General features: G+C 49.0%; 2 protein-coding genes across 2 annotated transcripts; both read right to left on the bottom strand.

Moving 5' to 3' along the window:
• Nucleotides 1-31797: 31797 nt before the first annotated feature.
• LOC144124001 (protein argonaute-4-like) lies at nucleotides 31798-46583 on the bottom strand. The gene is made up of 6 exons (XM_077656686.1): nucleotides 46538-46583; nucleotides 45100-45380; nucleotides 39044-41080; nucleotides 38338-38565; nucleotides 37117-37444; nucleotides 31798-31945 (listed from the first exon to the last, which is right to left on the bottom strand). Exons 1-5 carry the CDS (start codon nucleotides 46581-46583, stop codon nucleotides 37133-37135), a joined length of 2904 nt encoding a protein of 967 aa, XP_077512812.1. The 3' UTR covers nucleotides 31798-31945; nucleotides 37117-37132.
• A 15512-nt stretch (nucleotides 46584-62095) lies between these two features.
• On the bottom strand, nucleotides 62096-66120 carry LOC144123233 (uncharacterized). Its single transcript, XM_077656100.1, has 3 exons — nucleotides 65997-66120; nucleotides 64315-64595; nucleotides 62096-62412 (listed from the first exon to the last, which is right to left on the bottom strand). The coding sequence occupies exons 1-3, from the start codon at nucleotides 66037-66039 to the stop codon at nucleotides 62101-62103; spliced, it is 636 nt and encodes a 211-aa protein (XP_077512226.1). The 5' UTR covers nucleotides 66040-66120; the 3' UTR covers nucleotides 62096-62100.
• Between the last annotated feature and the right edge of the window lie 5580 nt (nucleotides 66121-71700).

Here is a 71700-nt window from a genome sequence, read left to right as displayed (position 1 = left end):
TGAGGGAGGCCCGGTTTGCGACGTGAAGGCGGACTCCTGGACAGCTGGCCGGGGGGGTGACAGGGCACTCGAGCAGCGATGTCGCAGCGACCGGCCGGCCGATGAAGCAGCTCTTTCGGTCCCGAGCTCGGCGGAACGTGCCTCGCGCCTAACCTCCGGCCCGGATGGGCGCGGCCGCAGGGCCGGGCCAATGGGGGAGCGAGCCAGAGTAGAACCCGTGCTGATGACATCACAGACGAGGGAGGAAGCGGTGCAGGGCCGACCGCGCGTGGTCGTGCCACCAGCTCGCGGTACGCGCTTCGTCGTCTTCGTCTCGGAGGTATAATTTGGTCAAGAAGAAGTGAGGTTGCAACGGTTAGCGCTCGGACCGCGGTTAACAGTCTTGCAAACGTAGTGGCCGGCCGGCGCGGTCCCGTGTGGCTCCGTACTTTCGCTTATGGCGTCACGGCGGGTGGAGAAGGGAAACGACTTCATAATCTGCGATTAGAAGCTTATAACCAAGGGGAACAAGCGAGTTTAACTTGGAAGTTTGTCCGTTTGGTATTCTCTTTCCTCTCCAAGGGGCGCGATAGTACGTATAGTCTCTGCCAAAATAACTAGGCTGCATGGTCTTCTTCTCGCTCCTATATATTAGAGCTCTTACAGCTTCCGTAAAGATCAAGTCTTAAAAGGTGAAGACCAGGGCTGTCCTTACCTTACAGCGATTTAGAGCTTTCGGGATGAGAGAAGTTCTCAAATGTTCAACTAAGAGGCAAACCATGTATTCTGGTTACTAATTACATAAACTGTACATACGTGTAAGCGGCGGGGCTGTAGAACAGTGCCTCAAAGACCGTGTTCTCTGAGAATTCGCGGGACAGCGAGTGCTGTCCCGCGAATTCGCTAAGTTCTTCGAAATGCGCTATAGCTGTTTTGCTAGGCAAACACTGGGGTTCAGAACCAAAATTGGTCACTAAAAGTTCTGTTCGCCCACAGTTCAATTCAATAATTCCGCGAGCTACACAGACTTGCCGACCCAGAAGCAGTGAGATGTTGGTTTCAGCGATGCCACGAATGCTGGGGCTGTTATCACACTCGACGGTAACAAACATGCTGGCTCTGGACGGGATCAATACGTGGTCGTCACAGACGCATAACTTAGCCCTGCGTGGCTCGGTATCGTCGTCGACAGGGCCTTGGGTGGAAAACGACACTATTAGCTCCTGGAGGTTGAGAAGGGCACCGTACTTCTGAAGGAAATCCAAACCGAGCACGAGGTCTTTGGAGCACTCGGGTAACACAGCAAAGCAGCCAGGGAAGTAACACCGCGGATCTGGATTCGCGAAAGGCAGACACCGATCGGAGTTACCACGTGGCCACCAGCTCTCCGGATCTGCGGCCCAGACCAAGGGGTCAGAACCTTCCTCAAGGCCGTGGCTAACCGTCTGCTCATTACAGAAAAATCGGCGCCGGTATCCACGTGTGCGGTAACGTCGTGGTTGTCGGCGGATACCGGCATTTCGGCGGAGACCAGTCGGTCGGAGCGCGTCGTCGAGGTCGTCGGTTCTGGTCGTCGTCGGTCGGAGCGTCGCGGCGAATCATCGGGTGGAGGCTCTTGACTCGGTCCTGTAGCGGCAGCCCTACCCCCGGAGGACGCCGTCTTCAGTTTTCCCCACGTGGGGACGTGCCTCTGAGCTGGCCAGAGGATGACGGGCGGCCGGGTGAAGAGAACCGCCTACCGGATGGCGATTGGGACTGGCGTCGCTTCGAGGTCGAATATTGCACGTTATCAGCCAAGTACTGCTCGATATCTCGTGGTCTTTCACCGTAGCGTGGTCGAGGTGCGTCAGGTGAAAAACCCTTTAAACCCATTCTGCGGTAAGGGCAGTGGCGGAGGATGTGGCCGGGCTCCCCGCAGAGGTAACAGAGCGGCCGATTGTTTGGCGTACGCCAAATGTGCGCTTTGCTCACGGGTGGCCTGAACTCCTGCTGCACGGATGGTACAGTTGCGACTGGCTCCTGCAGGTATGGCACAGGAAAGACGGGGGAAAAGGCTCGCATCGCTGGCCCGGGATTTCGTAGTATCTTGCTCTACGTCATAACGGAGGGCGCCGGGTGTGGAGCTGGGGCTGGCTGCACAACTCGTCGGATTTATTCGCGGACCACGTCCGTTACGGCAGCGACGCTGACCTGTGGAGCTTCAAAGCGAAGTTTCGCCAGTTCCTCGCGCACAAGGCTTCTTACAAGCTCCCGAAGATCCTCGGCGGGCAGCGACGTAGGCGTGTACTGGGAAGCGGCTGCTACAGTATAGCCTTACGTCCGTAGTGGGCGCCTCGTTCCTGCAGAGAGCGCTCGATACCCATTGCCTCCTTGGTGAAGTCGGACACTGTTCGTGGCGGGTCACGGACCATTCCGGCAAATAGCTGCTCTTTTACGCCACGCATTAAGTGGCGTAGCTTCTGGGCTTCGGGCATAGCCGGGTCGGCCCGATTGAACAGTCGCGTCATGTCCTCTATGAACATCGCGACGCTCTCATTCGGCTGCTGTTATCTTGAGCGCAGGGCGATTTCAGCCGTCTCTTTTCTTTCGCTGCTGGTAAATGTCGCTAGCAGCTCTCGACGAAAAGCCTCCCAGGTGGTAAAGGAAGCTTCGTGGTTCTCAAACCATGTTTTGGCCGAGTCCTACAGCGCAAAGTAGACGTTGCGCAGCTTGCGCTCGCCGTCCCACCCATTGAAACCCGCCACTCGGTCAAAGCTGGCCAACCAGTCTTCGACGTCCTCAAACCTCTCACCGTGGAATGATGGGGGCGACCGAGGCGTGTGAAGGACGAATGGCGGGGCATTCCCGGAAGGCTGACTTGTCTGGCTAGCCGTTGCGGACGTCATGGCCCTTGCTGGTCTTGCGAGTTGTCCGAACTCTGGCTGTAGGCCTCGCAGGCAGCGGCAGGCCTTGTGGACTGGTGTTGTAGCCACGCGTTGAGAACTGACGTCAAGAGTGTCCTCCAGGTAAGCGTACATGGTCCGTTACCCAGCGGTTCCACCAAATATGTCACCGACAAACGGGCGAAACACTCAAACCAGGTTTAATTAGACGTGCTGGGAGTGAATGAGTGAGTAAAAACTTTATTGAAAGAAAGTGTAGATTCGTGGTCAGTAAGTGAGGTCCAGGCCATGTAGGTCTCGTACCGCACAGGCCCATTCGACAGCCTTGACTTGAGTGCCTCGGTCGTCGCTGACCTTTACTGAAAGCCACGCGTCAGGTGAGGGAGCAGCCATGAGATCTGGGGGTGGGGGATGTGCTTTAAAGTCCCAGATTATGTGGTCTAAAGTAGCTTTTGCACCGCAGAAGCGGCAGTTAGGGCTGGAGGTTGTAATAAACATGTGCGAGTACACATTTGGGTTGGGGAAAGAGTCGGTTTGTAGTCTTCTCCACGCCACCTGCTGCTCCCTTGACAGTGAGGGGGGCGGCGGCGGGAACTGCCTACGTGCGAGTCTAAAATGGGTGGTGTGATCGTGATAGGAGGTTAGCGCTTCACCGGTTGCCTCCGGGTTCGGACCGTCTACTGCTCGGCCGGCTTTAACTCGAGCTTGTGCGTTGGCGGCCTCGTTTCCGGGGTTTCCGGCGTGCGCGAAAAATACGAATCCCCTAGCCATTCGAGTGCGCAAGGCATGACAAAAATCCCATCTAAAACAGTTCGGCCGCGGTATGGCGCCACTGGATTGCTTGGTACTGTGGCAATATTACAAGAATACTTAACCGTAAACGAATAATGCAGGGAATATACGGCATTTTATACTGATGGATCAAAATCTCCACACTACGTCGCAAGTGCTGCGGTTCAAAATAATTGAGAAAAACAATACGGCTGCCTAAGTACGCATCCATTTTCAAGGCAGAGTGTTACGCAGTCTCTGAGCTGTAGAAAAAATTATAAATGAGCACATTGTGAATAGCATCATTTACACTGATTCTCTGAGCGTACTCACCTCTCTTCACCATAAAAATACAGTTAGACCACTAATCAGTGACATCATTCATAACATAAGAAGAGCTAAAACACAGGTAAAAGACAAAATTTTGCTGGGTGTCAAGCCACATCGGAATCACAGGCAATGAGAAGGCGGATGCATGTGCTGCAAAAGCTCGGAACAAAGAAATAGAGAACGTGAACATTCCATACAAAGATGGCATGAAGCTGGTACAGTGTAAAATCAGGTATGACCGTCCCAATGGAACACTGAAAGAAATAATAAGCTACACTTAGTAAAACCCTTAATAGAATAATGGAAGTCATGCTCACAGCAAAAACGTTTCATCGAAGTTATTTTATGACGTCTCCATAATGGACACACACACCTAACATAACTTTCTAATGACAAAACAAGACAGACCTTTATGTGAGAAATGTGGAGATGAGCTCACAATAAATCACGTGCTATTCTCGTGCACACTACTCGAGCGGCAAAGGAAAAAAAAATATTTACCGTATTTTACAATGAACGCATTCCCTTCCACCCCAATTTACTTTTAGGAGATAACCCATCTGTAAGAATTTCATGTGTTTTGAGTTTTCTGAAAGACGCAGCAATTTTAAACAAAATATAATATCACAGAACTGTTATTTCTAAAAATTCTTACTCTATGCTTTGACGCATTTTACGATACACCTCATTCATTTTATCAGGCCTGAGAAGGCGGCTGAGGTATACATTTGATTAGTTGGGCTCCTCGGAGACCTTGTCCGGACAAGGACTTTCACTGAGGACACCCAATTCTTGAAATAAATTATACCATGTGTTTGGCGCATGATAGCCTGAGTAGTTTATGCGCCATATAGAATCCCAATACACTACAATACCATACAATACACAAATCGTCTCTCGACCACTCGACCTAATCTCCTGGACGTCACTATCGACCGTGTTACTGTGCGCGCCCTGACTGAAACCGGTGCCCATGTATCAGTGATGAGTGCTGCCCTCCGCCGTCGCCTCCGCAAAGTCCTCACGCCTGGCATGTCCCGTGTGCGCATCGCAGATGGCGTCACACCTGCTGTGGACGGTATGTGTACCGTGCAGGTTACTATTGCCGGCCAGAGTGTACCGGTTCAGTTCACCGTGCTGACCACTGGTGCGCATGACCTCATCCTCGGCTTGGATTTTTTTGACTGAACATTCCGGATTTATTGACTGTTCGGAGGGTGTCCTACACCTCGAACTTCCACTGCTGGATTCAGAACCAGTCGATGCATCACTGCGACTGTTCAGTGCCAAATACTCTCGCCTGTCATCCCGAACCGCCTCTTTCGTTCCAATGACACCACCTCGCCCAGTTACTGATGGCGACTATCTCGTTACTCCCAATCTTGACCTCTTGCTGACCCGTAACGTCGCCCTACCTCATACCATCGCCATCTTCTAAGCCAACGCCCTCTCGCTGCATTCCCTCAACTTCGGCGTCTCTTCTTAAGTGCTCCAGTCCGGCATCTGCGTGGCTACGCTATCCCCTATCGCTCTTTGCCAGGTCGCTACGTTGGCCGCCACCCCTGTTCAAGACACCACCTCCACGCGCCGGCAGTCTCCTCTGTCGACAGACGCCTTCACGACCATGATGGCTACCGACCTCCGTCCCGACCAAATTGCCCAGCTTCGTGCCGTTCTCGTGTATTTTTCGGATATTTTTGATTTTCATGTGAACAACACCATGCTGGGTCAAACTCTCGCCGTTAGGCACCGCATTGAAACCGGCGATGCCCCTCCCATCCGCCGCCGCCCCTACCGGGTCTCTACCTGGTCTCTAGGTAATCAATGCGGCAGTTACTGAAATGCTAGGGAAAAACATTATCGAACCCTAACACTGTCCCTGGGCCTCACCCGTCGTACTTGTCACGAAGAAGGACGGCTCCTTGAGTTTTCTCATTGATTATCGCCACTTGAATAAAATCACTATAAAGGACGTGTACCCCCCGCCGCGCATCGATGACGCACTTGATTGCCTCCATGGTGCCAAATTCTTCTCATCCATAGATCTTCGCTCGGGCTACTGGCAAATTGTTGTAGATGACCAGGACCGTGAGAAGACCGCCTTTGTGACCCCTGATGGCATTTATCAATTTAAAGTTATGCCTTTCGGATTATGCAACGGGTCAGCAACATTCGAACGCATGATGGATGCCCTTTTTCAAGGCTTTTAGTGGTCCACCTGCCTGTGCTATCTCGATGAGTCATTGTCTTTTCGCCTACGTTTTCCTCTCACCTCGCTGACCTTTCCCAAATCATTTCCCTCTTTCGTCAAGTTCCGGCCTGCACCTCAACTCGTCTAAGTGCCGTTTCGCGCGCCGTCAGCTCGCCATCTTGGGTTATGTGGTCGACAACACGGGGGTCCACCCTGACCCTGATAAGAACCGAGCCGTCAGAATTTCCCCAGCCACGTTCCTGTAACGACGTCCGAAGCCTCTTAGGGCTGTGCTCCTACTTTCGTCAAATTGTTGAAGGCTTCGCCGACATCGCTAGCCGCCTCACCGACGTCCTGAAAAAGGACGCCACCTTCATCTGGGGTCCCGACCAAGTACAAGTGTTTACCACCCTGATATTGAAGCTTACTACCACGCAAGTTCTGGCACACTTCGGTGTGACCGCTCCCACTGAAGTCCGCACTGACGCTAGGGGCTACGGCATCAGCTCTATCCTCTCTCAGAGGCAATCGAGACAGTACCGTGTCATCGCCTACGCCAGCCGCCTCCTCTCAGCCCTGGAGCGCATTTACTCAATTACGGAACGTGAGTGCTTAGCCCTTGTCTGGGCGGTTGGGAAATTCCGCCCATATTTATGCGGCCGCTACTTTACAGTTGTCACTGACCACCATGCGTTGTGCAGGGTCTCTTCCTTGAAAGACCCTACAGGATGGCTAGGTCGTTGGGCACTGAGCTGAAATCCAGGGTTCGACGGAAACCCGTCTAGTCTGGCATGTTCATGGCGGATCGGAAAAGAAAAGCGCAAGACGACAAGGCTTTACCTAGAATCTTTTTATATTCAGACGACGGCAAACACGCTCAATCGCAACGAAAGCAATCTACCCCCGATATACTCCCGCTGCTTGCGTCATACGATGAAACCTATATTACCTACCTTCACTCCTGTCTTTCTTTCATTATGAACAAGGCCCCCGTAAGCCGGGGCCGAAACGTCATCCTTTTTAACGATTGGTCGGCGCTTGAAGATTTTCCGCCTTGGGCACTGAGCCTGCAGCAGTACGATTACTGTGTATTCTACAAGTCTGGTCGCTTGCACACCGATGCTGACTGCCTTTCCCGTTACCCTGTTCGCCCGTGTGACAATCCTGGCACTGACAGCGAGGACGCCCTGTGCTCTCCCTCTGCCCTCGCCAACATGGCCGAAGAACAGCGCCACGATGCCGTGCTGCGCTCAATTATCGACCACCTCCATACCACCCTTTTAGACCCTCCGAAGCGCCGCTTTGTGCTCTGTGATGGAGGTTTATACCGTAGGAGCCTTAACCAAGCGGGCACTGACCTCCTCCTCGTTGTGCCCAAACACCTCCGCACTGCTGTCCTCCGAGAGCTGCAAGATCTCCCCACTGCTGGCCACTTGGGTGTCTCCCGTACTTACGACCGCGTGCGTAGTCGATTCTTTTGGCCCCGCCTCTACCTCTGTGTACGCCCCTATATTGCTGCCTGCGAGGAGTGCCAGCGCCGGAAACGCCCCACCACTCTGTCGGCCGGTCTGCTTCTGCCGATTGACGTCCCACCCGAACCATTCCAACGCCTCGGCTTAGACCTTTTGGGAACGTTTCCGCAATCCACCTCGGGTAACAGATGAGTAGCTGTTGCCACAGACACACTACTCGTTACGCAATCACGCAGGCACTTCCTACCAGTACTGCTACTGATGTTGCTGATTTTCTTTTGACTGACCGCATCCTACATTATGGTGCTTCCCGTCAACATCTTACCGACCGAGGCGGATGCTTCATGTCCACAGTTGTCGTGGACATTCTTCGGCCGTGCACTACAAACCATAAGCTCACCACTGCCTACCACCCGCAGACAAACGGCCTCACAGAACGCCTCAACCGCACTCACCAAAACGTTGGCTATGTACGTTTCTCCGGACTACCGCGACTTGGATATCGCTCTACCCTATGTGACCTTCGCCTACAATTCGCCCGCCATATGACACTGCCGGCTGCTCCCCTTTTTATCTTTTGTACGGCCGCGAGCCCCTACTGCCTCTGGAGACGCTGCTTCCCACTTCTACTGCTACTCGCTTCCCGGCTACTCGCTACCCAGAGCTCTCAGCAGGAAGTCTACAACCGCCCTCACCGTGTGGTCTCCTTCTCCCCTGGCTACCTCGCCATCTCGCCGCGTGGGGCTCTCTGAAAACTTCTGTCCTGCTATATCAGACCGTACCGTGTGCTGCGCCAAGTCACCGCAGACACTTATGAGATCGCTCCGGCCTTCCTCGGTGCCAGGTCCTCTCAGCATGCGCCTGATATTGCGATATGTCTCGCAATCCCATTCACTGCCCTGATGTACACCGGGACGGTGCCTTTTCGACCGGGAGGCCGCGCAACGGATAATCTTCGTAAAGACGACGTGGAGGAAGTGCCCGGTGTGTGCGCGCTATCCGCTCAGTGTTCTCTGTGCCCTGTGCTCCGGTCGTCCGTCTGCCTGCCTAGACTTCGGGCCACGTAGCAATATTGTGCACGTCGATCACTTACCTGGAGGAAGCGGGAGCAGCACATAACGCGTGGACCCATACAAAAATGTCCTATGGCCGGCTATAGACATTTGGCCCAAATAGCTCTAAACCTTTTCTATTTCTATCTATAGCTGTATATACAGGCTGATATATTTTTCTATAGAGAGCTTAAGACAGTTGTATGGTTCCAAAGCTATAGCTTTAGTGGCATAGATTTTTCAACAGCTAGCAATAAGCACCTCTGTAGGTGCTTATAGTCGTTCATAAAAGGCCATAGACGGACATAGCTTTTTCCATAGACGTCCATAGGACGTTTTTGTATGGGGACTTGTGCTACAACAGACCTTTGTAAACTGCTGAAAAGCAACAGTCTTGACAGAGGTTGTACATAGTTGCAGGCCCAATTCCCAAAGGTGGAGTAAGGTTTTGAAGGTTTAATCGCACATTAGTATCCATCCAAGCGCATCCTTCCGGCTAAAAAGTAATGAAACCATGGAACCCCGCTGTTTATGAAGAAACATCCGGTGTTCAGAGCTAACCTAGACCAGGACAGCAGGGAAGGGTGGGGGGAAGAGAACGGAGTTTGTAGGAACGGTGTAGTAAGGTTGGTTTTGAGGAAAGGAAATGGCGTAGCAGCTGTCTAGGCAATTTGCCTATTAGCATCCACACAAGAGCAGCCATATGGCTACAGAGGATGCTGAATGATTACTCCATTATTTACACACTGTTACTTCCTGTCCCTATCGCTCACCCGAACTGGAGTCATTTTATTTACTGTCGTTAATTTGAGAATAAAACAACGCAGTGATGCAACAAGCAGATGTCACTTTATTTGAAAGTTCAAACAAAAACAACAAAGAGCATCAAGTATTCTTGAATGTCACTGCACACACACACAAAAAAAGAAAGGGTGCGGCCAGTCAGCCCTGCTGCTGAAGACCTGAAAAAAACCATGCAAGCATAGAGTTATGCCACTGATTCAAATTGCCAGCTTGCACGCTGACAACACAGCTTCCCGCGCAGGGAGCATCGCCAACTAAAGCGGTCACAAAACATTAGTGCGAACATACGAATACCATAAGGCATGCACACGAAGGCTGCACACAATTACGTCGAACGACATTCTCGTGATCTGTACATGTTCAAATGAGCCCAGGAAAGATGTTACATGTTTTAATACTCGCGGATTTTATGCATTCACTGCTAAGAAAAATTGGACTGACACAATATCCGCCTTAAAGGTATGACGCGATAGCGTACCCCTTAACGTCACCTAGGTGGCCCACCAGCCTCCAACACGTTGCTCCCTCGAGACCACCTGCCAGAGCCATGCCCGTGAGTTTTTTCTCTCATGGCGCCGACGCCGACAACGCAAATAGCAGGGCCCGCTTGCACAAAACTCATTAGTCGAGTCTAACTCTAAACTTCAGACTCAATCGCGCTCATTGGAGTCTTTATCTTTCCTAGCCGAAAAGTTGCTTGCACGAAAGAAACTAGCCTGCAACAAGGCGGGAAGTGAAGCTTTCAATAGGCAGGAAACCTAGCCTGCTTCGGGCAGGCTCAACGAAAAATATTGCCAGTGTTCTCCAACATGGCTGCCGTGCGGTTGATCCGCCTCGAGTTGCTCGCCGATCGGCTGTTGCACCGCGAACGCGTATTTAGTGACGGGACAGATTGGCTTGACACATTCAGGATGGATGGATGGATGGATGGATGGATGGATGGATGGATGGATACGGCTGAACCCTTTACATCGGGCGGTGGCTCAAGCCACCTAGCCATGTCTTGTGAAATTTTACTCATGTCTTGCTTTTAGCCACCAATCAGATAACCTTCGCTTGGTTACTTCTAACCTCTTAAAATTCACTTTCCCTTCACTATCCCTAAACCCCAATGCTTTGGGTAAGTCAGCCCCGCTGCCTTCTACTGTAGGGTGAAGCCCTTTATAGAAAAGTATGAAGTGTTCAGCTGTTTCCTCCTCCTCTCCGCACGCAATGCACAAAGTGTCTATCTCCTGGTACCTGACTCTATACGTCTTAGTCCGCAAAACTCCAGTCCTGGCCTCAAACAACAAAGAACTTCCCCTACATTTATCATAGATATTTTCTTTGACAATTTCCTGTTTAAAGGTCCGGTATGTTTCCAGTGCAGATTTCGTCAGCATCCCTGTTTTCCACAAAGCTCTCTCTGTTCCTTTAACCTTTTTCTTAACCGATAATTTCTGATTTGCCCCCTTACTGCTGTCCAGATATTTGCTTGTCAATTTTCTAGTTCGCTTTCTCCATTTCGTGTCAACATTCTTTATATACAGGTATCTGAAAACTTTCCTAGCGCACCGCTTTTCCTCCATCCTTCTCAATCGTTCCTCAAATGCTATCTTACTGCTAGCCTCTCTGCTCTCGAAAGACGCCCATCCCATATCACCCGGTACCCCCTGATTTGGTGTATTGCCATGTGCTCCCAAAGCTAACCTCCCTACTCCCCGTTGCCTAATTTCCAGCCTTGCTTGAACATCTGGCCTCATACACAGGACCGTATTCCCGAAGGTCAGGCTAGGGACCATCACCCCTTTCCAGATCCCTCTTACCACCTCATACCTATTGTAATTCTACAGTGCCCTATTTTTCATGACAGCTGCATTCCTACTAGCTTTATTCATTACATATTTTTCATGCTCTGTCAGATACTCAACACTGTTATTTATCCACACCCCAAGATACTTGTACTCATTCACTACTTTTAGCACGAACTCCTGTATTCTATGCTCGCCGCCCTCTTCATTAAATATCATGACTGCAGATTTTTCCTTACTATACTTGAAGCCTAACCTATCTATCCCTCCAGCTGCAGCGCCGCATACGGCTCTGGCGTGAAGGCATTTCTCGCCGAGCCAAGCCAAGCTTCTTCGCTCCAAGATCGAGCCCTCGACGCGTCGGAGCCTTCGGAGCGGCGCTTTGTGCACCCAGCTGCAGCTGATGATAATAATAATAATTGGTTTTTGGTGGAATGGAAATGGCGCAGTATCTGTCTCATATATTGTTGGACACCTGAACCGCGCCGTAAGGGAAGGGATAAAGGAGGGAGTGAAAGAAGATAGGAACGAATAAGTCCGTAGTGGAGGGCTCCGGAATAATTTCGACAACCTGGGGATCTTTAACGTGCACTGACATCGCACAGCACACGGGCGCCTTAGCGTTTTTCCTCCATAAACATCTGATGCCGGCACTGAAGTTTTTTTTTTTAGCTGATGCCGGCACTGAAGTTTTTTGCCTCCGGCTGTTTCCCGGATTACTGCCGGAGGTGTGATCGGCGCCCACGGCTCTACAGCAAGCCGCACAGTACGCCGAGTTGCTGTCGCCCTCGTCCGCCGCAGCAGAGATTGTATCTGGTAAGCCTGTCTCCAGCCTTCTACCTTTCCCTCTATGTTGTTACTGCCGCTTGCTTTCTTTGGCTCTGCGTATTCTCGCATGCATTTTAACCAGTTGCGCGGCTTGAACATCAGCTGCCGCACGTCCGACGTCTCAAATGCGTTCTTTTTCACGCGAAAGGATCGCAAGCAGTGTGTATAGTTATCGCTGGCCGTGAATGTTTTGGTGTTCAAGCGCATATTTCTTGATTCTGTTCTTTCGAGTCGACACCGTGCGAGGCTGTGTGATAGTCAGGCGAGATTAATATCATTATAAATGTGACTCCCTTAATATATGCGCGTGCGATCGAGTGTGTGCAAGCCCGCGCATGACATCGGCGTGAAACGGAAGATGACCACCCCCGTTTTCTTTCCAGCTGGCCGTCGCCTAGCCAACTGCGGGAAGCCCAAGGCGGCTTCTACGCTGTCGCCGGCTTTCCTTGCGTCGTCGGTGCGATCGACGGCACCCATTTGCGGATACTGGCTCTCAAATAGAACATGGTCGCAAATGAGAATCTCCAAAAGGGGGCCACATTAAGTTGCGGAGAGAAGTTGAAAATAGCGAAAATTAAATGTAGCAATGCGTATGGCACTTATTCATGTTCCCTGCACTAGCAACAGCACCCTAAACGTGGCTCTACAGCCTACCAAATTTTCTAACCTGTTGAGCGTTTTGCTCAATTCTCTGTTCCCGTCCTTTTGTGGCAGCTAGTTGCAAGAAAAATATTGGCGGTGCTTTAGCTTTGCTTAAACCTGAAGTGACGCGATAGCTACAGCTCTAGCTATAGCTCAACAGCTGGCCGAGTGAAACTTGGTCACGTGACCAACCACGTGACGAACCACGTGATAAGCCACGGCGCCGCGCCGCCGGCAGCTGTCCGCACCACGTGTCCAACCACGTGAGAGCATGGCGGCGCCGACACCCTGTGGCTGCGCCGCCACGCTGAAGGGACGAAATGCCATCGTAATGTAGCTATCGCTACAAAAACTAGTCCAAAAATTTCAAAAGGGAACTTTACTTGACATAACAGAATACATTTATTATCGCATCACATCATGGCGCAGAAAAAGTCTAAATGATACATTTCGACAGTTTCCTAGAAATACACAATATCACTCATGCACTGAACCAGCTTCTGAAAGTGTCAGTAGTAAATATTAAGTATGACAAAACTTTATACTTTTTACATAGACGTGTACCACTTGCAACTGCTACACATCACTAGGTTGGTTGTGAGGAAAGGAGAGGTGCAATAGCCGCGCTACAATCAGGTCAGCCACATGAACCGCGCTGTTTAGGAGGGAACATGGGCAGCCATATGTGCACTGCGATGGCATTTCAAACGTGCACTGCACTAATTATAAAACACACGTGGCCTAATTTTCATGAAACACAAAGAACACAAATCAGCACAGCGTGACACTATAGAAAAAAGTATAAACATCTCATACATCAATACACATACAGCGGGTATATATTGCACATCGAGACAGATTATCACAAATATGGCGAAACACGAAGAACATTTAGTGCACATATAAGTTACTATATATCATCATCATCATCATCATCATCATCATCATCAGCCCTACTACACCCACTGCAGGGCAAAGGCCTCTCCCATGTCTCTCCAATTAACCCTATCCTTTGCCAGCTGCATCCACCCTTTGCCTGCAAACTTCTTAATCTCATCCGCCCATCTAACCTTCTGCCGCCCCCTGCTACGCTTACTTTCTCTTGGAACCCACTCCGTTACCCTTAAAGACCAGCGGTTATCTTGCCTTCGCATTACATGCCCTGCCCAATCCCATTTCTTTCTCTTGATTTCGACTAGGATGTCATTAACCCGTGTTTGTTCCCTCACCCACTCTGCCCGCTTCCGATCTCTTAACGTTACACCTATTATTTTTCTTTCCATGGCTCGCTGCGTTGTCCTTAATTTAAGCTGAACTCTTTTCGTTAGCCTCCACGTTTCTGCCCCATAGGTGAGTACCGGTAAGCATAAACAAAGAATTTCACATCCGCTTAGTCGTGCAAGCGATATTGCGAGTTTTAGCACTGAGTGAAGAGACGTAGTAAACCGTAACAAGCTGCAAGTGTGCACATACTGCAGTACAAAAATTTTTGGTCAATATTTCCTTAAAAAAGTGAAAACAGGCATACAGACTTGTGGAACCTCGCGAAGAGGCAAGAGAACTTTTTTCCATTAGAAGTCAAGTCGGCTGCTGAACACATCGCTTTTCTCTTTCTTTGCGAAGCATCTCACGCAGTTTGGGAACTGATTTTAGTTTCGTTGAAATGCCAGCGGCTTTCAATTAGGTCCGCAGTTCAGCCGCGTCCATATCCTCGATGCAAGCGGGAGGTGTATCCTCGTGCTCCGTTTCGGGAGCGCTTCGAGCCCTATTTGTGCGACTCTTAAAATCATACCTTCAGCCCAGTATAAACGATCGTGTTTTTTTGTACGCGCGACTTATTGTTACGTGTGCGCTATTCTCAAGGCATTTTGCCAGCTTCAGCGCATCGGCGGCAGCAGCATTCCATTTATTGGATTTTGCATGATGCAATTGTTTCAGAATATCATTCTTTTTCTCAATGCCTTCGCTGGAAAGCCACCCCAAACACTTGAATTCTTTATGCTTCTTTGAGGCATGACAGGAAAGAATATGCATATATGGCGTCATTCTCTCAGCCCCGTAACGCGTATGTCCTAGTTCTCCAAGTTCTAAGTACGTTTTATGAAATTTTGTCGTTTCTTGCTCGATGCTTTCGCCGCTCGTGTTATGCTCAATATGATCAAAAATGCGACTGAGCATTTTCCAAAGTGAGATGACTTTGTTTTCTGTTTCCGGGCTGAGTTTTCCAAGGAGCCTCTCTGGCAGCATTTCGAGCAGGCGCTCGCAGGAGTCTCCTTGAATACAGGCAATTTTTTTTCCTTTTCTTTCGTCCTACCACAGTTCAAATTTTATACCACAGCTGTTAATTGCCTGCACAATCGCTTCTACGTGAGTGCCCTTGGTGTTTAAGTTCGTAACTTTATCCAGGTTGTCTTTGTCCATTGTTTCAACAATCAATCCATCAACCAGGCGATTAATGACTCTAATGCGCATGTGTAAAATATCTGGAACCACAAACGCAGGTTCAATGTTGAATAAGAGAATTATTTCATTCCGTGTTCTTCAGCAAGGCCGTCCTCTCTCGTTTTTTTTAGAGTGCGCAGAAGAGGCGGCTTATTAAGCTCTGTGTTCACCCCAGCTCTGCTTCGTTCCTTTAAAGTTGCACGATAGAAAGGACATGGGTGCCTAGAAGACGCTGACTGCATTCCTTGAACTATGAGAAAGAATTTTAGATCGGAGCCCAGACAGACTATGGCAGGAACTTCCTGTCCCTCCAAGCTGACACTGCCCCTTTTCACAACACTGCTAACTTCGTCATTCAAATCCTTCAGACTTTCTGTAATCTGAAAATAGTTGTCAGAAACTGCGACGACTGCGAGCAGGCGTTGAAAAGTATGGCTGTGTGATTGATTGATGATTGAGCATGATTGACAGCAGCCTGCTGCTGTCAATCAGGAGAAAAGAGTTGTCCAGCTTGTTCGTTTGCTGACAACACAGCCATCTCCTTCTATTTTAATCAAAATTGACTGCGACCTGAGCTCTTCTTCTGTCGTACCTCTTTTGACTGCGTGCTCCCCAACGGATTTCCAGTTCGTGCACAGAAGACACCTGAGCGCCAGTTACCTCTCCTGGGGTTTTAAATTTACACAGCAGTGCTTTCGTCTAGTTTTTGCATGTGCGAGTTGATGACACGGAGCGAGGGTAAATTATGGACAGTTGAAGACATTTTTTCCCAAAAAACATTGCTTACAAAGTGGTTGTATCAGAGCGCGGTGATTGCACGGACGCTTTTCTTCTCGGGCGAAGACAGATCCCGATGGTCAGTTTTACCATTACTGCGGTATTCTTATTGATATTTCGCGCTACAAAGATGCCGTCAATGTCAGAAAAATTAATTTTGTGCAGTAGCCCTTGAAGGTCTTCTACAACCAACAGGCATAAGTTCAACCCATAGCTTTCTAAAATTTCTTCTAGCACTTGAACTATCACACTTCCTGCAGAATAAAGCTTTCTTCTATCGGTGCTTTTCGAACCTTCCCCGACCCTTTTTCTGCGGTTGTTGAGCAAGCGGCAGTTTTTGCCTGGGATGACAGGCTTTTATTTTCTTCTTGCAGCTGAAGGCATTTTTCCTCAAAATCTTGAATGGACTTATACAGCTCAGAAAGAGACCGCTCTGATACACCCCCCATTAGCTTCATTTCTTATTGCAAAGCTTGACTAATGGTGTCCTTGATATTGTTATTTGGATTTTGAACAGAACTTTCCTTGTCAAAAGGAATGTTTAAATGGCTCTTTTTTTTTTAAGGAGCCCCTCTTTTGCTCTGCCTTTAATATTTCGGTGCTGAGTGTCTACCGAGGTGCAGAAGCTTCTAGATCTTGTCTCAACAAACCTTAAAACTCTCTGAGCTGGGCATGCCATGTGGAATCAAAGAGTTTATTGTCTCAAAATACGATTTCTCCAAAAGCGTTTTGTTGCTAGAGATTTTCAGAACTGTTTGATTTGTCAATGTAAATGAAATGCCACATTCAGAAATCTCTAAGCGCAAAGCTCCCGAGCTCATTTTTTAAAGAAATTGTAAACAACACAAATTGAAATGCAAGAATCAATACTTTATAAAAAAACAAAAACAAAGTTGCAAAACGTATGCTTTGGAAACACAGATTTGAAAGGCGGAGGACTCACTAAAACATAAATCAGGACACATTTCTGTGGGTTAGGTTCTGCCTGCAACAACCTTCGACACAAGGAACATTTGCAGACTTTTTACAGGATAGCCATTTGGAAAGTGATTGCAAGCTTTCTGTCGTGTCACAGTAGCCTTCACCCGCACTGGAAACTCAATCGCCACTGCACTGGAAGTTTCGTTTCTCGAGTCTGCCACCCAAAGGGAAAATTCAGCTTCGATAAGTCTGCCTCGATCATGATCACTGCAAAGAATCCAAACCCTTTCTAGCCGTCTTCCTTTCCTACTGAAAACCCATCTAAAGATGTCCAGGTATATGTTCACCTTGACAAGCCCGCTGGACCGACGGCTGTTGGAAAGTTTCTTTTGCACAGCGTAAATGACTTCCTCAGCAGCAGCTTCCAGTCGTTGTGGTGATGACTTGCTTGGGCGCTTAAATTCCCGGAGACAGGCGCCGTTCAGATTTTTTCTTGGTTCAACGGAGCAATGCCACTTGGAATATTCTTTCCGTTTAAGAAGGTATCCCTTGCTCTGTAAAAAAGAAGCCAAAGATGGCATGTTGAAACACTTAGCGCAAGAAAACTCGCACACGCCGAGGAACGAAAAAGCGAAGCACAAGTGAACCAAAGAAAAGACAAAGGAAAGACATGTCGCTACGAAATGAGAGACAATGAAATTGAACGATAATTTATGCAAATGTTAACATATCCATTTGTGACGAAATGTATGCCTTCTTCAGTTACTGGGAGGCCTTGCTCAAAATCTTGACCGCGCGCTATCTACCTAACTCAGACTGCCCGCTCAGCGTGAAAAAATACATTTATGAAAAATGCGTTGTCTTTGGAATCATCGCTAAGTTTGGAAATCGAGTACTCAAAACTGGCGGTATACAAATAGTTACGGAGGCATTTTGTTATATGAAGTGTCCCTGACTGCTGCGTTTTAGACCTCCTACTGTCCAGATTTACCAAACCACTAATTTCTGTGATACATGTTCGTCAATGAAAACCTAAAAAAACCTAAAGAAAACCTGATCAAGACGACTTTAAAATGTGTGTTCCCCGCAGATAATATATATTTTAGCTAGCGACATTATTTCAAACATGAATAAAAAAAGGCAAAACAAAAAGCTTTGCATTTTCCTGGGCTCTCTTATAAACTAACAAAGCGAAAGCTGTCGGCGTTCATTGTGTTCATTAGCGTTGGCGCTGACAACGTTCTAGACTCCGATGATTTTGTGGAAAGGAAGGGCGCATATAACTGGCCACCTGGATCAGTGGACGCCTCAATCGCCCTTTGAGGTACCACCACGTGGTGGTGGCGAGAGATGTGGGCCGCATGCATTAGCGCTCACAACGTTGCGGGAGACATGCGGCACTGCAGCAATAGGCCGCAGCGTTCATTGGGCGACCAACCTCTCGCGATCAACCATTAATTTACCTGCCACCTGCCAGGGTGGGCGCGCTGCCTATCCAGTGTGCGGAACGCAATCAATGCTACGGACGCCAAGCAGCATCTACTTGCACAATACGTCACAGCTCTCGCTCTTTAACAATGTTCAGCAGTAGTTGAACCACAACTAATTTTTTGTTTATCCAGCTGAGGCTCGGCTAGATCACGTGGTCCGGAAGCAGCCGCTCCGCATCTGCGGAGCCCCTGTGCAACGACGGCAAAGACTAGGCTTGGCGGCGCGGCGAAGTCACGTGATGCCTTGCTATTGCAGGAGCGCTGCAAAGACGTTCAAGGTCAAACCTGAGGCGACGGCGAAATCGCTCCGGTAGTTAACAGTTAGTTACTCAGTAGTTAACCGGTAGGTAACCGATAGTAAGCTGGTTTACTAATTCTGAAGTTAACTTTTGACCTCTAAGTTAGGCGCCTAGTTGCAATTTGAGATGTGTAGTTCTTGGTTACTAATATCCGTATCAGTTTTTAGAATTTCGAAAACGCGATTACCCTCATCGCAGTGGCTCGACAAAATTTGGCCACACCGTGCGATGGCCCAGTGTTTAAGGTGCTTGTCTACTGAGCTGGAGTACCCGCGTTGGCACTGAACCGCAGCCACTGCGGTTCTATGGAGGTGAAACGCAAAAGGCACCCATGTGCTGTGCAATATCAGTGCACTTTGAAGATCCCCAGTTGGTCGAAATTATTCCAGAGCCCTCCACAACGCCGCCTCTTTGTTCCTTTCTTCTTTCACTCCCTTCATCTATTCTCTTACGGTGCGGTTCGGGTGTCCACCGAGATAGGCGAGACAGTTACTGCGTCATTTCCTTTCCTCAAAAACCAATCTTCAAGAACCAAATAGCACATTTGTTATTGTGTAAATAGTTTGTATACATTAGTTATCCCCCTATCCTCTCTTCCTGTCCCCTCACCTCTTTCGTTTCATTTCTCCCTTCTGTCTGCTATCCTTTATTTCCGCTGCCCCAGTTCAGGTGCTTCAGTATCGATGGCAGATGCCGGGGCTAGCAAAAATCTTTTAACCAAGGCGCAGTGTTAGTGCATGAATCTGTCAATAAGAAGAGCATGTTTATTACTGTTTAGAAACGTGTACTGTACGCGTTAAGTGGCATATGAACCAAGTCACTCACACATGGATAATCTAGTCCGCAGAAAATGTTGCTTATTTCGCAAGAAGCGCGAGCACAGAATGGAAAAAGCCAATTCAGCAGCGAGAAGAGGTAATCGATGTGTTGCGGGTGTGAAAAATGAGATCTATGCATGGGGAAAGAATGCCGAAAAAAACTCCGGACCATAATCAGGTTGGCATTCTTTCCGGCTTTCCTCAGCAGCGCCTCGCGGAAAGTCAACTTCACGTGACCGCATGTTCACTTTACCAGTGTACCATACTGTACAGAAAACTAACACCCACATCAGTGTGACGCTGCATGTGACCGAAGGTGTGGTTTGACTGCCAATTTATGAGGACTGGAAGGAATACATCACTCGTCTGACATCTGCACTGTGCAGAAAGTTGTGTGAACTCTGGTGTGCAGCTCCTTAACTTATGTTTCGAACAGAAAACTCGCAGTGCTTTGGTGCGAAGTACATTGTAGGAAATGGCTTGTTTGATGAGAAGGGGCCTGGTCTTGCAGCGTCAGTAATCGTAATTTTTAATTTTGGTTAAGTACACAGACATTGAATACAGAGGAAATGATGATGCACTGCTGCTGCTGCTTGCCATTTACTGTTCGCACTCTTGCACAGACTTATGCAGTAAAGAGTGCTGGCACTGTGAATGAATAAGTATCATCATCATGACGGTAGGTTTCTGCAGTAAAATGTCGGCCGGAGTAGATGTGCAGTTTTCTCTTTTCAGACTATGAATTATTTCTGTTCAGACAATTTCTCAGGTTATCAGATATGCTTCTTCCCGTTACAATATGTCAAAGATATGTTGGCATCTGCATACTCTGCAATAAAAGCTGAGGAAGCCACCTTTCTCTGACTTTTACATTTTTGCAATGCTCGTGAAAACAATCATTTAAATGTACCCCAGTCTGCCGTCAAAGAAACCGTACCTAACACAGCGGGATCCAATGTACAATGAATCCTGTGCACTAGAAATTCGGCCGCCACGGCCGGGATTGAACCCGCGTCTTTCGGGCCAGCAGCCGAGCGCCATAACCACTGAGCCACCGTGGCGGGTGTTGGGGTACAGTCTCTAGCGCATTTCAGCTGTTGCAAAGCGTGAAAATCAGGCAGCAAACTAATGTCACTATTTTTTTTCTGCACAGCACTAGCTTCATTACTTTGTAGGATGAGGGCAACCACTTCTGGGAAAAAAGTGTACAAAGAAATATCTAAGGAAGAAATTCCACTGCACAATATTCAGTGTATTAGACCCTGCTGTCATCGGGCAGGTGTTCCGAAGGAGACACTAGGGTACATATTTTTTCCGCTCCTCACGCCAGTTTCACGTGAGGCTGCAGGATGTGAAAATAAATTCTCAAATGACCAACTCTATAAGCATTTCAACATTGTAAAGAAAATAATGGAAGCTTCGTCAACCTTTGTTGCACCAACCTGCGCCTGCAAAGAGAACAAAGCCACTCAAAAAATAATGAAAACAAAGCTGTTCACTTGCATTGTGATGACCACTCGGGAAAAAAAAAGCACACAAGAAAAACAGTTGCAGTAAAATTAAGCGGTATTTGGTCTTGAGATATGACTGCGGTGAAGTGCAGAGGAACTGAGCTTAACAGCAGTTCAAAGCTCTAAATTTACAAATATAAGCAGCAAGAACAATTTAATTTAGTCCAACCAGTGAGGAATGAAACCGAAATTAAACTTTCGGAGTTAGACTGGTCCAACACTTGACCTCAGCTTTGACGCAGACTCTAGCATCGATACTGCCAGATTCGGGAATGGCTCAACTCAGCAGTGCAGAGTCTGTCATTGTGCAGACATCCTGCACGAGAATTGGAATTTAGTTAGGGAACATGCAAATGATGCTAACATGAACACAGAAACATATGCAAACAGATAGGTGAACCAGGGAACCTATAACTTCAGTACAAAAGGTGCAAACGCACACAGAAATCTGGAAGGATTCTGCATAGCCAGCAAAGCCCACATATGCATTGGCTCACCATCATTGATACAGAGCAGCCAAGAAGCCGCATTCCTCTCAGGGAGGTCACAAGCTAATGAATGTGCGCATCAATGACATCCTCCTCGTGAGTCTTCAGGAATGCCTGCAGCTGATGCAGTAGACCAGGATGTGATGGAACAACTGGTGAACAAGCAAGTCGTCTACAGGGCCACTGTGGATACAACAGCAAACACAGAATCGGACACCCAGTGCGAATCTTGCCATCATGTCTCTCATGGCCTGTGAGGCACTTCGCACCGCAGTACAACTTTTGCGACCGGGAAAATGTTCAAGTTTCTAAGATTATAATTTGCAATTCACTGCTTGTTGTTATGCAGAAAAGCATACTGTAATCCCAATGTATATATCTGAATTAATGTGTTCTTTTTTTTTGCTTCCAAATTTGTTATGGACAGTTTTGACGGGGGACGAAAGTACCATATTAACGAGGCATGCCTCTATAACCATGCAGTATTCGAAAAACACCACCTGGTTTCGCATAATATGCATGGCCTTCCTAAAGAACGCCCCTCATCCCTGCTATGACAAAAAAAAATACATAAATGGTAGGGCAGTAAGTTCAGCACACAGAAAAGGTATTATGCAAAACTTTCTGAAGTAAACAGCAGCCAGCCAAACAAGCTTCAGTGTTTATTTTGAGAGTCCTTTCAATGTTCCTGTTAAGAGGAAGCCCATTAACTTTGCATGCATCTTCTAATGTGGCTGTATCAAAGGACGAACAGCATGATAAACACTGCCACTATAGTGGGAGTGATGCATAGGGAGACTCTTTGGATACAAATGATGGCAGGGGGTCACCCTTATCTCGGCCATGGAAGAACAGATGGGCTAACTTGCAGACAGTGGCTACATACAGAGTGCTACAATGTGGAGTTTCTGGAGTGCACCCATGGCAATAAACCGTCTCACAGTAAAGTATTCCTGCAACATGGTCGGCTGCTGAAGTGTCAAGCAAGAGATTTCTGCATATTTCCAACCAGTCTGCTGGCACTTAGTGATTGCCAAATGGCCATTACTTTAAACAACATTTGTGGTCATGTGCCACTCTGTGTCAAAAAGAGGTGGCACCTTGCCCATTTTCAAAGTTCACTCGCACTTGACAAGGAAATGCGAGAACCAGTCAGAAAGGCAATGCAGCAAGCAATACGGCACTCGATGTAAACAATAGGATTTCAAGTAAGCATGATATGTCCGGCATTCTGTCCCACACCTCCATCTCAGAAGGGATGCAACTTTCAACAAAATTTAGTTTATTTCTAGCTGTATATAGATGAAACTTTTTGAGCAATTTAAAAATAATTTTATGACTGCTCTCACCAAATGTCACTGTTTTATGTGCAGAACATTATTTTCCGATATATATTTTTCTTGAAACATACAAAGCTAAGAAAATATGGCAGAAGGCTAGTTCAACATTCATTGTTCTTGCAGGGTGAAGTCATTCTTGTAATTCTTTTGTTTTGCAAAGCTCAAATTTTTGTTTTGAATTTTTGAGATTCAGTGTTTGTTGACATATTAAAGTCAGAAGACAATTTCATACAAGAAATTTAAAATTCATAAATTTGAAAAAAAAGCAGTTGTCTAGACCTGGGCTGCGGTCCTAGGAGTGCAACGAAACAAGTGGTCCAGAAAACATAAAACTGTTGGGGACAAGTATGCTGCGTAAGGCATGTATCTAGGCAGAAAACCTTAACAGAGAAAACTGCCCGTTTCTTGAATGTTTCGTCGCTATTCACAGCCGCCGAGGTTCATGAAACAATTTTTTTTACAGCACTTCCCAGTCGATTTCACGAATTAAATCTGGGGACAGCACAGTCATTCCACGCGAAATGAGATGCACCAAATTCTTGGTATTTTAGATTTTGCTGAGAAAATTCATGGAAGACCAGTCCCAACAGAAGTGTAGAGACCTTCTTTCAAAGAAAAAAAAATTTTTCTCCGTATATCATGCTCCAAAGTGTAAGACATCACCTTCATCTGGGCATTTTGCAAGAATTATTGTTCAGGAACCGGTCCTTGTTGGCAATGTTTATCTCCACATGTAGTCAGGTATTGAGATGCCCTGTCATGCCTTAAAAAATAAACTGTGGATGATGCCATTTTGGTTTAAAATGGAAGTGGTTAACAGGAGAAAAATTTGAAGATTTCCGCATTTTTTAAGCTAAACTTGGAGTCTAAATTTAAGCAAACTTTTTTGGAGTTTTGCCTGAAACCTTGATCTAGCACTGTTTGAATTAAACTTGAACCTTGCGTTGTTCTGTAATTTAAAAAAAGTACATAGATTTCTGCGGAAACGGCCACATTGGGGACCACAAAACGCTATGTGGGCAACGGTGCTAGACAAAAAAATCAGCCAAATGGTCAACCCATTTAGTTTCGCATATTAAAAAAACTAGAAAAATATTTTTTGTTGGCGAGAAATAAATTTTTATAAAGGAGTTCCAGCGATGTGGGGCCAGCACCTGTTATGGTCCGTCCGGTAAAAGGCTGCTTTTATTTCCGGCCTTGCTAAACTCTAGCAATTGCCATTAGCATTGGACATATTGTGAGAAGATGGCGCAACGGAGCCATTTCAATGTTTTCATTTATTCTTAAAGAATATGTTTGGGCGGAATACTCATGGTATACAGGATGTGCCATGTAATTTCCCATAGATATGACCTAAACGCAGGATTTAAAAAGCCAATCTGAAAGTGTTAGATGTATAAGCATTTATTATTTGCATTGCACTTGACTGATGCATCAGCCTCACCGATTATTCAACTTCCAAAGCTGTGGTGTTCAGCAAATGCAATGTTTAATAAACCATTTGTATTGAATTAAGTCGGACACCTTGTATACGCAGAAAATATGAAGGGAGACTGAATACTACAGCAAAAAAGGGATATAACATCATGTGGCCTGAATTGGGAACAGCTGGGGATAAGAGTTAATGGAGAATACCTAAATAATCTGTGATTTGCTGATGACATTGCGTTGCTGAGTCACTCACGAGATGAATTGCAAAGCATGATCAATGATTTAGACAGGCAGAGCAGAACGGTGGGTCTAAAAATTAACATGCAGAAAGCCAAAGTAATGTTCAATAGCCTAGCAAGGGAAAAGCAGTTCACAATTGGAAGCGAGATGCTGGAAGTGGTAAGGGAATATGTCTACTTAGGGCACGCAGAGACTGTTGATCCTATCATGAGAGGGATATAAATAGAAGGATAAGAAGGGTCTAGCGCATATGGCAGGTTCTCTCAGATCATGAATAGCAGTTTACCAATATCCCTCAACAGAAAAGTGTAGAGCAGCTGCGTCTTGCCGGTACTCGCCTATGGGGCAGAAACGTAGAGGCTAATGAAAAGGGTTCAGCTTAAGTTAAGGACGACACAGCGAGCCATGGAAAGAAAAATGTTAGGTTTAACGTTATGAGACCGGAAGTGGGCAGAGTGGGTGAGGTAACAAACACGGGTTAATGGCATCCTAGTCGAAATTAAGAGGAAGAAATGGGCTTGGGCAGGGCATGTAATGCGAAGGCAAAACAACCATTGGTCCTTAGGGGTAACGGAGTGGATTGCAAGAGAAGGCAACAGTAGCAGGGGACGGCAGAAAGTTAAGTGGGCGGATGAGATTAGGAAGTTTACGGGGATACGGTGGCTGCAGCTGGCAAAGGACAGGGTTAATGGTAGGGACATGGGAGAGGCTTTTGCCCTGCAGTGGGCGCAGTCATGCTGATGATGATAATGATGAAGATAGATGGCGTGCGCATATACTTTTGTCTGCATTCTTAGCGATATGAAAGCCTCAGTTACCTTCCTACCAGCTTTACCTCTTGCCTTTGCAAAGAACACTGTGTTTTCAAGGGCAGGGCAGCAGCCATGTTTCTTGCATTTACTACAGTGCATTGCCAAATGGGCATACTCCCACACGGTAGGCGAATCTCGGCCTGTGTTGCAATTTGTGTCCATGTTGAAAACATCCCTTTCAGTGACACCTAATTGGCCAAAATGCCAGAAGCAGATGTGCATCTACTTCCGCCATTTAGGGCAGTCAGGTGCCACCGAATGGAATTTTGAAAAAAGACTGCGCAAAAGAAACAACACAGGAGAAAGACAGACGAAACGAGTGCAACTCTGCAACTGTGTATGCACTTGGAAAGCGAGTGAATAGATCAGCAAAAGGCTAGACCAGGCTTCAACAAGCTGGTATCTGCCACTGTGTATTCACTTGGAAAGCGAGTGAATAGATCAGCAAAAAGGCTAGACCAGGCTTCAACAAGCTGGCTGTCCTACTCTGCTCAGTTTCCAAAGTGTTACTTAAAAAGGTTAAAAGAAGAAAAGTATAATAACAGAGCAAAAAACGATGTTGCCAAACAGAAAACTAAACCTGTGATAATTCCTTATATTCATAAGATGACACACAATCTGAAACATGTTAAGGCAAAGTTTAAAGTTCGTGTAGTTTTTCCACCCCCAAGAAGCTGTTCTCCTTGTGTGGCAAAATGGATTCAAACAAACCGAAAAAAGCAGAATGCCAGAAAAAGCATGTGACGCTGTTTGTGAAATGTGCAGTGGGCGTAGTTTATCAGATCCCGCTGACGTGTGGGAAATCTTACATTGACCAAACGGGCTGATGTATTAATGATAGCCTTGCTGATTATAATCACGCATTAAAGAAAGGCACGGGTTCTTTCTTACCACATCACTGTAAAGCCTGCAGAGAAAAAGAAGAAAAAATGCCAGGCGAAGCTAAATGAAACAAAAATCCTAAGCAGGGGCAAAGATACTACAGCCCGTGATCTTATAGAGGGGTTCCACATCAAAAAAGGCAGAAGAGATTATGTAAGCACACCCTCGCTTACAATTGACAGAAAAGAAAGTGTCTTTTTAGATATGTGCTGAGACATTTTTTTGTATAGCCATTTGTTACCTTATTGTTTCTGCTTGTGCGCATGTGTAGGTCCCTCTCTGCTCTTGCCTTTTTGTCTATATATTCACTTGCTTCAATAGGTGAATAAACAGTTGCACTTGTTTCGTCTGTCTTCCCCCAGCATTGTCTGCGTTGCGTGTCTGTTTTCAAAACCATGCACCAACTTAGCCCCCGAGAGATTATTACCGAATGGGATGTTTTTGAATGAGCCGCAAGTTGGAATAAAGGACCGTGTTGATGGCCTTGAGGCGCATTGTGTTTGGTTATGTCTTTTTTAGTTAACTCTTTCAGCTCTTAATCTTTTGCTCAACCTTGGGTACACCTTGGAAAGCTTACGAGAGGAGGTCTAAAATTTGTGGCTGTTAATTGATGGAACGAAAGACAAAGGTTGTACCAAAAGAGTCTATTCATTCAAACATCTCTCAACATATTTGCCATTGATATCAGTGTGTTTCTTGTTGTGACAGATTTATTTTTCCTAATATGCTTTGAAATTATTCCTTTGTAGCTTTTGCAATTCACTGTTCCGAGTGGCAGTGGTCTCATTGCTGGAAATAAACAGTGGCCTTAGATGAATCTTCATTCACAAAATGCTGTTGGAATTCAACAAATCAAAAGGTGGGCCTGAGCTGATAGCGAAAATGGTGCAGTATCTTTGTTCATTTTTGTTATTTCAAGAATGTCGCCGTTCTCCTTGCACCATCTCCACATTTTTCTCATATTTATAGTCAGTATGTGTATTTAGAAAAGCACCATGAAGCAGTTATGCCTCTAAAACGACATAGGAACGCCACTCTAAGCTTGACAAGACAGAACATTCATGCAGAAAAATGTATTGCCAAAGTCCACAAATATTTGGAGCTCCTCGCATAAATGGCACCAAAAACATAGGCTTACTCGTTACCTGCCAGCAGCTTTCTTGATGTGAGAAACATAATGCAGGTAAGGCAAGGAACACACTTGCTTCCTCTCTTCATTGCTCTTCAATTTCTGTGTGTGTGTGTGTAGTTCTCATTTCTTCTCCTTCCTTTCTTGCTTTTTCAGTTTTTTTTACAGGACTATACCCGCCAAATCTTTGCTTGCGTGTTTTCTTTTTTAAAATGATTCGTTAGACATTAGTATATATGGATCACCCCATACACATCAGTTGCTAAATAATTTACAATCGAATTTCCTCTTGATGCTGTTTTGATTCCAGCAGCTAGGAGATAGTTGTGATATCAAAGGTCGGTGTGCGCCACATGCGGCATAAAATAAACTGCAATATAACTGCTCCTTCTTTGTTTTCATTGACTGCAATGCTAAAACCAGCCTGTCTCAAGAGTGAGAATGACTACAAATGAAGAAGCAGTGACCTATACTGGCCTTTGATGTCATAGCCATTGTCCGGCTGTCTAAACCGAAACAGCAAGAGAAAATAAATTGAATTTTAAATCACATACCAAGCCTAGCTAAACACCCTGTGGTGATCCATGTATTCTAATATCTTATATGCTTCACTACAGAGAAGACAAGATGTAACTAAAATTAGGCGTCGTTTTCAAAAGTGAGTGACAGTATGACATTTACTGTGGCCTCCCTTTATTCTTGTTTAACCATGTTCACAATACATCAACCTTTTCATGCAGTTCAGATTATAGTAATTGCATGCAGCTTATCTATGTAATAAAGCACACTACTTGTGCAATGTATGAAAGAACTCTGACTGGCACCTACAAAACGTGCCAACTTTCTTCTTCTGTCATGAGCATGTTTGCAATTTGTAACGGTTGGAGAAAGCTTAGCCTCGCAGCACGAGCGGCCATCTCAGCAAGAATTAAAAAATTAATGACCTCACTGACACCATGCCTGGCCTCATCTTTTTTTTTTAAATGCATATAATGTCATACATGTTGAATTGCAAGGGAAATTAGCACTGCTCAAAAACAGGACTAAGCCTTAGCAAGTTTTTTCAGCGTTACATTATGTGTATGACCCTTTCAAATGTTGAGAACAGGAAGTGATTTCCTCACTAAATGACACTATGATTATGACCCTTTCAAATGTTGAGAACTGGAAGTGATTTCCTCACTAAATTTCCTTGAGATATAGTTTCATGCACCTACATTTCGAGCAATCTATCTTGAGTCAACATACACTGAAGCTGGGTGCAACACTAATGAGGTGTATATTTCAGTGTTTGCCGTTGAGAAACTTTGTACGCCACAGCTCTCTGGAATATAAAATTGCGCATATGAAAGATCTGTTTGTAGATGGACCAGCTTATTATTAGTCATTATACAACCTACAACCTCACTTACACAGTTTTAGACTCGATATCTAAAAGCAATCTTTGTACAACATAGAGTTATGAGCAGGTTTTATTGCTCTCTCAGTGCATAGCAATCGTGAACCTCATGTTAACTAAATAATTTAAGGATGAAGTGCACTTTTGAGAGTAATTTTAGAGTGCTCTGAAAAATTTCAGCCCCCAAATGAATGCTGCATAACTACACACAATATAAGCTTCAGTTATGACTGGGCACAAATCAAACAAAACTTAAAAGAACATTGAGGATAAATTAAAGTTGACCTGCTACTCGACAGACTATGATATTCTAATGTCAAAGGAACTGCTGTCACCGAAAACTGAGCTTTAATAAGACAGAAAACACCAAAAGGTGAACTACAGGTGTTGTCATCACCAGCTGATTTTGCAAGTAAACTGCGTGCGTGCGTAGGCACCAAATTTTGGGCATATCCAAAAAAAGCCAGAAAATACCAGGAGGTTCTAAAACATTTGCATGATTGAACAAGATGAAAATAGCCCAAGTTGTGGCAAATTTCTAACAAAAAAAAACCATTACCTAGAACATTTACCTGTACCATTCACGGCTTTTAAAGCCAGAAAATACCAGGAGGTTCTAAAACTGTCGCATGATTGAACAAGATGAAAATAGCCCAAGTTGTGGAAAATTTCTAATAAAGAAAGCATTACCTAGAATATTTACCTGTACCATTCACGGTACCTTGTTCTTCACAACTTCTTTCTGTTCCGCTCTAAGAAGAAGGTCCACAGGGTAAACTGTTCTGTGGTCGTGGAACGCAGCCATTTGCACATACATTGAATTAAGCTTGCCCAAACGGCACTCTTTTACGCCATGTATTCATGCAGTCTCTTACGCCCTAAAAAAAAAAGAAACTGGGACAGCCCAATGTCCCAGATAAATTGGCCGTACGGCACTCTTTTACGCCATGTATTCATGTAGTCTCTTACGCACCCCCCCCCCCACAAAAAAAAAAAACTGGGACAGCACAGTTGTCCCAGATAAATTACTGACCTTCATTAAACTTATCCCATACCACCCCTACGGCAGACATCGTTGCTTCACCGCCTCACCGACGTCGATGCAAAGAATGAAAGCGAACAAAATACCCACCTTGAATTAAGCTTGTCGAAACGGCACACTCATAGTCTGATAGTCGCCGCAAGCGGCAGTCATCGTTGCTGTCATCGAAAAGCACGAACACCCAGAGGCGGCACGGCGCTGCCATTTGCAATTACCGGCGTCGCGTCTATTTTCCACATTTTGCCATGGGAACACCTGCTCCGCGTGCGCGTTGGCGTAGGCAACCATGGCATGTACAAAGTGTCATGGCAACAGCTGCTCCGCGCGCGCGTTGGCATGGGCAACATTGGGCTTGTCTGCAGCGGCTAGCAAACGCAAATACGCTTCCCGGCTACCTGCTTCTCAGAGCTCTCAGCAGGCGACCTCACCGTGTTGTCTCCTCCCCTGACTCCCTCGCCATCTCGCCGCGTGGGGCTCTCTGAAAACTTCTGTCCTGCTATATCAGACCGTACCGTGTGCTGCGCCAAGTCACCGCAGACACTTATGAGATCGCTCCGGCCTTCCTCGGTGCCAGGTCCTCTCAGCATGAGCCTGATATTGCGATATGTCTCGCAATCCCATTCACTGCCCTGATGTACACCGGGACGGTGCCTTTTCGACCGGGAGGCCGCGCAACGGATAATCTTCGTAAAGACGACGTGGCGGAAGTGCCCGTTGTGTGCGCGCTATCCGCTCAGTGTTCTCTGTGCCCTGTGCTCCGGCCGTCCGTCTGCCTGCCTAGACTTCGGGCCACGTAGCAATATTGTGCACGTAGATCACTCACCTGGAGGAAGCGGGAGCAGGACATAACGTGTGGACCCATACAAAAATGTCCTATGGCCGGCTATAGACATTGGGCCCAAATAGCTCTAAACCTTTTCTATTTCTATCTATAGCTGTATATACAGGCTGATATATTTTTCTATAGAGAGCTTAAGACAGTTGTATGGTTCCAAAGCAATAGCTTTAGTGGCATAGATTTTTCAACAGCCAGCAATAAGCACCTCTGTAGGTGCTTATAGTCGTTCATAAAAGGCCATAGACGGACACAGCTTTTTCCATAGACGCCCATAGGACGTTTTTGTATGGGGACTTGTGCTACAACAGACCTTTGTAAACTGCTGAAAAGCAACAGTCTTGACAGAGGTTGTACATAGTTGCAGGCCCAATTCCCAAAGGTGGAGTAAGGTTTTGAAGGTTTAATCGCACATTAGTATCCACCCAAGCGCATCCTTCCGGCTAAAAAGTAATGAAACCATGGAACCCCGCTGTTTATGAAGAAACATCCGGTGTTCAGAGCTAACCTAGACCAGGACAGCAGGGAAGGGTGGGGGGAAGAGAACGGAGTTTGTAGGAACGGTGTAGTAAGGTTGGTTTTGAGGAAAGGAAATGGCGTAGCAGCTGTCTAGGCAATTTGCCTATTAGCATCCACACAAGAGCAGCCATATGGCTACAGATGATGCTGAATGATTACTCCATTATTTACATACTGTTACTCCCTGTCCCTATCGCTCACCCGAACTGAAGTCATTTCATTTACTGTCATTAATTTGAGAATAAAACAACGCAGTGATGCAACAAGCAGATGTCACTTTATTTGAAAGTTCAAACAAAAACAACAACGATAGATAGATAGATAGAACTTTTATTCATGTCAATTGCCAGACAACATAAATCAGGCCTACCAAAGCCTCAAAGGGCTTGAGTGGCAGCGCCTGGCAGACAGCGAACGTTGGCAAAACAAAGGAAAATAGAGACGTTGCAATGAACTTTGCAAAAAAGAAAAAGGTCACCAAACATAGTGAAACAAATATATAACTATTACAACATCAAGAGAGATTACAGTAATTTAAATTAATACAGTAAATAGATGAAATAACTACGGGGCAGGAAGCAGCGCGGAGACATACCGCAAAGTTTTTTTCAGGGTGTATTTAGTTTTCATGCGGAGTACAGTAGGTGCCAAGCTATCGAAACAGGTAGGTACATGGTAATGGCGTGTGCGCTTTCCGTACCGGGTTGAGGAGCGAGGAATGCAGTAGCGGTATTTTGGTCTTAAAAGAGCATCAAGTATTCTTGAATGTCACTGCACACACACAAAAAAAAAAGAAAGGGTGCGGCCAGTCAGCCCTGCTGCTGAAGACCTGAAAAAAAAAAACATGCAAGCATAGAGTTATGCTACTGATTCAAATTGCCAGCTTGCACGCTGACAACACAGCTTCCCGCGCAGGGAGCATCGCCAACTAAAGCGGTCACAAAACATTAGTGCGAACATACGAATAACATAAGACATGCACACGAATGCTGCACACAACTACGTCGAAAGACATTCTCGTGATCTGTACATGATCAAATGAGCCCAGGAAAGATGTTACATGTTTCAATACTCGCGGATTTTATTCATTCACCGCTAAGAAAAATTGAAGGGACACAATATCCGCCTTAAAGGTATGACGCGATAGCGTACCCCTTACCGTCACCTAGGTGGCCCACCAGCCTCCAACCCATTGCTCTCTCGAGACCACCTGCCAGAGCCATGCCCGTGAGTTTTTTCTCTCATGGCGCCGACGCCGACAACGCAAATACCAGATTTTCTGGAGAAAGGGGCCTGATTTTAACTATATCGCGTTAATATTCACGAGCTTTCACCAAGCGCAAGAGGCAGGCCCTCATCTATTCCACGAGAGTGTTTCATATGCTTGTATTATGCGCCCACACAAGCATTGTAGCAGGGCATACTCTAGTGAGCGTAATGTTGGACCTTACAGCAAAATGGATGAAGCTCATACACGTTGCAAGACTCGCTGAAATTTACCGTGAATTGAAGGGGTGGAAAGACTTTCCTACATAACCCAGGCCAGGTATTTCGGTAATAAAATCAGAGTAACGCTCAACTGCAAGGGCGTTCAATGTGTTTCCTACGAAGGCAGGAACCGAAGTTAGGAACAATGCGCTTTTTTGAAGACAATTTCAAGTCGACATTTTGGCCTAATTTTTAAGAAATATAAAAACTCGCGGAAATTTGTTTACAGTATTCTACGCGACTATAAAACCCAATAAAATTTCGTTCCGTGACCATTACTTGATGTTGTTTACGGAATTGTTTAAGTGAATGTCTCAACCATGATTTAACTGAGGGCAATAAATGCAGGAATTTTTATACCTTAAGATGTCGTTATACTAGATGTTAACCAGAGAGAACTCAGCCGCGAGAATCAGTCTCAACATCAATTGTCTAGCTAATAAAAATTTCTTAGTAAAGTCTGGTGGTTGCTGCCAACGGCGAGTTCCTAGCCAAGGGCAAGAGGGGATGCCCTGCAGAGTGACGAATACTTCCAGCTAAACCGCAAGAGCACATGATGTGCCTGGGAAGTACAGTGCAAATGCAACGTCAGCTGGCGAGGCGCTACAATCTCTACGGCGTTCAATTCGAACCATCTGCGCTATTGCGCAGCGAGAAAACTAAGTGGAAACCAGCTACGTGGCCGTCGTTTTGGAGAAGTACGAAGCTAAAGTAATTGCTACCGCGGTAAAATAGCGTAGACTATTCGAAAAGGGCCGCCGCAGGGATTGCAACGCCTCTCCAAAGACGCGTCACCTTACTTCCAGGAATTTTCGAAATTCCGTCGAAACATCGCATAATTATCATATGGCCAGGATTCTGGTTCATGCGCCGCTAGTTCACAAAGCCACCACCACGGTGCCGCATAAGTTGAGCTCCTCCTCCTCCTTTTCTTACATTCTTCCTCCCTGGTTTGAAAGAGAGACGGTGGTGGTTGTTGCTATGAAGGGGAGGGGGTGGAGGGGGATACTGGCAACACCCTCTAAAGAACTCAAGAGAGTGTTGCCTGAACCCCCTTTCCCACTCCCCTACGCCTTTCGCATCACAGCTTTCGTTCCTTTGACCCCCTCCTCCACTCCATACTTAAAGACGCTAGCTACTGCCCTCAGTCATCCCTGATGAAGGAGCAGAGTCGGCTTCGAAACGCTGGGTTAAATGTAAAGTTTTTCGTTGGAGGCTAGCAGTTTATATAAGTATTTAAACCCAACCAAACAGGAAATCTGCCGAAATGTTTAGTTTTCATTCAACAAGCAACCACAGTCTGCGCTCCGCGATTCGCGGAAAAGTAAAAGGAGGAAAAAAAAGAAAGTCAGGCAAAGGCACAGCAGGAGACCCCTCTCCACTGTCCTTTTCTTCCTCCCCCTTACCACCCTGCAACCGGCTGCCAGTGTAGCTCCTGAAAAAAAATTTTTTTTCCTACCTATGCATCTGCTCACATCTTTGGCCCTTCATGTTACCGTCCCCCCCCCCCCCCCCCCCTTCTCTTCATCCGTTTTAATGCTGCGAGCAGTGGGTCTTGTTCTCGTAGCCTTTGTGGGAGAAACACTGCCAAAAAATTGTGTCTGAAGGGTAGGGTGAAATTCAAGCAAGTTTTGGTTGGGACGATTCCCAATTCTTGCTTATTTGTTTTGAAATCCGCGACAACAGCAATGACTTATCGCTTTAAACATGCTGCTCGAGGAGGGTGTGTGATTCGTTCCCCAGTGCCGCCGTGTACCCACTGGTTTCCAATGGGCACAAGATTGCTCAAAGCCTGGCGCCTGGTTTTTTTTAGTTGAAGTGCTGGGAAAATGGTCTTTCACCTAACCTAGTGTTGAAGAAAACACTGCACTATTAACAAAAGAAAACATTTCTAAGATATGGACACCCAAGATTCTTTACTCGATATATCATCCAAAACCGAAAAGGAAGCAACGCAAACAACTCTATATGCTTACGCTAAGGACACGCCAGTGGCAAAAACGCGCATGTAGTTCGTACGCAAAAGGTGTCAGTGAAACCTTGGCCAGTATGCTGAGATAGGAAGGGATGCAAACTACACACAAGACGGCCACCATTATCGGACGCCTCCTCTGCCCCTTCAAAGATAGTCATCCTACAAAAAAGACCTAAGGCGTGGTATGGAAAATACCCTGTTCGAGTGCTTGCTGTCGTAGGCTGTAGAAACTAATCAAGGCAAATTTAAAAGTCGCGAGAGGATGTTAATCGTCCCCTGAAAACGGCACCCTCTTCTTACACCCGCGGTCTGTGCAACTCCCCTGGAGCCACACGTCGAAGAATTAGTAGTTTGCCAATCGCTTAAGAGGCAACAACCGACGAAAATACAAAAAGAAAGCTAAAAATGTTGCTGGCCCGGCGATTGCTATCTAATCTCTCAAGTACCGGAACTGCAACCCGCAGAATTAAAGGCAAAGAGAGAGGATACCGAGGAGTACACAGGAGAGCGACAGCAAAAAAAAAAAAGACGGGGGTTGGTTTGCACCTCATACGCAAAAAAATATATGTTCGCGCCACTCGTCCGAGAGTGCCTATAGGTGCTGTTATACACATTCGCAACACGGTAAATTCACTGCATATTCAGGGCCGCACACACGTAACGCCCTGTCAGCTAATTAATGATGTGACCGCCACATTGCACAAGCAGTCTGGATGGAGCGCCCAGCCGCCCCGCTGGAGAAACGCAGTATAAGCATTGAAACCTCGTGTTATCCGACAATAACTTCCGTTCATTCTTCACCAAATTTAAATTATAATCAAGAACATATAGTTCACGTTTTACTCTTGATGGCTCCTCTGGGTAACGGAGTATTTACTTGCATCCCGAACAGATGGCACACTCTTCAGAATAGTTCCCAGCATGCCATTCTATGAAGTGTTCGTTAGCGGTTTACATATTTGCCGAAACTAGCATCGATTACAGCAGTGGCAAAGCCCTTATCGACGGCGAACGATCGAATCACGAGATGCACTTTACCAACCTAGAAAAAAATGTTGCGAACTACCACAATACTAATTGTTACATTGGACAAATCACCTACTGCCATAAAACGCAGCATCAGGCTTGCCGCCTCTCACTTACGACATTCACTTCAACGCATCCGTGCTGCTCTTTCACCACATCGACAAAACTTTCGAAGAGCTATCTGCTATTAAGCCTAATAATATAATTGTTAACATGTAGTCATTAATTCACTATTTTAATATTTTCAACGCACAATGCAAGACCCATATACAAGTAGCGGTGAGTGAGCTCTAAGTATTAGCGTCTGGGAATTACGCTTTTCACTGCTTGAACAAAGTACCTTGAAGTTTCATTGCTTTGCACTGTTAATGCGCACGCAATTCCACTATCACCTATGCCCGTGTGGTCACTGTACGCGCTTAATAAAAAATGTACCTGTCAAGCAAAAGATTCTCCTTATAATTTTCTCTGTATACCTCATAGAAGGCACGCGCTTTCTTGTAGCATTTTATGTAGCAGCCCATGGTCATAGCCTCACTCCGATGGGGGCACTTTTGAAAGTGCGCATGCGTACAGCACGGCTCAACCTCCCAAAGCAAACTACCAAAGCAGGGACACTGCAGCGGTGACGTGCGCCTTGCCAACACACCAAGAGAGGGCGCCACACGTTTCTTGCCAATGCTAAGGTTGCATGACAAATAGAGAAACAGCGTAGGAAATCTTTTGCTTCATTCAAATGTAAAATACTTTTTACTTATTTCAAGGTAGGACATTACGCTTCCTGAAGCTCTAAAGAGCTTGTCGATATATTGTAAATTAGAACTGTGGTGAACGATAAAGTGAAGTGGGGTACTTTTCAGGACTTCGTCATAGACTCCATGCTATCGTAGCTTATTGCGCATGGTAAACGCAGCATGTGCGCTATAATGATGAAACTCTTCTAAAAGAAACTTTAAGAAGCATTTAACATCTTGGCGAGACAGCTATTCTCCAACTTTTATGCGCGACGAGGTATTAATTTTTATTTTTTCATCGCCATTGAGTTACGCGCCGCCGGCAGTCGCGAGATGGCGCGACCGCTTTTTGAGGCGCATGGGCCAGAATGCTAGGGATATGGAGGAGCTTTGATGGCATTAACTTTGGGCAACCAGCCTGTCCATGCCTTAGGTTCCGCGTTTTTTTTTGCCAGAGACAAGTTCCTTAGCGGCACTGTATAGCGCAGTTTTTTGTCAATGAGCCCTCATGGCGAGACGTTTGCTCTTATGCACATAGCCTACATAGCTCCTATAACTGACCCACCGTGGTGGCACAGTGGCTATGGGAAGACCGCCGTGTGCCATGCGATCGCAGTGCACGCTATGGAACCAGCAGGTGTTCAAGCCCAATGCGGAGCCCTTCACAACAATACCCCATATCCCATGAGCCGCTTTGGTACGCTACACACCCACCATGCCATACTTTAGTATGGTACAATGACTTCATGACAGCTCTGTGTACTGAACATCGCTCACCCAGCAGTGTTGGTCCTCACACGAAGTACATGGCGGTCTTGAGGGACTCGAGCACCTTGACAGCCTCCACATACTGACTGGTTGAGACGGAGTCGGCGCTGCCCCCAGACGAGTCGCTGCTCGAGCTTGACACGTCCACCTTGCTCACCACGTGGTTCTTGGCCCGGTACGCGGCCAGATGAGCATAGTAAACGGGCGCCGGGATGCTAACGCTGCGCGCGCAGCGGGCGTATGTGTGGCAGAGGTAGTAGCTCAGATTCTGCACGTCGTCCGCCGTAAAGCTCGAGTCGTCCCACAAAATGTAGTAGTGCGACGGCCTGCTCGTGCCCTGCACCACAGACACAACGGATCCGGTTCAACCCACGGAATCGCAGCATGATCTCCTGGTTGTAGACGACAGACCTCGCGTCACATCCCCGCCAACACTTAGGCAGTCTTAACTTAGGAATCAAAAGGAAGAGATGGGCTTGGGCTGGGTATGTAATGCGAATTGGAAGACAACCGCTGGTCGTTAAGGGCTACGGAGTTGATTCCAAGAAAAGGGAGGCGTAGCAAGGGGCGGCAGAAAGCTAGGTGGGCGGATGAGATTGGCAAGTTTGCCAGGATACGGTGGCCGCAGCTGTCAAAGGACAGGGTAACTGTGGAGACATAGGAGAGGCCTTTTCCCTGCACTGGGCATAGCTAGGCTGATAATATTCATGATGATGATGAATTTGGGTGCCTTAAAATTTTGTTACTATCCCGTGGTCCCCGTTTTGGAACACATCCTCGTCCCGGCTGTGGCGGACGAATTTCGTCGATGGAGGCGAAATTCGAGAAGCTCGTGTTCTGCGCAATCTCAGTGCACGTTAAAGAGCCCAAGTGGTCGAAATTTTCGGAGCCCTTCACTACGGCGTCTCTCATAGTCTGAGTTGCTTTCGGACGTTAAACCTCCATAAACCAAACAGATCCCATTTTGCGGGAACCCTTTACTGGCTGTTGCACAATGAAATATCAAAGTAGGCCATGCGCAGTTGCTATTCGGGCCCACACCTAACAGTCATCCTGTGCTTTATAATGTGTAAGAAGCGCCCAAACTCCCTGTCACTGCCTCTATAGTGGCCTTCTTAATGTTGCACTGAAAAGTTCGGAGCAAGTTCAGTTCGCTTCTGCGTCATTAGGGAGTTTCTGCGACCAAAGTACCGACTACTGGGCCCCAGACGGCATTCCATTACTGTGCACCTGATTGCCGAAATGGCTGCAGAGGTAGAAGTCGAAGTCGAGCGGCTGCGTGACCACAGAGTCTACGGTGGTGCCGGGCGGCACGTTGCGGCACTTGCCAACCCCGTCCCGGTCATTGGCGGGCATGAAACGCGTGTGGTGACGCTTCTGGACCACGATGAATTTCAGCGCCGGCTCGTACGTCTCGTTCGGGGAAAGCTCCTGGCACGCCAGTCGGATGGCGCTCACCTGGAAACAAGATCACGGCCAAGTTGTAGCCCTGAACTTGTCGCCTAATGGATTAAACACTGCTTCTGGAGCTTGACACAAGGGATGGGCAGGAGAACACCATTTCGTGCGCAGTCAAACAGCTACGAATCGTCGTCTTTCGAACAAAGTTAGGAGAAGGTTATGGCGCTGTGAGTAAATTCGTATCGTATATGAAAAACTGGTAGAATCCACATTAACTTGGAAGCTTCTCTGATCGGGCTTGCAGGTAATTCATGACAGCTAAAAATGCAACAGTGCAAGACGGGTACGATGAACACCAGCGCTGTGATGTCCAGCGCTGTGGTGTGGTGCATTTTTATTTACATTGAGACCCGCCAGTTACCGCGGTCGATGATGTTCGATGTAGAATCCGCGAGACAATATGATGCTGCCCCTTTCAATCATAACAAACCCACAAAAAGATGCGGGGATAAATCATTTCGCATTCGAAACTTACCTCGCGGTTGCGGACCTCCATGAACTGCCCCTCGATCACTCCGTCCCGGTAGAAGATAATGCGCTCCGGCTTGTGCCTGGTAGCATGATAAAATGCCTTCAGCGTGTCTTTCATCATGTCCTTGAGGTCCTTGATGATCTCCAGGCGCGAAGTGGCAGCGGAGTCTGACACCTGGACGCGAACGGAGGCGTGGAACTTGTACGGAATAGAGTCCAAGCTACCAACGCACGCCGCGATGGACGGCCTCAGCTTGTCCCCAGGCGCCGGGTGAGTCACGTCCGCTCCGATGATGATAACCGGCTTCTGGAAGATTTTCGGCTTCTCCTTGGGCAGCAGGCTGTTGTTGATGCCGCCCTGCTTGGTGTTGATCTTCTGGCAGAGGTTGGTGAGGGGCGGGGCGTTGCACTTCTTGATCACGTTGTGGTCCATTACGCACTGCGTGCGCAGCCCGATCTCGGTCTCGGCTACCTGCTTGATATCGGCGTAGCTCGTGTTCTTGGCGAGCACGATGATGACCATCTCGAGGTTTGCGGTCTTGCGCTGCTCCTCGAGCAGGATGTTCCGCACGGGCTTGCGGTTCGCATCAGTCGTGGTGACGTCCAGCGGCTTCTCGATGCTCATGCCCAGTTCTTGGCCGACCCGGATGAGCATCTTGACGAAGTTGTCGAGGCTGTCTCGCTGCGCGAACTGGCTCAGATTGAGCAGCGTCCAGCGGGTCAGCGTGGCCGACTTGTAGACGTGACGGCCCCGCAGATCCCAGGTGCCCTCGCGGGGCTTGACGATGTAGTTGTTCTCGAAGACCAGCGACGGCGGATCGAGCACCCTGCCCTTGAGCTGCGTCGGCTCGGTGCTGATTTTGATGCCGAACTCGCGCAGGCACTGGTCGCTGCTGCTGACCAGATCCCGCACCGACTGGCGGATCTCGTTGAAGCGCTTGGCCGGTGGCTGGGCCGTACGCTTAATCATCTCGGATGTCTGGTTCTCGTCCAGTTTCTTCTTGCAGTGCTGCCCTTCGACGATCACGCAGACCTCCAGCGGGAGGTAGGCCGGGTGGTTTGCGCTGCCGGTCTCGATGCAGGGCAGGTTCGGGTACTTGAGACGGTCGTAACGGTTTTGGAAGTAGTCGGCCACCGAGCAACGGGTGCCGTCTTCCATTTTGAAGTAGATCTTCTTGGCTGGTTCCTTGGTGACGCGAACCACCTTGTACTTGCGAGGGTATGGAAGGTGGGTGACCTTGACGCGCAAACCCTTAAGCTCCTTGTTGAGACAAACGTTCTGGAAGTCGCGCAGGTTCTTGAAGTCTCCGGCCGACATCTCGCGCCGGCAATCGCTGAACAGTTTGCACATGAAGTCGGTCACAGGTAGAGGCTCGTAGAAGGCGGTGGCCGAAATGTCGACGTTGAGCATGGGCTTCCACTGAGCGGGCCGAACGCTAGTGTAGCCGAACCAGACTTCGCGGCCACCTCCAAGGGTGTTGTATTCGCCTGGGGCCGGCGGCTTGAAGAAGGACCACCCGACGGGCATGAGTTTGATCGACGGTCCGTGCCGCAGCACGATGTCCACGGCTTGGAGGACCTCCTGGGGAACGTGGCTGACGCGTCTGTCGAAGACCGCGTGTAGCGCGTCCAGATTCACGGTGGCCGCGTACTGGATCTTCACGATGAACTTCTGAATCCGCTTGTCCTCCTCGAAGTCGACCGTGAAGGTGCGCTCGCGGAAATTGAGCCCACGGCGCGTGTACAAGTTCTTGCGTCCGTCGAAGGCGGGCATGCAGCCACTCAGGTCGACCCGGTACTTCTTGACGAGCAACTCGATGACCAGGCGGTTGATCTTGGTGCTGATGCAGCGGTACTTGCGCTTCTCGGGCACTTTGTTGGTCTCCTTGCGCGACTCTGAGCAGATCTCCACGTCGTAGTGGAAAACGTTACCGGAAGGGATCTCAACGCTGAAGTGGTTGGCGGTCAACTGGATCGGCCGGCCCAGTTTGCCTTGAGCAGGCCGGCGCGGGAAGTGAGACGGCAAGGTCCGCTCGATTTCCTGCAGAGCGCGCCGGGGCAGTCCGCGGCTAAGGTTTAAATTCCCACAGCGCACAATTCGTGTCCAACATTCTTGAACAAAATTTGAAAATTTTAAATACTCTTATGGAAATATTGAAGGTAATGGTCATAGTCCGATTTTTTTTTTACTAGCTGGCATCAAGCTGTTCAGACTGCCATAGAAAAACAATGGGGAACGCTTTTGACGGTAGCAATAACATAAATGAAAACATGCAAGCCTGCCGACGGCAGATCTGCAGATCTTTGTCCAGAATTGTCGGTTACGCGGCTGAATTACGCACGAATTCCGCGCGTAAACTACGCCTGACCTCTGCGTTAGCTGTCTAAAAGTAAACTCCTCCATACATCGGTTAATCGATAAAAGTCAAAAGTCAACTCCTCCACACTGACGATCTGAGTTGCGCGTCACGCTTTTGATATGGAGTGCTCAAAATGATCTCGGTAAAGTAAGGAGAGCGAATGGAGTGCATTGGTCAGAGTTTCACGTCTCTACGCTGCGGATGAGAACTCGCGATTTTGTTTCGGTGATACTTTTTCGCCTGTGGACTACTAGCACGGAACCCACTCCAGTGAGCTCTTAATCGATAGCAGTACGCCTTCTTACCTTTAACTAGTAAAATGCCGCGAATTACGAGAGAAATGCGAAAAATTCATATTTCAGAGATTCCTGCGGGGAAAAGTGACAGCTGTAGGCAACCTCAAGTTTGCAGCGTCACTCAAAGCACTCTAACACACGCCAGCGAGAGGACCAAGCATTCTTTGAAGGAGTGAAGGCGCCAAATGTTTGGCCCTGTGCCTTTGATCTGCACACAAAAACTGCAATATGAACTCTGCTTTGTCGTTTTAATTAACTGAAACTTACACTGAACTGTTGCAGAAGTCAAGATTTCAGCAAATGAACAGAGAGCTATATATAAGTTTTTGTATGCTTCACAAGACCTGGTGCTCACTTGTGCCATCGCAACAGTCTTTCGACAGCTGAAAGCGAAACTGAAACTGCATGGAAGAATATATTCAGTTTTAAATTAGGCGCTGGGCGTAGGCGAATTTCACGTGGTGATTCATTTTAACTAATTGTGTGCGTGTCTGTGTGTTTCACTTAATGGCGCATAAGCAGCTGAGGCTATCATGGACAGGGTTGGTAAGATCTCACTGGTGCGCTGGCGGACAACTACTTCTTTTAGAAACCAATTTCCCTGTCACATTCCCTTCTTTTAGGAATCTAACTAACCACTCGTGTCAGGTCTCGTACTGTATTCTCTCCTAAGAGCAAGCAACAGTGGAAAGGGACGCGTTTGTGGCGAAATTTCGAGTTTCCTGCATGAAAAAATGCGGACGCCACATTCACAAAGAGGGGTTTCTTGTTTCATAATGTTCGCAATCATTCGCAAGCAAAAATACACAATAAAAATTTCGGCGAGCACATTAAGCGAGCTCGTAGTGCTTTTACACAACCACATTCCAGTTTCCTTACTTCGTTGAAGCCATCAAGTGACGTTCGTCAAGTAGCTGCATAGGCAACGCCGAGTGCCGAGCAAGGAATGCAAACACGTGTATAATCATTCTCAATGTGGTATCTGAATCACCTCAAGGAGCTGAAAATAAAGCGAACCTCGGAAGAAAAAATTGAAAATTGGTTTTTTGATGAAAGGTAATGGCGCAGTAATTGTCTCTCATACGTCCCGAAAAAATATGGGTTTCCCAAAAGGTACCTTCACATGAAAGAAAACGGGACTGCGCTTGTCCCCTCTTTATTCACGTGAATGAAGCTTTTGCGCAACCCATCTTTACGCTACGATGAGCCACATTGCTGAATCGCATGTGCCGGGGGACACCGGAACTGCGCCGTAAAAGAAGGGAGGAAGGTGGGAGTGAAAAACAGAAAGAGGTGCTGTAGTGGAGGTCTCTGAAATAATTTCCACCATTAACTTCTGAAGCACGCCGCTCACCTCCAATACTGTCTATACTCTCGACATCAGGCCCTCCCAATGGTGGGACGCCGTCACGCACTTTCACGCCATTTCTTCCTTTCTCTTCCCTCGCGGTGCCAAAAAACGCGAGCGGCGCATGCAAGCACCGATGTCATACGTAGCGCGATCATTCCGGGGAGTGCTCAGGTTTAGCAACGCGTAGAAGGAGCCAAAGTCGACAAGCGATGAGGAGCCGCAAAGCAGAAGAGAGGGATGTAGTCGAGGGTTTGACGGCATACCGTCTGGTCAGGAATCATGGTGATGCAGATTGCTGGTCACTGGCCAAAGTCAAAAGACGTTTCGGGAGCACTACGGCTCCCTTGTTCACTATGAAACAATCGGCGCATGGATCCGTTCTTTTGTAGCACCCAGTAGCGTTCTTAATGATTTAGCATAGATATGATGCAAAGTTCCGTCGTTCCTGTTTAATGTGTTAACGATGTCTGTATGTTAAGGGACTCAAGATTCTGCCGTGCTGATGTGTTCTTTTCTGTTGTCAATATCTTTACTTGATCCCAGCTAATCTCGTGGCCGGATTCTTGCACATGCTCTGCGATGGCGTTAGATGCTACTTTCCGGTTTCGGACGTCGTTCTGGTGCTCTCTCAGGCGTCTCGTGAAGTCCTTTGTTTCACCGATATATATTGATGAGCAATCGGCGCAGTCAATCTCATACACGTACAACACCTGGAAATCTTTCACGAGGGAGCTTGTCCTTCACATTCACCAGTTCTGTTCGCACCTTGCCAGCGGGGACGTGCGCGATGTTGACGCCATGCTTGCGGAAAATACGAGAAAGCGCTTCACTCACGCTACATATGGGACAGCAGCTCGTTTTTCTCTTGGTTTTTTGCTATCGCGTTCTTCGGAGGTAGACACAGACGCGAGAGCACAGAAAAACCAAAAGAAAAACGAGCTGCTGTCCCATACGTAGCGGGAATTAGCGAAGCGCTTGCTCGTATTTTCCGCAAGCATGGCGTCAACATCGCGCACGTCCCCGCTGGCAAGGTGCGAATAGAACTGGTGAATGGGAAGGACAAGCTCCCTCGTGAAAGATTTCCAGGTGTTGTGTATGAGATTGACTGCGCCGATTGCTCATCAATATATATCCGTGAAACAAAGGACTTCAGGAGACGCCTGAGAGAGCACCAGAACGACGTCCTAAACAAGAAAGCAGCATCTAACGCCATCGCCGAGCACGTGCAAGAATCCGGCCACGAGCTTAACTGGGATCAAGTAAAGATATTGACAACAGAAAAGAACACATCAGCACGGCAGAATCTTGAGTCCCTTAACATACAGACATCGTCTAACACATTAAACAGGAACGACGTAACTCTACATCCTATCTATGCTAAATCCTTAAAAACGCTACTGGGTGCTACAAAAGAACGTATCCGTGCGCCGATTGCTTCATAGTGAACAAGGGAGCCGTAGTGCTCCCGAAACGTCTTTTCATCTTTTGACTTTGGCCAGTGACCAGCAATCTGCATCAGAAGAGAGGGGATTGTGCGCTACCTTTGTCCGCTGAGGGGCGTTAGTAGAGTTAGCATCACGTGACATTTCTGAAGCCTAGTCATAAAACGTATAATGGAAAACCTCATGGAAAATGCACCCACGTGAAAAGGCAGCGGTAGCTGCTAACAAAGTTTCACTTTCGCTTGCTGCGCAGCGTAACGCCTGCGCTTGAAATTTTTTTGAGACGCGCCTTCGGCGCAGTCTATGCAACCTGAGATGGAATCTATGGAACCTCGATGCAGTACGGTGCATGCACGGTCACTGAAAACACCGCTCACCAAGCCATGGTTTGCAGTCTGGCAACTATCAAGAGCCGCAAACGTGCCCAGGCAGGCGCGCTGTTGATGAGAATGTGGCGCCATCTGGCGAACTCAGGGCGAACTGCGCATGCGCGGTAGCGGTACGCGGTCTGGCAAACTATCTGCTGGCATGCTACGACGGCATTGCCGCCCACACCCATCCACAGGGTTCAGACACGTCCGTGGGGGCACGCAGCAGCAGCCGCCGCTCACCTGAAAGCTGAGCTCGTCATTCTGCGACTTGGTGTTGCCGGCACCATTGCGGGCCTGCACGGGCGCGGCCGTCGGCGAAGTCGAGGTGGTGGGCACGCCTTCGGTGGGCGCCACAGTGTGAGCCCCGTCGCCGTTGGTTCCCTCTGCGCGGGTGATGACGGCTGTTCCGACGGCAGTGCTGGAGAGAATCTGGGGTGGGGCCGCTCTGACCACTCGATGCTGCAAGGCTTGCGCGAACGAAAGCGCCGATGGGGCGCCCGGCGAGCGTCCAGTAAGCCGCCCTAGACCAAAGGGAAGAAGTTAGCATCAACGATATCGACAAGGCTTACCGATGCGTGACCAGTTTTGCCAACATGGCATGACCGAACAGCTCCGAGCACTAACAGGCGATCCACTATTGCGCACCTGCAAGAATGGGCTATGTATATGTTACGTCGCTGAAGCCATGATAATCCCGCCTTCTGTAGAGCACCCGCCTTGGATTTGGAGGTGGTGGGTTCGACTCCCGCTGTAGGATGATTACCCAGCCGTTTCTCAAAATAAGTAGAAGCTATGCCCCGGCAGGGTGCTGGGATTGCTAGGCTGCATGGTTTGACAAAGGAGCCTACGCCCTCAAATCCTGTCACTGTGGGCTTGAAGAGACACATCGGAAATACACTAGATCTTGCATTCGGTCAAAGTGCACTTTGGCTTCAGATGAATTATATTCTGAAAACAAAATAAAAATCGGGGAAAGGCGAGAGAAGGTTGTTGAAAATGATTGAGATCATCCATGAGGTAAGCCTATCGAACGAATTATGGCTTTGAGAGCAAGGTAGCAGGGTCCTGATCGGAAGTATCAGGCGACACGCCCCGCAGTGGTTAATGTATGGCAAGGAGGCAAGACTAGTCGACACAGCCATTGTGAACCAACCCACTCGGGGATTCGAGACGCTCTGTATCCAAAAACCAATATGCGTCAATTAACACCATCCGACGCGTCGGAATAACGGCTACCTCGGCTACACTCGAGTGCAGATAACAGGACTTGCTACTCCCTTTACACCCATTGTAGCGGGCTCGCACAGGAGCAGCGGCAAAGACGCGAATTTAAACGAAAAAGTGCACGGCAAAGCTCGTCGCTTTACCGCGACCAAACAAGGATCGCGCCCCTCTAGGCAAGATGTAATCGCGTACGCGTCGCGTGACAGGCCAGTAGCACAAACCTAGGGGTTAGGCCTAGTGCGTTCCCGCAAGCCGACCTAGAATTAGTGGCGAAAGAAAAAACGCCATCTGCAATTTTCATTTCCGCTGAAGAAATCTCGCGGAAGAACATCGGCATCGCGAAAACCGAAGACCTAATCAGCTTCGGTCTAAAGCGAATCGCCACTCAAGCTAAAAGCGGCATCGCGCGCGGGACATCATGACTTCGCCACGCCCAGAGCCCGCCGCGCCGTACCAAACGGACCGGGCGGCGTGGTGACAGTCTGCGGTCGTGGCGTCATCCTAAGCCACCCAGTCAGAGCGGTGGCCCTACAGCCAGCGATTCGGATGGCTGACCCGTGACCTCCGCGGTAGGCCCCGGCGGGGCGCTGTGCTCTACCACGGAGGGCACGGCGAGCCATGGAAAGCGCCTCCGCGATAGGCTCCGCCGGAGCGCTGCGCTCTATCAAAGGCAATGGCGGGGCCAAGGAAAGCGCTCACCTGTTCCGCAGCTTCGTCGTTGCGACCGCGGGGTGGACTCCATTGGCCTCAAGGGAGCGTTTGAGGGAGGCCCGGTTTGCGACGTGAAGGCGGACTCCTGGACAGCTGGCCGGAGGGGGGGGGGGGGCAGGGCACTCGAGCAGCGATGTCGCAGCGACCGGCCGGCCGATGAAGCAGCTCTTTCAGGCCCGAGCTCGGCGGAACGTGCCTCGCGCCTAACCTCCGGCCCGGATAGGCGCGGCCGCAGGGCCGGGCCAATGGGGGAGCGAGCCAGAGTAGAACCCGTGCTGATGACATCACAGACGAGGGAGGGAGCGGTGCAGGGCCGACTGCGCGTGGTCGTGCCGCCAGCTCGCGGTATGCGCTTCGTCGTCTTCGTCTCGGAGGTATAATTTGGTCAAGAAGAAGTGAGGTTGCAACGGTTAGCGCTCGGACCGCGGTTAACAGTCTTGCAAACGTAGTGGCCGGCCGGCGCGGTCCCGTGTGGCTCCGCACTTTCGCTTATGGCGTCACGGCGGGTGGAGAAGGGAAACGACTTCATAAGCTGCGATTAGAAGCTTATAACCAAGGGGAACAAGCGAGTTTAACTTGGAAGTTTGTCCGTTTGGTATTCTCTTTCCTCTCCAAGGGGCGCGATAGAACGTATAGTCTCTGCCAAAATAACTAACTATTCTGCATGGTCTTCTTCTCGCTCCTATATATTAGAGCTCTTACAGCTTCCGTAAAGATCAAGTCTTAAAAGGTGAAGACCAGGGCTGTCCTTACCTTACAGCGATTTAGAGCTTTCGGGATGAGAGAAGTTCTCAAATGTTCAACTAAGAGGCAAACCATGTATTCTGGTTACTAATTACATAAACTGTACATACGTGTAAGCGGCGGGGCTGTAGAACAGTGCCTCAAAGACCGTGTTCTCTGAGAATTCGCGGGACAGCGAGTGCTGTCCCGCGAATTCGCTAAGTTCTTCGAAATACGCTATAGCTGTTTTGCCAGGCAAACACTGGGGTTCAGAACCAAAATTGGTCACTAAAAGTTCGGTTCGCTCACAGGTCAATTCAATAATTCCGCGAGCTACACAGACTTGCCGACCCAGAAGCAGTGAGATGTTGGTTTCAGCGATGCCACGAATGCTGGGGCTGTTATCACACTCGACGGTAACAAACATGCTGGCTCTGGACGGGATCAATACGTGGTCGTCACAGACGCATATCTTAGCCCTGCGTGGCTCGGTATCGTCGTCGACAGGGGCTTGGGTGGAAAACGACACTATTAGCTCCTGGAGGTTGATAAGGGCACCGTACTCCAGAAGGAAATCCAAACCGAGCACGAGGTCTTTGGAGCACTCGGGTAACACAGCAAAGCAGCCAGGGAAGTAACACCGCGGATCTGGATTCGCGAAGTGCAGACGCCGATCGGAGTTACCACGTGGCCACCAGCTGTCCGGATCTGCGGCCCAGACCAAGGGGTCAGAACCTTCCTCAAGGCCGTGGCTAACCGTCTGGTCATTACAGAAAAATCGGCGCCGGTATCCACGAGTGCGCTAACGTCGTGGTTGTCGGCGGATACCGGCATTTCGGCGGAGACCAGTCGGTCGGAGCGCGTCGTCGAGGTCGTCGGTTCAGGTCGTCGTCGGTCGGAGCGTCGCGGCGAATCATCGGGTGGAGGCTCTTGACTCGGTCCTGTAGCGGCAGCCCTACCCCCGGAGGACGCCGTCTTCAGTTTTCCCCACGTGGGGACGTGCCTCTGAGCTGGCCAGAGGATGACGGGCGGCCGGGTGAAGAGAACCGCCTAGGGGATGGCGATCGGGACTGGCGTCGCTTCGAGGTCGAATATTGCACGTTATCAGCCAAGTACTGTTCGATATCCCGTGGTCTTTCACCGTAGCGTGGTCGAGGTGCGTCAGGTGAAAAACCCTTTAAACCCATTCTGCGGTAAGGGCAGTGGCGGAGGATGTGGCCGGGCTCCCCGCAGAGGTAACAGAGCGGCCGATTGTTTGGCGTACGCCAAACGTGCGCTTTGCTCACGGGTGGCCTGAACTCCTGCTGCACGGATGGTACAGTTGCGACTGGCTCCTGCAGGTATGGCACAGGAGAGACGGGGGAAAAGGCTCGCATCGCTGGCCCGGGACTTCGTAGCACCTCGCTCTACGTCATAACGGAGGGCGCCGGGTGTGGAGCTGTTGGTTGGCTGCACAACTCGTCGGATTTATTCGCGGACCACGTCCGTTACGGCAGTGACGCTGACCTGTGGAGCTTCAAAGCGAAGTTTCGCCAGTTCCTCGCGCACAAGGCTTCTTACAAGCTCCCGAAGATCCTCGGCGGGCAGCGACGTAGGCGTGTACTGGGAAGCGGCTGCTACAGTATAGCCTTACGTCCGTAGTGGGCGCCTAGTTCCTGCAGAGAGCGCTCGATACCCATTGCCTCCTTGGTGAAGTCGGACATTGTTCGTGGCGGGTCACGGACCATTCCGGCAAATAGCTGCTCTTTTACGCCACGCATTAAGTGGCGTAGCTTCTGGGCTTCAGGTATAGCCGGGTCGGCCCGATTGAACAGTCGCGTCATGTCCTCTATGAACATCGCGACGCTCTCAATCGGCTGCTGTTATCTTGAGCGCAGGGCGATTTCAGCCGTCTCTTTTCTTTCGCTGCTGGTAAATGTCGCTAGCAGCTCTCGACGAAAAGCCACCCAGGTGGTAAAGGAAGCTTCGTGGTTCGCAAACCACGTTTTGGCCGAGTCCTACAGCGCAAAGTAGACGTTGCGCAGCTTGCGCTCGCCGTCCCACCCATTGAAACCCGCCACTCGGTCAAAGCTGGCCAACCAGTCTTCGACGTCCTCAAACCTCTCACCGTGGAATGATGGGGGCGTCCGAGGCGTGTGAAGGACGAATGGCGGGGCATTCCCGGAAGGCTGACTTGTCTGGCTAGCCGTAGCGGACGTCATGGCCCTTGCTGGTCTTGCGAGTTGTCCGAACTCTGGCTGTAGGCCTCGCAGGTGGCGGCAGGCCTTGTGGACTGGTGTTGTAGCCACGCGTTGAGAACTGACGTCAAGAGTGTCCTCCAGGTAAGCGTACATGGACCGTTACCCAGCGGTTCCACCAAATATGTCACCGACAAACGGGCGAAACACTCAGACCAGGTTTAATTAGACGTGCTGGGAGTGAATGAGTGAGTAAAAACTTTATTGAAAGAAAGTGTAGATTCGTGGTCAGTAAGTGAGGTCCAGGCCATGTAGGTCTCGTACCGCACAGGCCCATTCGACAGCCTTGACTTGAGTGCCTCGGTCGTCGCTGACCTTTACTGAAAGCCACGCGTGAGGTGAGGGAGCAGCCATGAGATCTGGGGGTGGGGGATGTGCTTTACAGTCCCAGATTATGTGGTCTAAAGTAGCTTTTGCACCGCAGAAGCGGCAGTTAGGGCTGGAGGTTGTAATAAATATGTGCGAGTACACATTTGGGTTGGGGAAAGAGTCGGTTTGTAGTCTTCTCCACGCCACCTGCTGCTCCCTTGACAGTGAGGGGGGCGGCGGCGGGAACTGCCTACGTGCGAGTCTAAAATGGGTGGTGTGATCGTGATAGGAGGTTAGCGCTTCACCGGTTGCCTCCGGGTTCGGACCGTCTACTGCTCGGCCGGCTTTAACTCGAGCTTGTGCGTTGGCGGCCTCGTTTCCGGGGTTTCCGGCGTGCGCGAAGAATACGAATCTAGTAGCCATTCGAGTGCGCAAGGCATGACAAAAATCCCATCTAAAACAGTTCGGCCGCGGTATGGCGCCACTGGATTGCTTGGTACTGTGGCAATATTACAAGAATACTTAACCGTAAACGAATAATGCAGGGAATATACGGCATTTTATATTGATGGATCAAAATCTCCACACTACGTCGCAAGTGCTGCGGTTCAAAATAATTGAGAAAAACAATACGGCTGCCTAAGTACGCATCCATTTTCAAGGCAGAGTGTTACGCAGTCTCTGAGCTGTAGAAAAAATTATAAATGAGCACATTGTGAATAGCATCATTTACACTGATTCTCTGAGCGTACTCACCTCTCTTCACCATAAAAATACAGTTAGACCACTAATCGGTGACATAATTCATAACATAAGAAGAGCTAAAACACAGGTAAAAGACAAAATTTTGCTGGGTGTCAAGCCACATCGGAATCACAGGCAATGAGAAGGCGGATGCATGTGCTGCAAAAGCTCGGAACAAAGAAATAAAAAACGTGAACATTCCATGCAAAGATGGCATGAAGCTGGTACAGTGTAAAATCAGGTATGACAGTCCCAATGGAACACTGAAAGAAATAATAAGCTACACTTAGTAAAACCCTTAATAGAATAATGGAAGTCATGCTCACAGCAAAAACGTTTCATCGAAGTTATTTTATGCCGTCTCCATAATGGACACACACACCTAACATAACTTTCTAATGAGACAACAAGACAGACCTTTATGTGAGAAATGTGGAGATGAGCTCACAATAAATCACGTGCTATTCTCGTGCACACTACTCGAGCGGCAAAGGAAAAAAAAATATTTACCGTATTTTACAATGAACGCATTCCCTTCCACCCCAATTTACTTTTAGGAGATAATCCATCTGTAAGAATCTCATCTGTTTTGAGTTTTCTGAAAGACGCAGCGATTTTAAACAAAATATAATATCACAGAACTATTATTTCTAAAAATTCTTACCCTATGCTTTGACGCATTTTACGATACACCTCATTCATTTTATCAGGCCTGAGAAGGCGGCTGAGGTATACATTTGATTAGTTGCGCTCCTCGGAGTCCTTGTCCGGACAAGGACTTTCACTGAGGACACCCAATTCTTGAAATAAATTATACCATGTGTTTGGCGCATGATAGCCTGAGTAGCTTATGCGCCATATAGAATCCCAATACACTACAATACCATACAATACACAAATCGTCTCTCGACCACTCGACCTAATCTCCTGGACGTCACTATCGACCGTGTTACTGTGCGCGCCCTGACTGAAACCGGTGCCCATGTATCAGTGATGAGTGCTGCCCTCCGCCGTCGCCTCCGCAAAGTCCTCACGCCTGGCATGTCCCGTGTGCGTATCGCAGATGGCGTCACACCTGCTGTGGACGGTATGTGTACCGTGCAGGTTACTATTGCCGGCCAGAGTGTACCGGTTCAGTTCACCGTGCTGACCACTGGTGCGCATGACCTTATCCTCGGCTTGGATTTTTTTGACTGAACATTCCGCCTTTATTGACTGCTCGGAGGGTGTCCTACACCTCGAACTTCCACTGCTGGATTCAGAACCAGTCGATGTATCACTGCGACTGTTCAGTGCCAAATACTCTCGCCTGTCATCCCGAACCGCCTCTTTCGTTCCACTGACCCCACCTCGCCCAGTTACTGATGGCGACTATCTCGTTACTCCCAATCTTGACCTCTTGCTGACCCGTAACGTCGCCCTACCTCATACCATCGCCATCGTCTAAGCCAACGCCCTCTCGCTGCATTCCCTCAACTTCGGCGTCTCTTCTTAAGTGCTCCAGTCCGGCATCTGCGTGGCTACGCTATCCCCTATCGCTCCTTGCCAGGTCGCTACGTTGGCCGCCACCCCTGTTCAAGACACCGCCTCCACGCGCCGGCAGTCTCCTCTGTCGACAGACGCCTTCACGACCATGATGGCTACCGACCTCCGTCCCGACCAAATTGCCCAGCATCGTGCCCTTCTCGTGTATTTTTCGGATATTTTTGATTTTCATGTGAACAACACCATGCTGGGTCAAACTCTCGCCGTCAGGCACCGCATTGAAACCGACGATGCCCCTTCCATCCGCCGCCGCCCCTACCGGGTCTCTACCGGGTCTCTAGGTAATCAATGCGGGAGTTACTGAAATGCTACGGAAAAACATTATCGAACCCTAACACTGTCCCTGGGCCTCACCCGTCGTACTTGTCACGAAGAAGGACGGCTCCTGGAGTTTTCTCATTGATTATCGCCACTTGAATAAAATCGCTATAAAGGACGTGTACCCCCCGCCGCGCATCGATGACGCACTTGATTGCCTCCATGGTGCCAAATTCTTCTCATCCATAGATCTTCGCTCGGGCTACTGGCAAATTGTTGTAGATGACCAGGACCGTGAGAAGACCGCCTTTGTGACCCCTGATGGCATTTATCAATTTAAAGTTATGCCTTTCGGATTATGCAACGGGTCAGCAACATTCGAACGCATGATGGATGCCCTTTTGCAAGGCTTTAAGTGGTCCACCTGCCTGTGCTATCTCGATGAGTCATTGTCTTTTCGCCCACGTTTTCCTCTCACCTCGCTGACCTTTCCCAAATCATTTCCCTCTTTCGTCAAGTTCCGGCCTGCACCTCAACTCGTCTAAGTGCCGTTTCGCGCGCCGTCAGCTCGCCATCTTGGGTTATGTGGTCGACAACACGGGGGTCCACCCTGACCCTGATAAGAACCGAGCCGTCAGAATTTCCCCAGCCACGTTCCTGTAACGACGTCCGAATCCTCTTAGGGCTGTGCTCCTACTTTCCTCAAATTGTTGAAGGCTTCGCCGACATTGCTAGCCGCCTCACCGACGTCCTGAAAAAGGACGCCACCTTCATCTGGGGTCCCGACCAAGTACAAGTGTTTTCCACCCTGATATTGAAGCTTACTACCACGCAAGTTCTGGCACACTTCGGTGTGACCGCTCCCAATGAAGTCCGCACTGACGCTAGGGGCTACGGCATCAGCTCAATCCTCTCTCAGAGGCAATCCAGACAGCACCGTGTCATCGCCTACGCCAGCCGCCTCCTCTCAGCCCTGGAGCGCAATTACTCAATTACGGAACGTGAGTGCTTAGCCCTTGTCTGGGCGGTTGGGAAATTCCGCCCATATTTATACGGCCGCTACTTTACAGTTGTCACTGACCACCATGCGTTGTGCAGGGTCTCTTCCTTGAAAGACCCTACAGGACGGCTAGGTCGTTGGGCACTGAGCTGACATCCAGGGTTCGACGGAAACCCGTCTGGTCGGGTATGTTCATGGCGGATTGGAAAAGAAAAGCGCAAGACGACAAGGCTTTACCTAGAATCTTTTTATATTCAGACGACGGCAAACACGCTCAATCGCAACGAAGGCAATCTACCCACGATATACTCCCGCTGCTTGCGTCATACCATGAAACCTATATAACCTACCTTCACTCCTGTCTTTCTTTCATTATGAACAAGGCCCCCGTAAGCCGGGGCCGAAACGTCATCCTTTTTAACGATTGGTCGGCGCTTGAAGATTTTCCGCCTTGGGCACTGAGCCTGCAGCAGTACGATTACTGTGTATTCTACAAGTCTCGTCGCTTGCACGCCGATGCTGACTGCCTTTCCCGTTACCCTGTTCGCCCGTGTGACAATCCTGGCACTGACAGCGAGGACGCCCTGTGCTCTCCCTCTGCCCTCGCCAACATGGCCGAAGAACAGCGCCACGATGCCGTGCTGCGCTCAATTATCGACCACCTCCATACCACCCTATTAGACCCTCCGAAGCGCCGCTTTGTGCTCCGTGATGGAGTTTTATACCGTAGGAGCCTTAACCAAGCTGGCCCTGACCTCCTCCTCGTTGTGCCCAAACACCTCCGCACTGCTGTCCTCCGAGAGCTGCATGATCTCCCCACTGCTGGCCACTTGGGTGTCTCCCGTACTTACGACCGCGTGCGTCGTCGATTCTTTTGGCCCCGCCTCTACCTCTGTGTACGCCCCTATGTGGCTGCCTGCGAGGAGTGCCAGCGCCGGAAACGCCCCACCACTCTGTCGGCCGGTCTGCTTCTGCCGATTGACGTCCCACCCGAACCATTCCAACCCCTCGGCTTAGACCTTTTGGGAACGTTTCCGCAATCCACCTCGGGTAACAGATGGGTAGCTGTTGCCACAGACACACTACTCGTTACGCAATCACGCAGGCACTTCCTACCAGTACTGCTATTGATGTTGCCGATTTTCTTTTGACTGACCACATCCTACATTATGGTGCTTCCCGTCAACTTCTTACCGACCGAGGCGGATGCTTCATGTCCAGAGTTGTCGCGGACATTCCTCGGCCGTGCACTACAAACCATAAGCTCACCACAGCCTACCACCCGCAGACAAACCGCCTCACAGAACGCCTCAACCGCACTCACCAAAACGTTGGCTATGTACGTTTCTCCAGACTACCGCGACTTGGATATCGCTCTACCCTATGTGACCTTCGCCTGCAATTCTCCCGCCATATGACACTGCCGGCTGCTCCCCTTTTTATCTTTTGTACGGCCGCGAGCCCCTACTGCCTCTGGAGACGCTGCTCCCCACTTCTACTGCTACTTGCTTGCCGGCTACTCGCTTCCCAGAGCTCTCAGCAGGAAGTCTAAAACCGCCCTCACCATGTGGTCTCCTTCTCCCCTGGCTACCTCGCCATCTCGCCGCGTGGGGCTTTCTGAAAAACTTCTGTCCTGCTATATCAGACCGTACCGTGTGCTGCGCCAAGTCACCGCAGACACTTATGAGATCGCTCCGGCCTTCCTCGGTGCCAGGTCCTCTCAGCATGAGCCTGATATTGCGATATGTCTCGCAATCCCATTCACTGCCCTGATGTACACCGGGGCGGTGCCTTTTCGACCGGGAGGCCGCGCAACGGATAATCTTCGTAAAGACGACGTGGAGGAAGTGCCCGGTGTGTGCGCGCTATCCGCTCAGTGTTCTCTGTGCCCTGTGCTCCAGTCGTCCGTCTGCCTGCCTAGACTTCGGGCCACGTAGCAATATTGTGCACGTAGATCACTTACCTGGAGGAAGCGGGAGCAGCACATAACGTATGGACCCATACAAAAATGTCCTATGGCCGGCTATAGACATTTGGCCCAAATAGCTCTAAACCTTTTCTATTTCTATCTATAGCTGTATATACAGGCTGATATATTTTTCTATAGAGAGCTGAAGACAGTTGTATGGTTCCAAAGCTATAGCTTTAGTGGCATAGATTTTTCAACAGCTAGCAATAAGCACCTCTGTAGGTGCTTATAGTCGTTCATAAAAGGCCATAGACGGACATAGCTTTTTCCATAGACGCCCATAGAACGTTTTTGTATGGGGACTTGTGCTACAACAGACCTTTGTAAACTGCTGAAAAGCAACAGTCTTGACAGAGGTTGTACATAGTTGCAGGCCCAATTCCCAAAGGTGGAGTAAGGTTTTGAAGGTTTAATCGCACATTAGTATCCACCCAAGCGCATCCTTCCGGCAAAAAAGTAATGAAACCATGGAACCCCGCTGTTTATGAAGAAACATCCGGTGTTCAGAGCTAACCTAGACCAGGACAGCAGGGAAGGGTGGGGGGAAGAGAACGGAGTTTGTAGGAACGGTGTAGTAAGGTTGGTTTAGAAGAAAGGAAATGGCGTAGCAGCTGTCTAGGCAATTTGCCTATTAGCATCCACACAAGAGCAGCCATATGGCTACAGATGATGCTGAATGATTACTCCATTATTTACATACTGTTACTCGCTGTCCCTATCGCTCACCCGAACTGGAGTCATTTCATTTACTGTCATTCATTTGAGAATAAAACAACGCAGTGATGCAACAAGCAGATGTCACTTTATTTGAAAGTTCAAACAAAAACAACAAAGATAGATAGATAGATAGATAGATAGATAGATAGATAGATAGATAGATAGATAGATAGATAGATAGATAGATAGATAGATAGATAGATAGATAGATAGATAGATAGATAGATAGATAGATAGATAGATAGATAGATAGATAGATAGATAGATAGATAGATAGATAGATAGATAGATAGATAGAACTTTTATTCATGTCAATTGCCAGACAACATAAATCAGGCCTACCATAGCCTCAAAGGGCTTGAGTGGCAGCGCCTGGCAGACAGCGAACGTTGGCAAAACAAAGGAAAATAGAGACGTTGCAATGAACTTTGCAAAAAAGAAAAAGGTCACCAAACATGGTGAAACAAATATATAACTATTACAACATCAAGAGAGATTACAGTAATTTAAATTAATACAGTAAATAGATGAAATAACTACGGGGCAGGAAGCATCGCGGAGACATACCGCATCAAGTATTCTTGAAGGTCACTGCACACACACACAAAAAAAGAAAGGGTGCGGCCAGTCAACCCTGCTGCTGAAGACCTGAAAAAAAAAAAACATGCAAGCATAGAGTTATGCCACTGATTCAAATTGCCAGCTTGCACGCTGACAACACAGCTTCCCGCGCAGGGAGCATCGCCAACTAAAGCGGTCACAAAACATTAGTGCGAACATACGAATAACATAAGACATGCACACGAATGCTGCACACAACTACGTCGAAAGACATTCTCGTGATCCGTACATGATCAAATGAGCCCAGGAAAGATGTTACATGTTTCAATACTCGCGGATTTTATTCATTCACCGCTAAGAAAAATTGGAGGGACACAATATCCGCCTTAAAGGTATGACGCGATAGCGTACCCCTTACCGTCACCTAGGTGGCCCACCAGCCTCCAACCCATTGCTCTCTCGAGACCACCTGCCAGAGCCATGCCCGTGAGTTTTTTCTCTCATGGCGCCGACGCCGACAACGCAAATAATAGATTTTCTGGAGAAAGGGGCCTGATTTTAACTATATCGCGTTAATATTCACGAGCTTTCACCAAGCGCAAGAGGCAGGCCCTCACCTATTCCACGAGAGTGTTTCATATGCTTGTATTATGCGCCCACACAAGCATTGTAGCAGGGCATACTCTAGTGAGCGTAATGCTGGACCTTACAGCAAAATGGATGAAGCTCATACACGTTGCAAGACTCGCTGAAATTTACCGTGAATTGAAGGGGTGGAAAGACTTTCCTACATAACCCAGGCCATGTATTTCGGAAATAAAATCAGAGTAACGCTCAACTGCAAGGGCGTTCAATGTGTTTCCTACGAAGGCAGGAACCGAAGGTAGGAAAAATGCGCTTTTTTGAAGACAATTTCAAGTCGACATTTTGGCCTAATTTTTAAGAAATATAAAAACTCGCGGAAATTTGTTTACAGTATTCTACGCGACTATAAAACCCAATAAAATTTCGTTCCGTGACCATTACTTGATGCTGTTTACGGAATTGTTTAAGTGAATGTCTCAACCATGATTTAACTGAGGGCAATAAATGCAGGAATTTTTATACCTTAAGATGTCGTTATACTAGTTGTTAACCAGAGAGAACTCAGCCGCGAGAATCAGTCTCAAAATCAATTGTCTAGCTAATAAAAATTTCTTAGTAAAGTCTGGTGGTTGCTGCCAACGGCGAGTTCCTAGCCAAGGGCAAGAGGGGATGCCCTGCAGAGTGACGAATACTTCCAGCTAAACCGCGAGAGCATACGATGTGCCTGGGAAGTACAGTGCAAATGCAACGTCAGCTGGCGAGGCGCTACAATCTCTACGGCGGTCAATTCGAACCATCTGCGCTATTGCGCAGCGAGAAAACTAAGTGGAAACCAGCTACGTGGCCGTCGTTTTGGAGAAGTACGAAGCTAAAGTAATTGCTACCGCGGTAAAATAGCGTAGACTATTCGAAAAGGGCCGCCGCAGGGATTGCAACGCCTCTCCAAGGACGCGTCACCTTACTTCCAGGAATTTTCGAAATTCCGTCGAAACATCGCATAATTATCATATGGCCAGGATTCTGGTTCATGCGCCGCTAGTTCACAAAGCCACCACCACGGTGCCGCATAAGTTGAGCTCCTCCTCCTCCTTTTCTTACATTCTTCCTCCCTGGTTTGAAAGAGAGACGGTGGTGGTTGTTGCTATGAAGGGGAGGGGGTGGAGTGGGATACTGGCAACACCCTCTAAAGAACTCAAGAGGGTGTTGCCTGAACCCCCTTCCCCACACCCCACGCCTTTCGCATCACAGCTTTCGTTCCTTTGACCCCCTCCTCGCCTCCATACTTAAAGACGATAGCTACTGCCCTCAGTCACCCCTGATGAAGGAGCAGAGTCGGCTTCGAAACGCTGGGTTAAATGTAAAGTTTTTCGTTGGAGGCTAGCAGTTTATATAAGTATTTAAACCCAACCAAACAGGAAATCTGCCGAAATGTTTAGTTTTCATTCAACAAGCAACCACAGTCTGCGCTCCGCGATTCGCGGAAAAGTAAGAGGAGGAAAAAAAAGAAAGTCAGGCAAAGGCACAGCAGGAGACCCCTCTCCACTGTCCTTTTCTTCCTCCCCCTTACCACCCTGCAACCGGCTGCCAGTGTACCTCCTGAAAAAAATTTTTTTTTCCTACCTATGCATCTGCTCACATCTTTGGCCCTTCATGTTACCGTCCCCCCCCCCCCCCCCCTTCTCTTCATCCGTTTTAATGCTGCGAGCAATGGGTCTTGTTCTCGTAGCCTTTGTGGGAGAAACACTGCCAAAAAATTGTGTCTGAAGGGTAGGGTGAAATTCAAGCAAGTTTTGGTTGGGACGATTCCCAATTCTTGCTTATTTGTTTTAAAATCCGCGACAACAGCAATTACTTATCGCTTTAAGCATGCTGCTCGAGGAGGGTGTGTTTCCAATGGGCATAAGATTGCTCAAAGCCTGGCACCTGGTTTTTTTTAGTTGAAGTGTTGGGAAAATGGTCTTTCACCTAACCTAGTGTTGAAGAAAACACTGCACTATTAACAAAAGAAAACATTTCTAAGATATGGACACCCAAGATTCTTTACTCGATATATCATCCAAAACCGAAAAGGAAGCAACGCAAACAACTCTATATGCTTACGCTAAGGACACGCCAGTGGCAAAAACGCGCATGCAGTTCGTACGCAAAAGGTGTCAGTGAAACCTTGGCCAGTATGCTCAGAAAGGAAGGGATGCAAACTACACACAAGACGGCCACCATTATCGGACGCCTCCTCTGCCCCTTCAAAGATAGTCATCCTACAAAAAAGGCCTAAGGCGTGGTATGGAAAATACCCTGTTCGAGTGCTTGCTGTTGTAGGCTGTGGAAACTAATCAAGGCAAATTTAAAAGTCGCGGGAGGATGTTAATCGTCCCCTGAAAACGGCACCCTCTTCTTACACCCGCGGTCTGTGCAACTCCCCTGGAGCCACACGTCGAAGAATTAGTAGTTTGCCAATCGCTTAAGAGGCAACAACCGACGAAAATACAAAAAGAAAGCTAAAAATGTTGCTGGCCCGGCGATTGCTATCTAATCTCTCAAGTACCGGAACTGCAACCCGCAGAATTAAAGGCAAAGAGAGAGTATACCGAGGAGTACACAGGAGAGCGACAGCAAAAAAAAAAAAAGACGGGGGTTGGTTTGCACCTCATACGCAAAAAAATATATGTTCGCGCCACTCGTCCGAGAGTGCCTATAGGTGCTGTTACACACATTCGCAACACGGTAAATTCACTGCATATTCAGGGCCGCACGCACGTAACGCCCTGTCAGCTAATTAATGATGTGACCGCCACATTGCACAAGCAGTCTGGATGGAGCGCCCAGCCGCCCCGCTGGAGAAACGCAGTATAAGCATTGAAACCTAGTGTGATCCGACAATAACTTCCGTTCATTCTTCACCAAATTTAAATTATAATCAAGAACATATAGTTCACGTTTTACTCTTGATGGCTCCTCTGGGTAACGGAGTATTTACTTGCATCCCGAACAGATGGCACACTCTTCAGAATAGTTCCCAGCATGCCATTCTATGAAGTGTTCGTTAGCGGTTTACATAATTGCCGAAACTAGCATCGATTACAGCAGTGGCAAAGCCCTTATCGACGGCGAACGATCGAATCACGAGATGCACTTTACCAACCTAGAAAAAAATGTTGCGAACTACCACAATACTAATTGTTACATTGGACAAATCACCTACTGCCATAAAACGCAGCATCAGGTTTGCCGCCTCTCACTTACGACATTCACTTCAACGCATCCGTGCTGCTCTTTCACCACATCGACAAAACTTTCGAAGAGCTATCTGCTATTGAGCCTAATAATATAATTGTTAAAATGTAGTCATTATTTCACTATTTTAATATTTTCAACGCACAATGCAAGACCCATATACAAGTAGCGGTGAGTGAGCTCTAAGTATTAGCGTCTGGGAATTACGCATTTCACTGCTTGAACAAAGTACCTTGAATTTTCATTGCTTTGCACTGTTAATGCGCACGCAATTCCACTATCACCTATGCCCGTGTGGTCACTGTACGCGCTTAATAAAAAATGTACCTGTCAAGCAAAAGATTCTCCTTATAATTTTCTCTGTATACCTCATAGAAGCCACGCGCTTTCTTGTAGCATATTATGTAGAAGCCCATGGTCATAGCCTCACTCTGATGGGGGCACTTTTGAAAGTGCGCATGCGTACAGCACGGCTCAACCTCCCAAAGCAAACTACCAAAGCAGGGACACTGCAGCGGTGACGTGCGCCTTGCCAACACACCAAGAGAGGGCGCCACACGTTTCTTGCCAATGCTAAAGTTGCATGACAAATAGAGAAACAGCGTAGGAAATCTTTTGCTTCATTCAAATGTAAAATACTTTATACTTATTTCAATGTAGGACATTACGCTTCCTGAAGCTCCAAAGAGCTTGTCGATATATTGTAAATTAGAACTGTGGTGAACGATAAAGTGAAGTGGGGTACTTTTCAGGACTTCGTCATAGACTCCATGCTATCGTAGCTTATTGCGCATGGTAAACGCAGCATGTAAGCTATAATGATGAAACTCTACTAAAAGAAACTTTAGGAAGCATTTAACATCTTGGCGAGACAGCTATTCTCCAACTTTTATGCGCGACGAGGTATTAATTTTTATTTTTTCATCGCCATTGAGTTACGCGCCGCCGGCTGTCGCGAAATGGCGCGACCGGTTTTTTGAGGCGCATGGGCCAGAATGCTAGGGATATGGAGGAGCTTTGATGGCATTAACTTTGGGCAACCAGCCTGACCATGCCTTAGGTTCCGCGTTTTTTTTTTTTTGCCAGAGACAAGTTCCTTAGCGGCACTGTATAGCGCAGTTTTTTGTCAATGAGCCCTCATGGCGAGACGTTTGCTCTTATGCACATAGCCTACATAGCTCCTATAACTGACCCGCCGTGGTGGCACAGTAGCTATGGGAAGACCGCCGTGTGCCATGCGATCGCACTGCACGCTATGGAACCAGCAGGTGTTCAAGCCCAATGCGGAGCCCTTCACAACACTACCCCATATCCCATGAGCCGCTTTGGTACGCTACACACCCACCATGCCATACTTTAGTATGGTACGATGACGTCATGACAGCTCAGTGTACTGAACATCGCTCACCCAGCAGTGTTGGTCCTCACACGAAGTACGTGGCGGTCTTGAGGGACTCGAGCACCTTGACAGCCTCCACATACTGACTGGTTGAGACGGAGTCGGCGCTGCCCCCAGACGAGTCGCTGCTCGAGCTTGACACGTCCACCTTGCTCATCACGTGGTTCTTGGCCCGGTATGCGGCCAGATGAGCATAGTAAACGGGCGTCGGGATGCTAACGCTGCGCGCGCAGCGGGCGTATGTGTGGCAGAGGTAGTAGCTCAGATTCTGCACGTCGTCCGCCGTAAAGCTCGAGTCGTCCCACAAAATGTAGTAGTGCGACGGCCTGCTCGTGCCCTGCACCACAGACACAACGGGGCCGGTTCAACCCGCGGAATCGCAGCATGATCTCCTGGTTGTAGACGACAGACCTCGCGTCATATCCCCGCCAACACTTAGGCAGTCTTAACTTAGGAATCAAGAGGAAGAGATGGGCTTGGGCTGGGTATGTGATGCGAATTGGAAGACAACCGCTGGTCCTTAAGGGCTACGGAGTTGATTCCAAGAAAAGGGAGGCGTAGCAAGGGGCGGCAGAAAGCTAGGTGGGCGGATGAGATTGGCAAGTTTGCCAGGATACGGTGGCCGCAGCTGTCAAAGGACAGGGTAACTGTAGAGACATAGGAGAGGCCTTTTCCCTGCACTGCGCATAGTTAGGCTGATAATATTCATGATGATGATGAATTTGGGTGCCTTAAAATTTTGTTACTATCCTGTGGTCCCCGTTTTGGAACACATCCCGTTTTGGAACACATCGGACGTCGTTCTGGTGCTCTCTCAGGCGTCTCCTGAAGTCCTTTGTTTCACCGATATATATTGATGAGCAATCGGCGCAGTCAATCTCATACACGTACAACACCTGGAAATCTTTCACGAGGGAGCTTGTCCTTCACATTCACCAGTTCTGTTCGCACCTTGCCAGCGGGGACGTGCGCGATGTTGACACCATGCTTGCGGAAAATACGAGCAAGCGCTTCGCTCACGCTACATATGGGACAGCAGCTCGTTTTTCTTTTGGTTTTTTGCTATCGCGTTCTTCGGAGGTAGACACAGACGCGAGAGCACAGAAAAACCAAAAGAAAAACGAGCTGCTGTCCCATACGTAGCGGGAATTAGCGAAGCGCTTGCTCGTATTTTCCGCAAGCATGGCGTAAACATCGCGCACGTCCCCGCTGGCAAGGTGCGAATAGAACTGGTGAATGGGAAGGACAAGCTCCCTCGTGAAAGATTTCCAGGTGTTGTGTATGAGATTGACTGCGCCGATTGCTCATCAATATATATCCGTGAAACAAAGGACTTCAGGAGACGCCTGTGAGAGCACCAGAACGACGTCCTAAACAAGAAAGCAGCATCTAACGCCATCGCCGAGCACGTGCAAGAATCCGGCCACGAGCTTAACTGGGATCAAGTAAAGATATTGACAACAGAAAAGAACACATCAGCACGGCAGAATCTTGAGTCCCTTATCATATAGACATCGTCTAACACATTAAACAGGAACGACGGAACTCTGCATCCTATCTATGCTAAATCATTAAGAACGCTACTGGGTGCTACAAAAGAACGGATCCGTGCACCGATTGTTTCATAGTGAACAAGGGAGCCGTAGTGCTCCCGAAACGTCTTTTCATCTTTTGACTTTGGCCAGTGACCAGCAATCTGCATCAGAAGAGAGGGGATTGTGCGCTACCTTTGTCCGCTGAGGGGCGTTAGTAGAGTTAGCATCATGTGACATTTCTGAAGCCTAGTCATAAAACGTATAATGGAAAACCTCATGGGAAATGCACCCACGTGAAAAGGCAGCGGTAGCTGCTAACAAAGTTTCACTTTCGCTTGCTGCGCAGCGTAACGCCTGCGCTTGAAATTTTTTTGAGACGCGCCTTCGGCGCAATCTATGAAACCTGAGATAGAATCTATGGAACCTCGATGCAGTACGGTGCATGCACGGTCACTGAAAACACCGCTCACCAAGCCATGGTTTGCAGTCTGGCAACTATCAAGAGCCGCAAACGTGCCCAGGCAGGCGCGCTGTTGACGAGAATGTGGCGCCATCTGGCGAACTCAGGGCGAACTGCGCATGCGCGGTAGCGGTACGCGGTCTGGCAAACTATCTGCTGGCATGCTACGACGGCATTGCCGCCCACACCCATCCACAGGGTTCAGACACGTCCGTGGGGGCACGCAGCAGCAGCCGCCGCTCACCTGAAAGCTGAGCTCGTCATTCTGCGACTTGGTGTTGCCGGCACCATTGCGGGCCTGCACGGGCGCGGCCGTCGGCGAAGTCGAGGTGGTGGGCACGCCTTCGGTGAGCGCCACAGTGTGAGCCCCGTTGCCGTTGGTTCCCTCTGCGCGGGTGATGACGGCTGTTCCGACGGCAGTGCTGGAGAGAATCTGGGGTGGGGCCGCTCTGACCACTCGCTGCTGCAGGGCTTGCGCGAACGAAAGCGCCGATGGGGCGCCCGGCGAGCGTCCAGTAGGCCGCCCTAGACCAAAGGGAAGAAGTTAGCATCAACGATATCGACAAGGCTTACCGATGCGTGACCAGTTTTGCCAACATGGCATGACCGAACAGCTCCGAGCACTAACAGGCGATCCACTATTGCGCACCTGCAAGAATGGGCTATGTATATGTTACGTCGCTGAAGCCATGATAATCCCGCCTTCTGTAGAGCACCCGCCTTGGATTTGGAGGTGGTGGGTTCGACTCCCGCTGTAGGATGATTACTCAGCCGTTTCTCAAAATAAGTAGAAGCTATGCCCCGGCAGGGTGCTCGGATTGCTAGGTTGCATGGCTTGACAAAGGAGCCTACGCCCTCAAATCCTGTCACTGTGGGCTTGAAGAGACACATCGGAAATACACTAGATCTTGCATTCGGTCAAAGCGCACTTTGGCTTCAGATGAATTATATTCTGAAAACCAAATAAAAATCGGGGAAAGGCGAGAGAAGGTTGTTGAAAATGATTGAGATCATCCATGAGGTAAGCCTATCGAACGAATTATGGCTTTGAGAGCAAGGTAGCAGGGTCCTGATCGGAAGTATCGGGCGACACGCCCCGCAGTGGTTAATGTATGGCAAGGAGGCAAGACTAGTCGACACAGCCATTGTGAACCAACCCACTCGGGGATTCGAGACGCTCTGTATCCAAAAACCAATATGCGTCAATTAACACCATCCGATGCGTCGGAATAACTGCTACCTCGGCTACACTCGAGCGCAAATAACAGGACTTGCTACTCCCTTTACACCCATTGTAGCGGGCTCGCACAGGTGCAGCGGCAAAGACGCGAATTTAAACGAAAAAGTGCACGGCAAAGCTCGTCGCTTCACCGCGACCAAACAAGGATCGCGCGCCTCTAGGCAAGATGTAATCGCGTACGCGTCGCGTGACAGGCCAGTAGCACAAACCTAGGGGTTAGGCCTAGTGCGTTCCCGCAAGCCGACCTAGAATTAGTGGCGAAAGAAAAAACGCCATCTGCAATTTTCATTTCCGCTGAAGAAATCTCGCGGAAGAACATCGGCATCGCGAAAACCGAAGACCTAATCAGCTTCGGTCTAAAGCGAATCGCCACTCAAGCTAAAAGCGGCATCGCGCGCGGGACATAATGACTTCGCCACGCCCAGAGCCCGCCGCGCCGTACCAAACGAACCGGGCGGCGTGGTGACAGTCTGCGGTCGTGGCGTCATCCTAAGCCACCCAGTCAGAGCGGTGGCCCTACAGCCAGCGATTCGGATGGCTGACCCGTGACCTCCGCGGTAGGCCCCGGCGGGGCCCTGTGCTCTACCACGGAGGGCACGGCGAGCTATGGAAAGCGCCTCCGCGATAGGCTCCGCCGGAGCGCTGCGCTCTATCACAGGCAATGGCGGGCCATGGAAAGCGCTCACCTGTTCCGCAGCTTCGTCGTTGCGACCGCGGGGTGGACTCCATTGGCCTCAAGGAGCGTTTGAGGGAGGCCCGGTTTGCGACGTGAAGGCGGACTCCTGGACGGGGGGACAGGGCACTCGAGCAGCGATGAAGCAGCTCTTTCGGGCCCGAGCTCGGCGGAACGTGCCTCGCGCCTAACCTCCGGCCCGGATAGGCGCGGCCGCAGGGCCGGGCCAATGGGGGAGCGAGCCAGAGTAGAACCCGTGCTGATGACATCACAGACGAGGGAGGGAGCGGTGCAGGGCCGACCGCGCGTGGTCGTGCCACCAGCTCGCGGTATGCGCTTCGTCGTCTTCGTCTCGGAGGTATAATTTGGTCAAGAAGAAGTGAGGTTGCAACGGTTAGCGCTCGGACCGCGGTTAACAGTCTTGCAAACGTAGTGGCCGGCCGGCGCGGTCCAGTGTGGCTCCGCACTTTCGCTCATGGCGTCACGGCGGGTGGAGAAGGGAAACGACTTCATAAGCTGCGATTAGAAGCTTATAACCAAGGGGAACAAGCGAGTTTAACTTGGAAGTTTGTCCGTTTGGTATTCTCTTTCCTCTCCAAGGGGCGCGATAGTACGTATAGTCTCTGCCAAAATAACTAGGCTGCATGGTCTTGTTCTCGCTCCTATATATTAGAGCTCTTACAGCTTCCGTAAAGATCAAGTCTTAAAAGGTGAAGACCAGGGCTGTCCTTACCTTACAGCGATTTAGAGCTTTCGGGTTGAGAGAAGTTCTCAAATGTTCAACTAAGAGGCAAACCATGTATTCTGGTTACTAAATACATAAACTGTACATACGTGTAAGCGGCGGGGCTGTAGAACAGTGCCTCAAAGACCGTGTTCTCTGAGAATTCGCGGGACAGCGAGTGCTGTCCCGCGAATTCGCTAAGTTCTTCGAAATACGCTATAGCTGTTTTGCCAGGCAAACACTGGGGTTCAGAACCAAAATTGGTCACTAAAAGTTCGGTTCGCCCACAGTTCAATTCAATAATTCCGTGAGCTACACAGACTTGCCGACCCAGAAGCAGTGAGATGTTGGTTTCAGCGATGCCACGAATGCTGGGGCTGTTATCACACTCGACGGTAACAAACATGCTGGCTCTGGACGGGATCAATACGTGGTCGACACAGACGCATAACTTAGCCCTGCGTGGCTCGGTATCGTCGTCGACAGGGCCTTGGGTGGAAAACGACACTATATTAGCTCCTGGAGGTTGATAAGGGCACCGTACTCCTGAAGGAAATCCAAACCGAGCACGAGGTCTTTGGAGCACTCGGGTAACACAGCAAAGCAGCCAGGGAAGTAACACCGCGGATCTGGATTCGCGAAGTGCAGACACCGATCGGAGTTACCACGTGGCCACCAGCTGTCCGGATCTGCGGCCCAGACCAAGGGGTCAGAACCTTCCTCAAGGCCGTGGCTAACCGTCTGCTCATTACAGAAAAATCGGCGCCGGTATCCACGAGTGCGCTAACGTCGTGGTTGTCGGCGGATACCGGCATTTCGGCGGAGACCAATCGGTCGGAGCGCGTCGTCGAGGTCGTCGGTTCAGGTCGTCGTCGGTCGGAGCGTCGCGGCGAATCATCGGGTGGAGGCTCTTGACTCGGTCCTGTAGCGGCAGCCCTACCCCCGGAGGACGCCGTCTTCAGTTTTCCCCACGTGGGGACGTGGCTCTGAGCTGGCCAGAGGATGACGGGCGGCCGGGTGAAGAGAACCGCCTAGGGGATGGCGATCGGGACTGGCGTCGCTTCGAGGTCGAATATTGCACGTTATCAGCCAAGTACTGTTCGATATCCCGTGGTCTTTCACCGTAGCGTGGTCGAGGTGCGTCAGGTGAAAAACCCTTTAAACCCATTCTGCGGTAAGGGCAGTGGCGGAGGATGTGGCCGGGCTCCCCGCAGAGGTAACAGAGCGGCCGATTGTTTGGCGTACGCCAAACGTGCGCTTTGCTCACGGGTGGCCTGAACTCCTGCTGCACGGATGGTACAGTTGCGACTGGCTCCTGCAGGTATGGCACAGGAGAGACGGGGGAAAAGGCTCGCATCGCTGGCCCGGGACTTCGTAGCACCTCGCTCTACGTCATAACGGAGGGCGCCGGGTGTGGAGCTGTTGGTTGGCTGCACAACTCGTCGGATATATTCGCGGACCACGTCCGTTACGGCAGCGACGCTGACCTGTGGAGCTTCAAAGCGAAGTTTCGCCAGTTCCTCGCGCACAAGGCTTCTTACAAGCTCCCGAAGATCCTCGGCGGGCAGCGACGTAGGCGTGTACTGGGAAGCGGCTGCTACAGTATAGCCTTACGTCCGTAGTGGGCGCCTCGTTCCTGCAGGGAAGAAGAAGAAGAGCGCTGCGAACGGCAGCATCTCTTGATCGAGCTCCTGTTTTTTTGAAATACTTTGTGCTTCTGTAGCCTTCAAGGCAACCTCGCCGTCCCAGGCGATGGCGGATGACCCGCCGCCTCTGCTGCCTTCTGTGGCTAGCAGTGTGAACTGCACAGATCAGCCTGGATGCAGTATGGATCTCCCCTCAGAGCTCCCGGGATCGTCCAGTTTCTCTGACTCGGATGACATGGAGTTCGACGGAGGCTACACCGAGATTGTGAGTCGGCGCCTGAAGAGGAAGCTTTCCAAAACCCCGACTGAGTGTGGGCCCAGTGTGTGTACGAAGCGGGCTAACAAGTCCATTGTGCCAGCGAAGATGCCTCACCAATCCAGTGTGAGCAAGAAAACAACCAACGAGGCCAATGTAAGTGAGCAATCTCTCACTTACACAATTTCATACATGCCTGTTGAGGAAGAGAATCTCAACTCCATCAACAGGCAGACTTTGACTCTTCTTCTTGAACGACTGGTTCCGGGCTAAGTCAAAGAAGTGCGTATTAACGCAAGAAGGAATATCCTCTCTGTTGATGTCTCTAGCCGGGCAACCCTGGATAAGTTGAAGACCGTGTCTGTCCTTGGCAACATACGAGTCCGCTCGTTCTTCGCTCATGGACTTAACACTACTGCTGGTGTGATTTCTGACGTGGACATACAGATCAAGGATATGGACTTGGTGCAACTGCTATCAAATTCTGTTCGCATAACTGACATCCATCGTTTCGGCAAATCACGGTGTGTCAAACTAGTGTTTGAGGGTACTACTTTACCATCGCATGTGAAAGTGGGTTTTGTGAGGCACCCAGTGCGTCCTTATGTGCCCCGACCGGTGCAGTGCCGAAAATGCCAGAAGATTGGACATGTAAGTGCTGCGTGTACGAGCACGAAAACATGTCCGCGTTGTGGTGGCGTGCACGATGGACCTACATGTACGATTGAGTCTCCAGTTTGTGCCAACTGCAAAGGTCCTCATTAGGCAACATCTAGGGAATGTCCGAAGGTGAAAACAGAGATGAAGATCTTGAAGAAAATGGTGAGAGACCATTCTACTCACCGAGAAGCAGCAATCGCAGTACGTCGCTCCAGGAGGAGGACACGAAGTCGGCAGAAGAAATTGAGCTCAGTAAATGACGTGTCAACACATCAGGAGGACCGAGACCGCTCTGCCGCGCAAAAGCCACTGTCTCCAGCTCCGCAAGAGCCAAGACTGACAACCCCCCAGGAGGACCCCGCAGAGTGGCCACTTCTACCATCGCGTACTGTAAGCTCTGTGACACGTCCGCCTGTGCGTCCGCCGGCTGTGTCGACAACAGATGATCAAATGAGGGCGATGCTGAAACAGCTGATAGGCACCTTACGGCTGATAATTGCTGGAGTGGACACGCCAATTGCTAAGGCTGCTGTCCAAATTTTAGTCGCTATTGAACCGGTGCTTGCCACCCTTTAATAGCAGTCAAAATTATGGCTCTACCGTCGTCAGCACCCTCACTGCAGGAGAGTATCTCTCGATCGGCAGTATTACAATGGAATGCTCGAGGTCTGCGAGGCCGCCTAGCAGATCTCAGGCAGAGGATCTTCAAATACCGATTTCCGGTGCTTGTAATATGTGAGCCTAATATCACATCTCCTTTTCGACTGTCCGGTTATGAAAGTTTCCTCTCTGAAGCGGCTGGGCATTTGAGCAAGGTACTCCTATGCGTCCGTCGTGACCTCACTTACGTTCGGCATCAAATTCCTGGGGGCAGTAGCAACGAGTATGTAGCAATCACTGTGACTTTGAATGGGCGCACAATCTCTATTATAGGTGGCTACATACCACCAAGGGGTCGATTTGATGCCCTACGACTACAATCGCTACTTGACAGCGTTTCGGAACCCCATATAATAGTAGGAGATTTCAATGCGCATCACCATGGCTGGGGAAGCGCCGTTACGAACGTTCGAGGACGGGATATCGCCACGTTCATGAACAATGCAGGTCTCGTTTTGCTCAATGATGGCACGCCGACATTTCTACGCGGGACTACCTACAGCAGCTGCCTGGACCTTGCATTTGTATCCAGGCGCCTGTCATCGTTCGCAACGTGGTGTGCTGATATTGAAAGTTATGGAAGTGACCACATACCGACGTATGTGCAGCTACGGTGGTTTCACCGTCTTCCAAATGCCAAAATACGTTGCACCGACTGGAGTGCTTTCCGCATTGTTCTAGAAAAAACCTGTGGGAAACTCGCTGATCCAACAGATGTGGAACAGCGTATTATTTCGGCCATGCACGATGCAACACGCAATATCTCAGCGCCAAATTCCACAGCACCAGTGGATGTGATCTACGCGCAGCTTCGGGCGATTCGTCGGCGCGCAGAAAGAAAATACCGGAGGACAAAGGATGTCTCGGATCTCTGGGCCTCTCGACGTGCCCAGAAGCAAATACAGCGCTATTTGGAGAACCTAGGCAAACAACGGTGGCGGTCATTTTGCAGCAGATTGGATCCCCGCAAACCACTCTCCACAATCTGGCACGTTGTTCGAGCACTGCCGACATTTCCCCAGCAGAAACACCCTTTCCGTGCATTGGCACTTCATGATAGACGGCAAGAACTAGAGGTGGCGGAGGATTTCTGCTCGAGAATTGCCGGAAGCGCTTCTTTACCTCGGCAGCATCGATGTGCTCCCCCCACGATGGACGATCGACTGGACATCCCCTTCACAATTCAAGAACTGAAAGCAGCTCTTTCTGCTTGCACGCATCCTTCATCCCCAGGACCTGATGGAATAACATACAATGCGCTTCGTCATCTAGGCCCACAGGTAATGGAAGCCCTCTTAACATTGTTCAACCACTCTTGGGCCTCTGCCACTGTACCACAGCAGTGGAAAAGAAGCCGCATTGTGGCCTTGCTCAAACCAGGGAAATCGCCACTCACATTAACATCCTACAGACCAGTAGCTCTGGCAAGTTGTATTGGCAAGACGATGGAGCGTATGGTGCTAACCCGTCTAGAATGGTTCCTTGAAAAACATGGGCTATACCCTTCCACAATGACGGGTTTCCGCAAAGGCCGGTCTGCCATCGACAGTGTAATTGATCTCGTGTCAACGGTAGAACATGAAAAACGCCGTCACAGGTTGACTGCTGCTCTTTTCCTCGACATAAAGGGCGCATTCGATAATGTTCAGCATGATGCAGTACTAAATGCACTCGAAGAATGTGGTATAGGCGGACGTCTACACAATTGGATTGCAAGCTATTTGACAAACCGGACAGTCTACATGGACACTCTTGAAGGTGACACAGCAGA

This window comes from Amblyomma americanum, chromosome 3 (assembly GCF_052857255.1).
Source record: "Amblyomma americanum isolate KBUSLIRL-KWMA chromosome 3, ASM5285725v1, whole genome shotgun sequence".
NCBI lineage: Eukaryota > Metazoa > Arthropoda > Arachnida > Ixodida > Ixodidae > Amblyomma > Amblyomma americanum.
Note: the sequence above shows the minus strand (reverse complement) of the source record. Positions and strands in the feature narration are given on the sequence as shown.

Coding starts and splice junctions, on each gene's coding strand:
- LOC144124001 (XM_077656686.1), bottom strand. CDS start 46,583: ATGACGCCACGACCGCAGACTGTCACCACGCCGCCCGGTCCGTTTG. Junction 45,381..46,537: donor CACGCCGCCCGGTCCGTTTG/GTACGGCGCGGC, acceptor CCTTTGGTCTAG/GGCGGCTTACTGGACGCTCG. Junction 38,566..39,043: donor TGGAGGTCCGCAACCGCGAG/GTAAGTTTCGAA, acceptor TCTTGTTTCCAG/GTGAGCGCCATCCGACTGGC.
- LOC144123233 (XM_077656100.1), bottom strand. CDS start 66,039: ATGGAGTCCACCCCGCGGTCGCAACGACGAAGCTGCGGAACAG. Junction 64,596..65,996: donor ACGACGAAGCTGCGGAACAG/GTGAGCGCTTTC, acceptor CCTTTGGTCTAG/GGCGGCCTACTGGACGCTCG. Junction 62,413..64,314: donor ATGACGAGCTCAGCTTTCAG/GTGAGCGGCGGC, acceptor TCTGTGGTGCAG/GGCACGAGCAGGCCGTCGCA.